At 41.9% G+C, this 69,328-nt stretch overlaps 9 protein-coding genes across 10 annotated transcripts in view; 6 read left to right on the top strand and 3 right to left on the bottom strand.

Moving 5' to 3' along the window:
• The window catches only part of LOC105911235 (MLLT6, PHD finger containing), a 23,585-nt gene extending 20,437 nt beyond the window's left edge, over positions 1-3,148 (top strand). The window contains 1 exon segment of the mRNA XM_031561738.2: positions 1-3,148. This exon segment is cut by the window's left edge and continues 196 nt beyond it. Coding sequence (XP_031417598.2) covers positions 1-77 — 77 coding nt within the window. The 3' untranslated portion in view covers positions 78-3,148.
• Positions 3,149-10,356: 7,208 nt separating this feature from the next.
• On the top strand, positions 10,357-16,296 carry cwc25 (CWC25 spliceosome associated protein homolog). The gene is made up of 9 exons (XM_012840023.3): positions 10,357-10,541; positions 11,068-11,240; positions 11,381-11,617; positions 11,982-12,051; positions 12,405-12,556; positions 12,961-13,033; positions 13,298-13,503; positions 15,204-15,368; positions 15,702-16,296. The coding sequence occupies exons 1-9, from the start codon at positions 10,524-10,526 to the stop codon at positions 15,814-15,816; spliced, it is 1,209 nt and encodes a 402-aa protein (XP_012695477.2). The 5' UTR covers positions 10,357-10,523; the 3' UTR covers positions 15,817-16,296.
• A 263-nt stretch (positions 16,297-16,559) lies between these two features.
• On the top strand, positions 16,560-24,640 carry LOC116219011 (CDGSH iron-sulfur domain-containing protein 3, mitochondrial-like). Its single transcript, XM_031561842.1, has 3 exons — positions 16,560-16,927; positions 18,482-18,592; positions 23,294-24,640. Exons 1-3 carry the CDS (start codon positions 16,847-16,849, stop codon positions 23,483-23,485), a joined length of 384 nt encoding a protein of 127 aa, XP_031417702.1. The 5' UTR covers positions 16,560-16,846; the 3' UTR covers positions 23,486-24,640.
• Positions 24,641-27,285: 2,645 nt separating this feature from the next.
• On the top strand, positions 27,286-30,695 carry LOC105911242 (CDGSH iron-sulfur domain-containing protein 3, mitochondrial). Its single transcript, XM_012840028.3, has 3 exons — positions 27,286-27,854; positions 28,932-29,042; positions 29,305-30,695. The coding sequence occupies exons 1-3, from the start codon at positions 27,774-27,776 to the stop codon at positions 29,494-29,496; spliced, it is 384 nt and encodes a 127-aa protein (XP_012695482.2). The 5' UTR covers positions 27,286-27,773; the 3' UTR covers positions 29,497-30,695.
• On the bottom strand, positions 30,174-36,241 carry LOC105911240 (polycomb group RING finger protein 2). The gene is made up of 10 exons (XM_012840024.3): positions 36,081-36,241; positions 35,396-35,526; positions 34,992-35,088; positions 34,578-34,633; positions 34,133-34,183; positions 33,337-33,445; positions 33,007-33,052; positions 32,710-32,808; positions 31,656-31,736; positions 30,174-31,413 (listed from the first exon to the last, which is right to left on the bottom strand). The coding sequence occupies exons 2-10, from the start codon at positions 35,505-35,507 to the stop codon at positions 31,108-31,110; spliced, it is 957 nt and encodes a 318-aa protein (XP_012695478.1). The 5' UTR covers positions 35,508-35,526; positions 36,081-36,241; the 3' UTR covers positions 30,174-31,107.
• Positions 36,242-36,628: 387 nt separating this feature from the next.
• On the top strand, positions 36,629-46,216 carry LOC105911245 (phosphatidylinositol 5-phosphate 4-kinase type-2 beta). Of its 2 annotated transcripts, none has more exons than XM_031561841.2 (10): positions 36,629-37,336; positions 39,543-39,640; positions 39,774-39,870; positions 40,211-40,363; positions 40,719-40,865; positions 41,863-41,901; positions 42,161-42,274; positions 42,630-42,915; positions 43,285-43,388; positions 44,453-46,216. In XM_031561841.2, exons 1-10 carry the CDS (start codon positions 37,193-37,195, stop codon positions 44,531-44,533), a joined length of 1,263 nt encoding a protein of 420 aa, XP_031417701.1. In that variant the 5' UTR covers positions 36,629-37,192; the 3' UTR covers positions 44,534-46,216. The 2 variants fall into 2 exon arrangements, with proteins under 2 accessions (XP_031417701.1, XP_012695484.1); XM_012840030.3 differs by having other exon boundaries at positions 36,635-37,336; positions 42,630-42,882.
• Positions 46,217-49,224: 3,008 nt separating this feature from the next.
• psmb3 (proteasome 20S subunit beta 3) lies at positions 49,225-53,445 on the bottom strand. The gene is made up of 6 exons (XM_012840031.3): positions 53,296-53,445; positions 52,426-52,610; positions 52,098-52,205; positions 51,278-51,455; positions 50,813-50,907; positions 49,225-49,399 (listed from the first exon to the last, which is right to left on the bottom strand). Exons 1-6 carry the CDS (start codon positions 53,296-53,298, stop codon positions 49,351-49,353), a joined length of 618 nt encoding a protein of 205 aa, XP_012695485.1. The 5' UTR covers positions 53,299-53,445; the 3' UTR covers positions 49,225-49,350.
• Positions 53,446-53,924: 479 nt separating this feature from the next.
• LOC122128822 lies at positions 53,925-58,787 on the top strand. The gene is made up of 7 exons (XM_042703668.1): positions 53,925-53,976; positions 54,719-54,779; positions 55,008-55,134; positions 55,247-55,283; positions 55,409-55,716; positions 55,878-58,507; positions 58,651-58,787. Exons 2-7 carry the CDS (start codon positions 54,752-54,754, stop codon positions 58,785-58,787), a joined length of 3,267 nt encoding a protein of 1,088 aa, XP_042559602.1. The 5' UTR covers positions 53,925-53,976; positions 54,719-54,751.
• A 2,339-nt stretch (positions 58,788-61,126) lies between these two features.
• sp6 (Sp6 transcription factor) lies at positions 61,127-62,772 on the bottom strand. Its single transcript, XM_031562299.2, has one exon. The coding sequence runs from the start codon at positions 62,276-62,278 to the stop codon at positions 61,319-61,321; it is 960 nt and encodes a 319-aa protein (XP_031418159.1). The 5' UTR covers positions 62,279-62,772; the 3' UTR covers positions 61,127-61,318.
• Positions 62,773-69,328: the final 6,556 nt, after the last annotated feature.

Below are 69,328 nucleotides of genomic sequence, written 5' to 3'. Positions count from 1 at the left end.
GCCTGCAGGAGAACTCCCTCCACAAGCCAGGCGTACGTAGCCACATCCTCCCCTCTCACAGCTTCAGCTGTAGATAGACTCCTGTGACTAGCTGTTAGCTCGTGGTGCTATCAAATGCTAAAGGCCGTAGGTCCACTTTTATCTTTTAGGGTAGCCGGCGCTCCAGTTTTAGCTGTAGATAGGCACCTATGACTAGCTGTTAGCTTGTGGTGCTATCAAATGCTAAAGGCCACTTTCCAGGTTGCAAAAATAGCTGCTGATGAAACAGCACTGAGACTCAAGCATGTGAAAAGAATCATGAAGAGTTAGGATCATGAAAGGATCAGACCATCAGACTAAATTAAGAGAACGTAACTGAAACGACTGTGATGGCAACATAGCTTGTTCTTCCAACTTTCAGAAGCCATAGCAAATGTAGCATTTTATTATTTTTGTTTTTCTGCTCTCAATGATGTGTGTGATGTTAATTTTGCCCTACTGGCTTGTTCTTGTTGTAAAGGCTGGATTTCATATTTAGCTATCCTAACAAATAGCTTGGAGATCCATGGCTTTACGCAGCAGCAGCCATTACCAAATGCCAAGAGAATATCCCAGCTGGCCTCAGAAGGTATAGTGGAATGAACAGCAAAAAAAAAAAAAACGAAAAGCACTGTGCAGTACAACAGACACAGCTACGTACCGACCTTCCTTTAAATTTCCTCAACACTAAAGTTTCCACAAATGAAACCAGCTGACTCTGAACCAGGTCCGTCACCGGTCAGCTTCCGTACGGGACTGATGCTCCCATTGAGCCCACTGGTGCCAGACTCACGGGCTCAGTTTCCACACCGGTGGAAAAGAATGGCGTCAGTGTGTGTCTGTAAAGTACTGCCAGGTGTACATACAGTACCTTGTGTTTGTGCTCCTCATTCAGAGACCCAGGGGAGACCCTTAGATATTCTTCTGGTGACCCAAGTCAAAGGGGAAGGCAAACAGCACCTGCCTCGGTTCTGCAGTCACCTGCAGTCCTGCAGTCACCTGGGAACTTGTCTTGGGAATGGGGACGGTGTTGTTCAGTCTAAGGCTAGTTAGTTACACGCGGGGTGAGGGAATCCATTATCCTTGGAGCCTCCTAAATCATCAGAGAGTAGTGGGTGATGAAAGACTTACAGTATATAAGGACCCTGTCCTCTGTATGTTTGCTACTACTTAGGGTATGGTAGAGTGTGTTTGCTACTCAATAAAGGTGTGGTAGAGCAGCTGTGCATCTCACAAGCTTTGTCGTTTCTTTCAGTCGGTGGGAGACAAGGGAGGGGACAAGAACGGATGACATCACTTCCTAACCTAGCTGACGATGTCCGCCCAATGGGAAAACGTCCGTCCCATCACCCGTCCCACCCGGTCTTGCCTCACTTCCTTCCTTCTGCCTGGAATAGTCGACTCCTTCCTCCTCTCTCTTCTTCCCGTTCTTCACTCGTCTTTTTTCTCAGTGAATGTATTATGGCACTGACTTCAGGGGTCAGATCTGAAGATAGAGTTGTAGTTAGTTCTATCGTTTTCTTTATTATCTGTATTTTTTATAGGCAAAAACACATAGGCAGCTTTTTTTCAGGAGAACAGTGATGGTCTGATCTATATATCTCAGTTTGCACTAATTTGTTTATTTGTCGGTTTGTTTATTATTATTATTATTATTATTGTTGTTATTATTATTACTATTATTATATTTTTTTAACTAGAGACTCTGGTCATTGATACTGGTGGTGTTCCAGCTCAGCTTGTAGTGGACTCTGACATTTTCCGAGACCCCAGAGCTCTCGCCCTGTCTTCCAGCCTCACCAAAGCCCCCTGTGGAAGAAGCCTGGACTCGTTAGCACTTGGCTCTTCTTGTTAGTCGTGGTTGTTTGTCGTAGTAGAAAATACTGTGCTTGAGAATGAGGATGATGACTGTGACGCAGACGCCGCTTCCTTCTCCAATCCAGTCTGAGACTGTCTTCCTCCAGGAACCTCGTCTCTCCCTCGACTCCACTTCAACCCTTGTGCACACTGGCAGTTGCTTCGTCCCGTGTGCTGGTCAGAGTGTTTGAGATCGGTGAGAGAACGTTTGAGAATTTGTTTCAAAATATGAAACGTGACAGTGACCGCATTCATGTCACCTTGACACTGTTATGGATTTATCATAGGTTATCCAATACTGTGTCAAAAATATGTTTTTTCTTTCATGTAAACTTGCTTAAGCATACATGTTAGCATGGGCCCCCCACGCAACAAACACAAATGTTGACAAAAACTCCAGGCCCCCCTCAATAGCCTAAACGATGCATAAACACATAGATTTTCTCTCGGTTTTAAGATGCAGTCCATGATTCGGCTTCGGTTTTGCAAATGTTGATATTTGCACTCATAAACTGGGATTGTTTATGGTTCGGTCCGAACCACTATGTTTATTTCCCATTGACAGAGTCTGGACTGTGTACGAACACCAAATTAAAAAAATTTACCGCAAACACTGAACAGACAGCTAGAGGGCTGTGAGAAGCAATTGGCAGAATTGGACAAAAAGTGGATGGGATTAGAATCGAGGACCGCACTTGTTAATGGTTCTTTTAAAAACCAAGCCCCTACTGAGATTCAAATGAACTACACACTTCCGATTTTAAAACCTGTGTAAATAAAAAAAATAAGCCCCGAGCAAAGTCTCGTTAAAGATCACCCATATGTACAGCAGTGTATATTGTGCTAATATGCAGCTTTTAGCCAATAAGGCGTACCTTATCCAATAAGGTGTGGTACTAATTAGGAGACTAGGGATTAGGTAGTGATTTATAATGGATGTTTTGCACACTTTTATGAGGTGTTAAATGTTTCTTTTACTGCTATGGTTATTCAGTGGTCATTTCATTAGGATGTTGTTTTAAATTGACTGACTGACTATAGTTGTCTTTGAGCAGCTTAGTCGATGCCTTAATGTTTGTGATAAATTCACGTAAAAGTCCAAAGTAATTCATCCTTTTTTCTTTCTTTCTTTCTTTTTTTTTGCTCTGTGTATCGGGTACACTGATAGCAGTTTACAGCTTGTAGAGGCTGTGGAATGAAGAGATTTGAGCCTGTCCCATTTCTATGAGACTTACATGTAGTAGAGAGAAATAAAAGAATAATATTCATATGATTGTACTTGCTAGTGACGTTTTCAACCAAAGTCTTGCAAGTACTTTTGACTTGACACTTTCTATTGTTTTATATATATATATATTTGCAGCATGCTCCCTTAAAAAAAGAGACACTTCTAACACTTTTAATTTGAATGTTATTTTGTTTGATGTTCATTGTATTCTTTGTGTAGACATTGTGTGTTTGGCCTGGTCCCTCACACACACACACATTATATGTGTGACACACAGACGTGTATAAAGGCACCCTCACACAGGACAGGGTAAATCTAATGTCTAGAAATGAAGTGCTATCTCGTTCCCATTCAGACTTAGTCTTTGTCAGAATTCCGTTCTCTGTTGCCCTGGTGACAAAGGGAATGCTTAAATTAGACAAGTAAAATGGTCTCCTTTCACTCTCAGTCATTTCCAGCAGCATAACGCGTGAATCACCTCACCAGCTGCTGCGTCTAACTGTGTCACTAATAAATACGGCGTAATCATTTCACATTTCTTTTACAGCTAATTATAGTTTTAGAACATCCAGAAGACCATTTCAAGTTTGTTTTCTGTAACTTTTTGACTGGACACAAAAGATTGATGTGAGTACTCAACCAAGTAGGAAGAGGTATGTGCAATTTACCCACCATCACAAATATGGTGTCATGTGATGGTTCACAGTGCTAGACCCCCTCTAATGTGTGATGTCTTCATCTACAGTTGGTCTTTCTGAGTCGGGCCATTGTTTTTGAAGCAGATGTTTTTGGAAATTGAATCCAAACTTTCCCCATGGTTGCACTAAAAGGGTGTTAATGAGCCGCATTTCTTTTTCATTTTATTTTAATTTTTTGTTTTAGAAGAGAACAGCTATAAGCAATGTGACCGTTGATGTGTTGCTGTTTTAAGGAGCCCTCTTACGTCACCCCCCCCCCCCCCCCCCCCCCCCCCCCCCAGTGGCTCACTTTCTCTCTCTCCCTCTCTCTCTCTCTGTTGCCTTAAAACCTAGCCTAGTGAGAGTAATACATTTGTGTACATTCATCCAGGCTAGTTTGCAGTCCCTGCCGAATGCAGAAATTCAACATATTACCTGTTTTTTTTCTTTCCTATTCATTCTGTCTTAATGAACACCCCAGATTAGACTTCTCACTGTTCCCATTGGATGACGGTTGGAGACTGTGAGGTTTTTATTAAGGGATGGGTAAATATCAGAAAACTAGGTCCTATATACCTTCCATAGTTAACTGTTTTTGTTAGTGATGATATTAAGTGCTGACTACGTGAAGCAAAGCATGTTGGGAAACTGTTTAATGGTTTATGAAATGTTTTGATAAGTACCCACGAGTAAAGAGAATGAAGTAAAACTGGAGGGAAATAAGAATCCCTCCCATGTTGCACTGGGGCTTCATGGCCCAAAGGATTTTTTGTTATTTGTTTGTTTGTTTGTTTCTCTCTTTGTTTTTTTATGAGTACAGATTGTAAACAGAAATACACTTTGCAAGCTTTTAGGTTTTGGTAACTATATATATATTTGGTAATAATACATGTAATGTATGCTGTTTTATGTACCCCTTTGTATTACACATATTTAAAATAGCTGTCTAAATTAAGTTCAGAAGAAATGAATCCATGTTGGGTCATGATTAGCATTAAATGCCGATAACCATGGTAACCACGATAAGGTCATGATTAGACTATGCATATGTTACATGTGCATCGATTTCATTTAAAGAAGGCTGAAAACGGCAAAAAAGGCACTTCATCTAAAGATTTAGGATCTGTAACGTCACTTTTCCTTCTTTAAGGAAACTATTCAAGATGAATTTGCCAATATTTAGATTTTAAGGATTCCTGTAAAGTATTTTGATATTTTTATGTACAATGAAAACCATTTAGATGACTGAAATTTTACTGTCAATAAATGTATTTTACTGACCTGCCTTGTGTCATTTGTTGAAATGTATTCACTTATTTACATTTTTGCTTAAACTTGGCAGAGAATAACCCATAGACTACTGAATTGGTGTTTTAGAAATGTTTGAGGTTTCACTGGTTGTACCCAATAGAATTCATAGCAAATTCACTTAATGAATGAATAGGGTCTGGCCTACTACTAGCCCACTATACTTCCTACTTCGCCACTAATGGTACTAGTTGATATATTAGCCATTTCCCCAACACCGTTGGCAGTAAGGAGACGGCTTCAATTCTTTGATGTTTGCTAGGGATGCTGTTGATATCACTTCGTCTAGGTTTCGAGACTATAATCTCAGCGAAAACTGAGCTGAGAGCAAAAAGCGGGCGGAGCCAGGCCATCCTAAATGCTTCCTTTCTTATATCTTTCAGCATAGGTACCGACTGGACCATCCTTTACGAAAGGAAAGGAGATAGTGACAGCCCACAATTCCTTGCAGCAATCAATCCCTCCGGGATTTTGCCATTTTGCATTTTCCAATTCATGCAAATTTCCCATAATTTCCCTTAATTCCAATTGCGGATTGCAATTCAGCAATTTAGCCTACCACAATTGGAATGGAATTGACTGAATTTGGAATTGGAATCGGAATTTTTGCATTGTTTGTGATTGATTCTATTTAAGTCATATCACGACAATTCCCATAGCAAATTCAGTTACCTTTAGCTGCAACTATCACCAAAAAAAAACGTTGCAAGATTCTGGTAATATCACAATTTTTAGGAATTCCAGCAGAACCCCCCCCCCAATCCTTAGGGGGCGCGGACTGCTAATGTAGCAGTAGTGTCAAGATTATCGCCTCAGAATTCTGTAGCAATAGTCGCTTTGTTTCAGCAAAAATAAGTTGTAACATCGCCAGTAGAAAACTGAGGCAAATAATATGGTGAATTCAAATGTAGTTATCAGTCTTTTGTCACTAACTGTTGTCTTGTCTCGTAAAAATAAAGATGTTGTTACCAATATGCTAAAGCAGGAAAAAGACACATGGTGTCGCTTGCCTCAAACAGCATGTGTGACTCTAGAGTGCTATTCATGGTTACAGACAACTCTTTACTCACACGGCGGCTTCTTTTAACATTACAGCCAAGTTTAAATCCTTGTTAATTTAGCTCTCGTTTAATGGAGGTTGTTTACCCCTTCCTGGTTCCTCTGGTAACTTCAAGTCACAACACTATGAACTCTGGGTAACTCCTCAGGCAAGGAAGGATCTTTTTGACGGCTGTGTTTCAATGATGCTACGTCATCGAATCCCGCCGAAGGACTGTTCTCAAGTCTAGGATCCTTCGAATTCTACCAAGGACCAAGCCCTTTGTTCAGAGAATTGTCAAGGATGCAGTCGGAGTATCCTCTGCATTCGTAAAGCACCCACAATCCTATGCGCACGTACCAGAGCCTTTCTGAAAAAACTGAAGGCGGGACCTTTTCAATGATGCACACCTGCACACTCCATTGTTGGTTCTCCGATTGTTAGGAGGGAGTCTTGCCTAGCCTCTAAAGGACCCAACCTGGAGCTAGGCTACTTGGAAGGATCCGTCCTACCAAGGAAGCATCATTGACTTTGAGAAACACCCAAAGTCTGCAGAAATGCAGACTAACTGAAAGTGTGCATAAAAGGCTCACAAGAGTGTTCTATTTCCTCTCCTTACCACTTTCCTTTGGCCTTCTTTGATCAAGGAAAGATGTGAAGGAGAATTCATAAGGACAACAACCGCAGTGCTAATAGAATCCAAATGCACTTACACTTGGCTATGTAATTGTGCGATGGTGGATTCAATTGACAGATCTTTAAATGTTGCTGCTGCAAGGAATTGACCGATCGCCAGGGCCCCGCCCCCTTAGTTACTGTTGCTACGTCCGACACAATTCCCGGAACTGTCAAGCTAAAAGCCATGGCGAGTACGGGGACAAGCGCTATAGCTGTCAGTGTGAGTGATGATTTTTGGAGTAATACCTCCACGATATCCTCCAGATCAAGGCAAAAGGGACTGCAGTATGCAGTGGAAGGATATCCAAAATATTAAGATCAACAACGAAGTGGACACAACAATAATCGAAGCAAAAGTATACAGGTCTCAATAAAAAAAAATGAGAAACCCTACGACCTCTTCATTAAATGCAACCAGCACAAACCTTGTAGACTAGTCATGTTATTTCACCACTGGGTAAGATATGTATATAATATTTCAAGCTAGCTAATAACCTACAAAGATTCTTTATTCTTATTATTTATTCCGTCTCTGGCGAGACACTCTGGTACTGGAGGTATCTATCGATCTAGCTAGCTAGGATGGTGACAATCTAGAGAACAGTACAGTAACGTACCAGTGTGGATCAAGATAGCTGCTAGTGACGTTATTGTTCAAGGGATGTGTGTGCATGTTGCTGAAAGTATTTCACAGTCACTGTAGTGATAACTTGCTTGTAAAATGATGATCCTGATGTAATGCTATGGCTTTGTATCAGATCGCCAGGTTATTGCTCTCAGGTTGTGCCGCCTTATGCATACCTTGGGATACTCAGGAGTAGGTTGCCCATTCACAAAATGCCACAAAGATTAAAATAAAACAACTTCATAATGGCCTTTTGTTCAACATTGATACAGTATGTTAAGCTCGAGCTAGTCTCTCCAACTAAAGTGTTAATGTTAAAATCAAAATGTTAATGTTACCGTCTGTAAAATTGCACACTGAGCTATCCTAGCTAGCGATGTTGATGTTACCGTCTGTAAAATTGCACGCTGAGCTATCCTAGCTAGCGATGTTGATGTTACGTCTGTAAAATTGCACGCTGAGCTATCCTGGCCAGAGATAGCAAACGCCAGCAGCATAAATACAAAGTGTTCGTTAAAAGTTCTGTTCAATGTTGTATCAAGCATAAATACAAAGTGTTCGTTAAAAGTTCTGTTCAATGCTGGCGTTTGCTATCGCTAGCTAGGATAGCTCAGAGTGCAATTTTACAGACGGTAACATTAACATTTTGACGGTAACATTTTGATTTTAACATTAACACTTTAGTTGGAGAGACTAGTTATGTACTTGTAGTGGTAATAATACAAGTTGTCATGAACCATAACTGTTTGGGGATGTTCTCTCAACTAGACAGTTAGTTATCATACCTAGCGATAGCGTAGTTCGCTAGATAGATATCATAGCTAGCTGCAAGCAGCTTCATTTACTTTGGAGCAGACATATGTGTGTTTTTCGATATATTGAGGTGGGAGTGGGGTCTCCCACACTGTTTAATCCACCGCCGGCACCTTTCCTCTTGTGTTTTGGGCTTTGGAAATGCGGGGGAAAAAACACGCATCCCTCTAATCTCTGTGTCAGATCTAAAAGTCCCGTAAGCACACTGCTTCACCATGCTGCTCAGACCTCAAAGTTGTCGGACCTTCTTCTCTTAGTAGCGGTTGCTAAGGTATGATTGGACGAGGGCCGTTCTAGGGAGGAGTTTCGCGATCGGTCAATTGTGTAACGGCTTTATCTCCTTTCTCCAAAAGGATGTTTTAGTGTACCCTATAGTACAGGAGATAAGAAAGAAGACACTGAAGTAGCTCTCCATGGCATTCAGAGAATTTGACCAGCTCTTACAATGGCTGGCACTTCATTTCACTCAGTTAGGAACCTTTCTAAACAAAAAAGACTGTCTGACCGCAGTCTGGGCAGGCAATTTCTAATAGGGCTCTGGTCGGAGATCAGGTATGTGGGTATACAACTAGACCTATACAACTTACTAGAGACGTCATATCCCGTCCAGCTCTTTGACAGTGCAGTGACCATAGACATATATACATAGACGCCCCATTGTCTGCTTCAGAACGTTGCTGCGACGTGCCAACTCGCCGCCATCTTGGGGAGGTAATGACTGGCCAGTAAACACATGCAAGTGAATGGGGGAGCTCCTGCTTTTCTGGATAAAAAGCACTATAGCGTTTACATTTGTCAACCGATTTCATTGATTCGTTTATATATTGAATGGTTTATGATCTACGAGGAATAAAAAAAAAAGTTTTGTCTCCATGTTACTTAGAATCTTGATAGTAAGGCTATAAATCGCCACAGGCATATGTACATACATCATATATGTCTATGATAATCGCTGCTAGACGCTCACTGTTCTTGTGCTCCCACAGCTCATTCACTTTGAAATACGGAAACGAAATCTAAATGATCGAAATAGTGCTTCTTTACTTTACTTTCTTTTACTAATATTGAATTTGACCATCATTGAGAAAAACGGAACAGAATCTGCAAATAGCCTAGCATAGCATACTCAAACTACTGACAGAGGAGGCAAATGTAAACAACCATCAAACACCTGCTTTCTATATTTTTATAGCAGTGAAATACACACATTGAAATATACACATTTTTGTACATATACACAATTTGATATAAGCATGACCAAGACCATGCAGTTTTCTTTGCCCTCCGTTATCGTACCTTCGTGTGCTGCATATCAGAAATGGCCAACAGAAAAGCGAAGACGGAGACGGCTCCTGTTACCATGGAAACAATAAACGAACCTAGCTTTAGTATCTACATAGCTACTGCATATCAGAAATGGCTAACAGAAAAGTTTTGAAAAGGTATGATAACGGAGGGCAAAGAAAACTATGCATGGTCTTGGTCATGCTTATATCAAATTGTGTATATGTACAAAAATGTGTATATTTGAATGTGTGTATTTCACTGCTATAAAAATATAGAAAGCAGGTGTTTGATGGTTGTTTACATTTGCCTCCTCTGTCAGTAGTTTGAGTATGCTATGCTAGGCTATTTGCAGATTCTGTTCCGTTTTTCTCAATGATGGTCAAATTCAATATTAGTAGTTAAAGAAGCACTATTTCGACCATTTAGATTTCGTTTCCGTATTTCAAAGTGAATGAGCTGTGGGAGCACAAGAACAGTGAGCGTCTAGCAGCGATTATCATAGACATATATGATGTATGTACATATGCCTGTGGCGATTTATAGCCTTACTATCAAGATTCTAAGTAACATGGAGACAAAACTTTTTTTTTTATTCCTCGTAGATCATAAACCATTCAATATATAAACGAATCAATGAAATCGGTTGACAAATGTAAACGCTATAGTGCTTTTTATCCAGAAAAGCAGGAGCTCCCCCATTCACTTGCATGTGTTTACTGGCCAGTCATTACCTCCCTAAGATGGCGGCGAGTTGACACGCGAGCCAAGGGCCAACGGGGCGTCTATGTATATATGTCTATGGCAGTGACCTACTTTTAACCCGGATGCAGAGATAGTCAGTATCCGGATCAAATGGCCACAATATGGCGTAGACTGTTAGTTATCGTTAGTTGATAAACAAATCTGTTGTTGGCTTCAAGTGTAAGCTTTTTCATTGGCGTGTTTATAACGAAAAAATTTTTAATTTGGGTTTAAGAATCATCTGTCGGCAACATGGGAGGCGGGGATCTTGTAAGTAACATCAGCGTCTTATTTCTTTGATGTGGTATGTTTGTTGTAGCCTGCTAACTGTTAGCAACGTAATCCCAACGTTATAGCTATAGCTACCACCAGAATAAAGGTACAATATAACTTTAAACTGTTAAACTGAATGTCGTTATTAACTTAATTGAGATCGAAAAAACAAGTTAGTGAGGTAACTTATAGATTTATGATAGATGGCTAATAACGTAGCAAAGTGGCTAATCAGTTTAGCTAGTTAGCTGCCTCCATTTTTAAGTTGACATGATGGCATCGAGGAAATATATGCTGCTGGATCTCTACCCTAGATAGTTTAAAAATAACACATATAATGTAACTAATTAAACCTCAAACATCTCTGTAGTCAAAGATAACGCTACAACGGTGTGATGTAAAGCACTAGAGGAAAGTGTCAGTGTTGGTTGACATGCACATATTGAGCATATGTAGTCTTTCAAGTACAATGCTGAATTTCTATACTACTTTTCTGACGCCATACAACAAATGCCCCTCTTAGAATTTGAAGAAGAGTTGGCATCCGCAAACATTAAAAAACATCGAGCGTGTTTGGAAAGCTGAACAGAAGTTTGAGGCAGAACGGAAGAAGATCGAAGAACTCCAGAAGGAGCTAAAAGATGAAAGAGCTCGTGAAGAGCTCACAAAATTCGCTCAACAAGCTGGTGCAGTCAAGTAAGTAGTCCTAAATCTCAATATCTCCATGGTTGTTGTTCTGTTTTTCTATTCTATTATTTTATTTATTTGTTGTGGTTCATATGCTTTTATCAATCACAGAGCATCTCCCTGCTTAACACTGCATTTTTCTGTACTAGGAAAAAAGATGACCGTTTGGACTGGATGTACCAGGGACCAGGGGGTCAGATCTCACGTGACGAGTACCTGCTCGGCCGCCCTGTCGATAAGCAGATCCTTGAGCAGTACGAGGAGCCAGAGACTGGCCCCTGTGCCCAGACTGGCCTGCTACCGGGGTCCATTTTCAACCCCAACACCCCAGCATCCAACCTGGACATGGCTGCGAAGATCAGGGAGGATCCCCTGTTTGAAATTCGGTCAGTAGAATTCTATATTTCAGAGTCCTCTGGAGCGTTGTTTATCACAGTGTTTCTGGCCTTGCAAAAGTTCAGTTGAATGCATACTGTGATCAGGCCACTTGTTTTGTTTCTGGATTTGGGATGTGAAGATGTGGCCTTGAGAATAATACGTTCTGTCAAGATCATCAGAGAAAATGAACTATGCATCATGTAGTAGCCTGTAACAAACTGTCTAATGGTGACTACTGGTTAGCTGCAGTGGTAGTGAGTGACGTTGTTGTCGTCCTCCATCTTTTTTAGTGATTGTAATGCTAGATGGTAGATGACTTGCTTTTTTCCCTTCCATGATTAGCTACTGATGATGCACTGTCATGTCTTTCAGCAAGCGAGAGGAGGAGAAGAAGCGATCAGTTCTCTCAAATCCAGTGAAAATGAAGAAAATCAAAGAAATGGTAGGTTGAGGCATGGGTTTTTATATGGTGATAATTTGTTTTGAGTGCTTTTGTTCTCAATAGTAGACAGACAGACAGACAGACAGACAGACAGACAGACAGAGTGTATGTGGTAGAATTACTCATAACCCAAATGTGAGCCCTCGTGTTGGACTGTGAAGTGCTAGAGAGTGAAGAGTTATGGTGTAGCACTGCAAAGCTTCCGTCACAAACTGAATATAAACCTATATAAATATATATAGACCAATATATTCAATATCAACCAAATATGTATCAGAGTGAGTTCAGGCTTCCGAATCTTGAAATCTTGACTGAAGCTCTGACCAAAACTGGTGGCTCTTTTTATCCCTCAGCTCCGTCAAAATCTTGATGTGAAAGACAAGAAGAAGAAGAGGAAGAAGGACAAAAAGGACAGGAAGGAGGAGAAGAGAGAGAGGCGGAAAGAGAAGAAACACAAGAGGAGGGACTCTAGTTCCGGCTCTGAGGACGATTATCGGAAGCCACGGTAAGCATGCAAACCTCCCACGGAGCTTTTCCCCTCAGATTGTGTGTGTTTAAATTACTGGGACACAACTCATTAAGAAATTGCTCCAGTATATCAGTGGAATGTGCAAGAAATGCCCCTATCTGCATGTGTGTTGTAAGACACGCTGTGTGGATATAAGTGAATCTGGGATACAGTCCATTTCAGGGGGGGCTAAAGATGGATATCGGATGATAAAATGACTAAGGACTGTTAACCTCCAAACCCCTGCTTTTTTCACCCAAAGTGAGATCATTATTATAAACCCTCAGTGTGCTTTATCAGTGGATTTGGATAAGGTCATACTTTTTATGCATTTTCTCTTGTTTTATGTTTTGTTGTTGTTGTTGTTGATGTTAGGTTTTTTTCTCGCTCTTCCCCCTTAGGTCCCATGCCAAAGACAACTCTCCATCCCCACCTACATCTCACCACCATCACAAGCCTGGCTATGGGCTGCTGGTCCGTATTATCCCTTGTTATCTCTTGACACTTTTTTTAACCGGATTGTAACCAGCAAAGCAAGTGTTTTATATTGTGGAATGGAAACACTTGTTGTTTCTCTGCTTCTCTTTGTAGAGCTTAACAGACTAAAAGCAGAAGAAGCGACACACATTTCTCCCAGCTCACTTAAACATGACTGATAAGAATGTTGTAGATCTAACATCCATGAGCCTTTATCTTCCTGTAGAAGGTTTTTTTCACCTCTCCCGTCTGTTCCTCTAGATACCAAACGGCCGTTCCCATCACTCCTCAGCGGCCACTGACCGCTCTGCTAATCATCAGCGAGATCGGAGCCGTTCCCCCCCCTCACACCATTCCCACCGGGACAACCATTCGTCCCACGATGCCGAGCGCCGAGGCCCGCCCCGGAGGCCTCCCAGCCCGCCCAAACCACGCTACCAACGACCCAAGCACGCCAACCACACCAAGTATGAGCTCCACCTCACATGGCCTGTTCTTTAAGGACCTTGACAGGGAATTTGAAGTATTTAGATTTACGTAATAATGAATTATATTTGGAAGACCTGGTGAGATAAAAATTAAAAGGCCACATCCTTGTCTTAAAAGAGAACTCTGGTATTTATAACCTGAGCCCTATTTTCCAATCTTTTTGGGTTCAAATCTTAGCTAGTTTTTGTTAGATCACTGTAACTGGCATCCGCAATATGGCTATAAAATGTAACCCTATGGGATGTGCATCTACATCAAAGTAAACTGCTTGTTTTCGCCACTGACGTGTCTGACAACATCAATAAGATCCCTACAGAGATAGACTTGTGTCTGTGTACCTCTATAACTGTAAAGAGACTTTATAAAATGACTGCTTCTACAGTCATTAGTTCTTCCGGAGAGGAGGAAAATAGGTCTATCTCTTTAGGGATCCTTTTCATCTTGGCAGTATTATTTTAAGTTTACCTAACCTTTTACCTAGTTTACCTAACCTCAGGTGTTATAGTGTGACTTTTTGGACACCACACACATCTTAGTGTACAAATGTGCTGCTACATTGACAAAATACCTCACTGTAAGTTATGCACATTTGAAAAACCACCATGAGAAATGATCACCTTCATTAATGAGGTTTGAGAATATGGTCATGTAGTTGATACAACACCTGAGGCAAGTAACAGTGAATGACCGATATTGGCATGGAACCTGGCCAAAACGGAACTGATGGTCTTTCCAGCCAAACAGGCCATCCACCACAACATCAGCATCAATATTGACTCCTTGTCTCTTGTTCCATCCAAAACAGCAAGAAACCTCGGGGTCATTATTGATGACCAACTGTCTTTCACGGACCACATTGCCTCTGTCTCTAGGTCCTGCCGCTTTGCGCTATTCAACATCCGCAAAATTAGGCCGTACCTAACCCAGTATGCCACCCAGCTGCTGGTGCAAACCTTGGTGAATTCACGCCTTGATTACTGCAACGCCCTCCTAACGGGCCTGCCGGCTTGCGTGGTGAAACCACTACAAATGATCCAGAACGCGGCGGCGCGTCTGGTGTTCAACCAACCGAAGAGGGCACACGTCACCCCGCTACTCATTGAGCTCCACTGGCTGCCGGTAGCTGCTCGCATTAAGTTCAAGTCACTTATGCTTGCCTACAGAGTGCTCGATGGTTCTGCTCCCACCTACCTAAATGCTCTTGTAAGGGCAAATGTTACACCCAGGATGCTGCGCTCTTCTAGTGAGCGTCGTTTGGCACTGCCGTCTGTGCAAGTACGGCAGTCCAGACTATTCTCATTTGTAGTTCCACGTTGGTGGAATGAACTACCCAGCACTACCAGAGCAGGGGCGTCCCTCTCTACCTTTAAGAAGCTTTTGAAGACCCAACTCTTCAGAGAGCACTTCCCGTCCTAACTGGCACTTCGACTAGTGCGTAACTTGCAATTACAGCAGTTACACTTCTGCACTCTTTCTTTCTTTTTATTTCATTTTGTTATATTTCTAATGTAAAGTAGTATTTATTTATTGTTACACCAGGTTCTATTGCTCGTAGCTTGAATATTCTCTCCCTTGTACGTCGCTTTGGACAAAAGCGTCTGCTAAATGACTAAATGTAAATGTAAATGTTTGTTTTGTTTTGTTTAATTGTTTGTCTTATTTGTTTATTTTTGCCCAGACATGCCTCTGCAGAGGATCTGGAGAAGAAGAGACGGCAGATGATGGAGTTTGCCCAGCAGAGGGACGAGGAGCGGGAGAGCAACGTGCGCCGATACAGACAACAGGAGGAGCAGGAGAAGGCGCGGGACACCAAAAAACCTGACCGCCATGCCAGCTTTATCCAGTCAGTGTTCCAACCAGTGTTGTTCTCATGCCCTATTAGCTCTAAGCTCACTGTGTCCCATTTGTTAAGTCAAGTTGTCATACAAGTACATGTATGATATAACGTCCGATTGAAAATCAGCTCTTGTTTGATCAAATAACAAATATGTGTATTAAATCGGACCATACCAATATTTTTGGACAGTCAATAGTTTCTTGAAGTAGGTATTGAAACGCCTTAAATTCTAATGGTGAATAGTAACTGAGACCTTTTTAGAGAAATCATTCAACAACATACATTTAAAGCCCTAACCACCTCTCCCGCTCTCCCTCCTCTTGATGTGAATGTGTGTAGTGAGATGAAGCTGGAGAGTGCTGCCACCTCGTCTGTGGAGGACCGGGTCAAGAGGAACATCCACTCCATCCAGAGGACTTCTGCATCCCTGGAGAAGAACTTCATGAGGAGATAAACATGAGCTGAGGAGTGGGAGAGAGAGATGGAGGGATAGAGAAATATATGGAGAAGAAATGGGGGAAGTAGACTGTATAGACTGAGCGTCAGGGCCTCCTGGAAATTATTTCAAACTCCCAGACTTCATAAGGCCTCAGTGGGTTGAGTGTATAGGAACATTTGGGAACAAACAAAAGAATACTGCTGTGGCTACCTTTCTCCTATTTCTTAGTTTTTTGTAAAGGTTCTTATCAAATAGATCAGCACAATATGTGTTTTCTTTTCTGTATATTTTAAATGCGTCATTTGTACAGATTTTCTCTGATCCTTGTGGTATCCATATATAGTTCTACTGTCTAAAGTAATGCCTATATATACTCAAATTGGTGGATATATTGAATATTTCAGCTGGCCATCAGCCTCTTTGTTTAATTTCAATGCAGTTTCTCCCATGTTTTTACCTTTCATTATTTTGACAGATAAAAAAAATCCAAACATAGCCACTGTCCTTTCTTGAATTCTTTTGCACACAACATCTTAAAAAGCTTAGTGTCTATTATAATTATACTGCAACGTGAACGTTGCAAACGTGAATTATCGAGGTATGCGACTGTAGGTCTGACTGTAGATACCGATCCTCAGCAGAATAAAGTAAAAATCGACATTGACTAAAGGCGCAGAGATTCGCATGCACACAGAGACTACATTGTTACTGAGAAATTCGGTTAATAAAACGACCGTAATCTTTTTTTGTTAATATAATTGAAATATATATATATAAGTATATATATATATACTTTTTGGAGAACAATGTGTTTGTTTCGTTCGGCACTATTCATGATTTTCATTGGCTACTGGGGAGGATTCTGTTTGCATTTGCCGTCTTTGCTCTCTTCTAGGGGCTCGAATACCGGAAGCATGCGTTACATTTAGAGTTTGTTAACTGTGTAAGTAGTCAATCAGCAGCTGGAAGTCTAAGGAAGTGCACCGATTGATAATAGTACGACCGTTTAAGATTAACTTGACCATATTGCTGCTCTACCCAGGAAATGAATACTCTAGTTTCGTCAAAATGTTTTCTTACATCTATTTCGATACGAGCCTGGATGGTATGCCTCACTGCAGCAAGAGTAAGTAGCTGCCTTCAGTTGAAACGTCTTTGTATTCGGCTTGGTAAACTGGTCGAATTGAACGGTAATGGTGTGGGTCCTTAGTCGTTCTGGTTATTTTGATATTGCTGAGCTGAATTGATGTCCAACAACTCAGGATAGTGCGTCGCTCATCAGTTGAGCGTGTGTGTGGGGTGGGGGTTACGGGGAGAAAGTAAGTGGGCATTACCTCAAAGTAAAAATGTATCAAACCGGCAATTCCTTATATGTATTTCAACAAACATGCAATGTATATGTATTTTTGTCGAAGAACTTAAAATGCTAATTTCGACTGACCGTGGTGAAACGTGACCTTCATCCCAGTGAGCCCCTGAAGCACAAATGATTGTTATGACAAGTCGCCCCAGACTAATGACTTTGCCTGTTTGGGCACACCCTTTTAAGTAAATAGCGTGGGCATAGTAAAAGGATGACTAATTTGTTGTTTGTCTTTGGTCTTCATTGATATAATAATCTACCTCGCTTGACCTTTTAGACTTGTAAAGACTAAAACATAATGTTAGGCTTTTTGGCTGTAATAAAATGGGATAAAACAATTATAATCGCATGTGGAAATGGTCAAATACCCAACATGATATGTGTTTTTATGCTATCCAGTGGTTTCAGACACCTCACTCAAACTCTTACAGTGGATTTAATCTCGTTTGTGTCAGTGGTACAATTGCTTGAAGCCATCGCATGAGTACACTACATTTACCATTCAATTAAAATCGTGTCACCAAAGTGTCCTAATGTGAAAGTATTCATAAAGCATGAACCAAAACCTCTAAAGCTTCAGCTGAGAGTGTATTCTCTCTTTTGGCCTTCGGATGGGAAGGAAAAGGGGAAGCAGGCCTCTATGTTTATATGTCCATGTGTCTGGTGGGAACATCAGTGTACCTACAATTTGCTCAAACTCCGAGGCTTCATTAGGCCTCGGTGGGTCCACGTTTTGAGAATAATGGGCCTGTGTAGACTACTGCTGTGTAAGCTATACTTTCTTCCCTTGTATTGTGTTTTAGGGAAGGATCTTCTCAGATTCACTAGCACGACAATTAGTTTAGTTCTTTTTAGGCCTATATTTTACTAAAATAATGACATATTTGTACATGTTTCTTTCTTCAGGGTCTCCATGTGAAGTCATAATTATACTCTTACACTGAAGCTTGTGATTTGTGTGATTTTTATAGCTGCTGGCGTTTTTCTCCTATCCAGGAAATTTAAAGGAAGCCAATGAAAACTAAACTAAAAGTCATGGTACACATCATTAACTCCAGTACAGTTGGCATTTGCCTTAAACCTGTCAGTTTGGTTGTGCAGGCACCACCTAGAATTGTTCAGGAGAAGTGATTTGTCATGCACTGTCGTGTGTCAGGTTTCATACACAGTGAAATCTGTGGAGGAAAAGTGCCAGCCTCGGATTGATAAGCCACCAGTAGGAGAACAGGACTTGCTCCTTATATAGTTAGTGAGCTTATTTCCTTCTGTTAACACGTTGCCCTTTTTTAAATACATTTGTCACATGTTCACACCCAGCCCTGCAGCCAGAAGTCAAAGCCGGCCGTCGCGTCTAAGCTGCCCTACCGCGTGAAGCTGACGGGGGGCAAACGCCACACCTGGTGTGCATGTGGCCACAGCAAGAAGCAGGTGAGTCTGATGCAGAACACACATCCACTGCAGTGCTAAAGGTGCTCAATCTTGGTGAAAGATCGTTGATATCTGAACTCAACAGCCAATCAAATACGCCTCACCCTTTAGTGCTCCTGAAGCAACATTGTTGATTGGCTGGAATAATGTACTGCTCTGTCCAAACAACTTTGTTTTTTGTTCCCATTTAAAGATATTCGTTGAATCTCACGAAAAGTGTATAGGATTATAATAGAGGACTGCACCTTTAATATGAATGTTCCTAAATGGACAGAAGTGTCTACAAAATACCTTAACTATAACACGTTTTTGTAGAAGATTAAAGTTGCAGTAGGTAACCTGTAAAAAAAATCACTTTTGTCATATTTGCTAAAACTGTCACTGTGGTCCTGACCGTAGTACATGAGAAAAAAGTTTCCAATGGCTCCTCTCCTAATGCCATTTGCAAGAATCCATTATGACCAAATCAAAATCAGAGACAGGAAGAAAGTGTCTGATAGTGTCAATCACCGCTCAAGTGCACGCTGCAGGCAGCCCCCTCCCGCACATACTCTCACTCAGTCCAACTCAATATCTTCAGAGCTTTACAAACGAGATGGTGGATAAACAACCAGCAGCAATGAAAAAACTGCTAACCCCCCTTTTGCCAACAACAGCTTACACAGCAAAAACAAATAAACAGAAAAAGACAGGACCCAAGATAAAACAAGGGTAAACCACAGAAGTCCATTGGGCAGCAAAGCAAATAACTTGAAAGTTCACTAAAAGCACCCACCACAGGGACAGCAATCCAGACGCTTGATGGTTTACAGTTGGTGTGGCAGTTAGCATAAGTAAGGGATAATGTATAGAACGCCGGTCATTATCGGGAAAATAAGCCCCGACAGGGCGAACCGCACCCCGACGCGAAGCGGAGGGGTGTTGCTTCGCCCTGAAGGGGCTTATTTTCCCGATAATGACCGGCGTTCTATACATTATCCCGCTTATTACACGGCTACTTGCCAAAACGAAAAAATAACTTAACACAGTGTGTCTTTTTATAATATCATTTTAATTACAATTTATTTGTTACCATTCGTGGTGTTAAAAAGCAGAGAAATAGTTCGCCAAAGACGTTAAACTTCAAAGACGTTGAACATTCTTTAGAACACAGCTGCTCAACTGTCAGCTGAAACTCAAGATCAGAGCAGCTGACGTCGCTAAGCAACGGAATACACAGAGGTTGATAAATTACCGGACTACTTGCGGAGTGCTACGAAAGACGTGAATCCGAGGCAAAAAGGCCACTTCCCTTGACAGCGGTCAATTATGCATAGCAACGGTCAAATATGGAAAAATAGTTGACCACAGAACGTTGGGAAGCCCCATTCAAGTGAATGGAGCATTCTACAGCATTACGAAGAGCCGTGTAATAAAGAGCTTTATAATTAGGGATGGGTATCGTTTGGTTTTTATCCGATACCGGTACATAACCTATACTTTTAAAACGATACCGGTGCCTAAACGGTGCCGGAACCGATACTTTTATAAAAAAATAAAAATTTAAGACGACATTTAAGAAAGGCTTTATTGCCAAATATATGAACTGTTTAAAGTAGATTATATATAAATAAATACAAAACACTTTTTAACTTAAAACTTAAATAATATATGAACTGTTAACAAAAGTTTAGACTATACTTAAATAAATACAAAACACACACACACACTCTGTACACACACTACAGCTTCAATACTTCAGCAATTCTTTTGTTCAATACATTTTTTTTTTCAAATTGAACAATATATTAACTGTTTAAAGTATATTATAAATATAAATACATACAAAACACTTGGCTTCAAACTACAGCTTCAAACTTTTTAACTTCAAACTATGAACATTATATTAACTGTAAACAACAGTTTATAGTATACTTAAATAAATAAATATAAATAAATACAAAAAACAGCTTCAAACTTCTTTTGCAAAACAATGAGCATATTTGCCTTTGGAGTCAAAAATGTATTATTTTGTTTGCATTTATTTCATGAAATTTCATTATTTTATGATTTGTTTATACCTATCTTTTCTATCTTGTTTATAGTTAATCTTGTTACTTGACCACACTGAGTACGAGAAAATGTGTACTTCCCCTTTAAGAGACTACCGTAGGCTAAGTGTAGCTGTCATCATATTTTTCAGTCTTCGGTTGCTGATCTGCCGTTGACTCTTGCCTTCTCTCCCCTCTTTTCACGCAATTGTTTTGTTGCATTTGCTGCACGTCGCGATGTTTGAATATTTTTGTGCGAAATACAGCCACACTTTTGACCGTTTACCTTTCGGTATTTTCTCTGTTAAAAGGTTGATGGCTAGTTCTGTTTGTGCTTGCTCTGTGAAATGCTGCCTGCTCTTCACCGTCATAAGACTGTTGCTATGAAAACACCAATGAGCGTGAGTGACACAGGACAAAGTTTACATTGGGAGCTGGGGCAGTTTTACATGTGCCCCGCGGAATCTGCCTAGCAACCGTTTTCAATTGGCTCAAGCACCGAAATGAAGCACCGAAATCTGCGTTACATTTCGGTCCGGGTAGGTACCGGTTGTATTGGAACCGGTTCCATATTGGTACCGGTTCTCGGTACCCAACCCTATTTATAATACGGGTAGATGAAATCAAGCATTCTGATTGGTTAAAAGGAGGTCACGGGGTGTACTGTATTGAGCCATAATGTACTGTACAGCTGTTTACATTTACCTGAGCGTTCCATATCAGTGCGCACTCAAAATATACTACCTTAGTTAGAAAAAAAAATGGCGGACCAAATATCCGTAGATCATCGTATTTGTACCTAAAAGTTTTAAGTTTTACTTTTTTTTGCTTAGATTTTTTGAAAGTTACCGAGAAATAGACACTGTACAATATAAAAACCCCATTATTGTAACTGAAAAATACGTCTAAGAGGATTTGCGAGGTGTATTAGCCACCTATCAAAGGTTAGCATGCTACTAGCCGTAAGTGATTAGCAATTCCTCTATGTTTTTGCAAAGTATCTGCCCCAACTTTCTTTTCCCGACATTTACATTTATCTTGTACATAATCCATCCCCATAAACCGGAGGTTTCAAGAGTAGAGATGCCTTTCAATATGCAGTTGCAGGATGGGTGAACGACACCAAGATATGGCATTTGGAGACAAAAACAATATGTATGAGATCACAGGACATGTATCCTGGATCTTATCAAAGCTAACCGTTCCTGAGCAAGCAAGAGTGCCAATATGGGCTAACGAGTTGTAGCCAAATCCCAAAGGGCTAAACAGCTCGCTAGTTATTAGCACTCTAGCTTGCTCAGGGGAGTTTAGCTCGAATAAGACACAGCAATTATTCACGAGTGTATCAATTGTATATCTAGGTTTTCTCTGGCGACTGTTGTCGCATCCATCAGCACAACATATCCCGGGCATTTTGAACTTTCTGTGGGTTGTAATACCGTAAACAGCTCGCTAGCTATTACCACTTTAGCTTGCTCAGGAGAGTATAGGCTAACAAACGTGATGTTCCCAATGCTGTTTGTCTGTTGCATAGCAACAGCCACACATTCGGGGACTATTTTCTCTAGAGTCTAGGCTACTGAAATGCGATACGCAACGTTTGGTGGCTATTACAACTATTTTGTGCTGAAAGGCAGCTTACTATTTAGTTACTATTTATAATGTTGCTGGCAACCGTATTATAAAAGCAATAAGGTACTCGAGGCAGTACTGTATCGTCAATAATGTACTGTGCAAGGGTTTGCCGGCCCTCCGCTTCGCGTCGGGCCTAATAACACCCTTGAACAGTACATTATTGACGATACAGTACTGCCTCTCGTACCTTATTGCTTAAATAACCTAGCTCTTTAACCCAAGTCAGCCCCTGGAGGTAACCATGGCAACAACTAAGGGAGTTGAAGGGCCTAAAAAGTGGTGCCTGGTTGCTGTAAGTCTGTTGGACAGGTAATTATCTGGTTTGTTTTGGGAGGAATTTGTTATTTTCATGAACTATGTAGCCAGTTTATTGAGCTACTTATGCAGCTTATGTATTTTCCCTGCGCTAATGCTATTACACGATACCATTTCTGCTCTCACAAGTTGTGATGGTTCCTATGTCCCTCTTATATGTCAGCATGTATATTTTCATGAAACAATTTGTATGCTAACTTACAGTTTAACTGCATGATAAATGTTCTACACCACAGTAGTTTCATCTGTAGGTAGAGGATACGTATTTCCTATGGGATCCGTATTGAAACCGGAAGTGGGTACTTTACTCGGTTTGACTGGCTAATACCAGGACCTTTACTTTTTCGTTGAGAAATTGTGTCGATCGCCTGACTTTTAAAAGATCGTTTTTAAAATGTGTTTTTATTTCTGCAAAGTTATACGGCTTAATACTCAACTGACTTGTTAACCGTACTTTTACGAAGTCATACAACTAAACACACAAGTGATTGGCTGTTCAGGTCAGATGACAAGTTTTAACCAACCAGAGACCGGAGTAAAGTTCCAACTTCCGGTTTCAATACGGATCCCATAGGAAATACGTATCCTCTACCTACAGTATCTCTTCATCAGATTATTGTGCCATCATGGTGACATGACTGACCGCCTAAGAGCGTCTTTTCTTTCCTGGTATCGCCTCCCTACATCACTTCACATTGTTCTACTTCTCTTTCAACCCCAGCCTTTCTGTGACGGCGCCCACAACAAACTTGCCCCCGACCTGCCCCCTCTGCGCTTCACCCCGGAGAAGGACACCACGGCCATGCTCTGTGGCTGCAAGTACACGGCCAACCCGCCCTACTGCGACGGCACCCACTTCAAAGTCATCTTCCGCTCCATCAAAGAGTTCGTCCTGCCAAGAAAGTCCTCCTGAAGTAAATGCCATGTAGTTTAGTACATTAACTCAAAACATGGTTGTGATTAAACAGACATATCATTCTTGTTTTTATATAATGCATTTATTGAATATAAATTGTTCCAATTAATAATATTTCGGTGGATAGTATAGATGATTGTGTTTATTATATCTATGGTGAGCGGTGAGTTCTGCACTTGCTCAGTGCAGCTCAGGTTCATCTGCTTTTGTTTGTGAAAGCACCATATTCTCTTAGAACACCAAAGAGTAGGCGGTTTTGTGTCAAACTATTGGGAGTTTCCCAAAAGCATCAATTTGACATTTAATGGAAACAGTAAACCAGCAAAGAATTCATCATTGGAACTCACTAGGATACTAGAATTTAACTGGGCATTGAAATCCGGTTGGAGTGCTACTCTGGCTGTCTAGATTGCCTACTCCAAAGGCATACCCAGGAGTCAGGTTTCACTCCCTACACCCACCAGGGGCCTCACAGGGTGGTGTAAGAGCTGATCTGTGGTCAGTACAGCACTCTGGATCTCCATAATAAGGATCTGTGTTAAGTACAAGAGTATTGGGGAAGTGCATGCAAGTTGTCTGATCCGTCCTAACACTGTGTGAATGTCTCCAGTCAGAGACAGGCAGTGGACCGTGACCTACCTCCATGAACGTGCCCGCATTCCTTCACCAGCAACATTTTACTGAATTGATACGTATAATTGATAGCATTGTATGTATTACAGCTCAGTCCCCTCGTTATGTTGAGGGTTTTTTAACTTGAATGCTTCACTTTGCCAAGTGCTTTAATTAGTTAAATCTGTGGGCCGTTTGTGACATGTTTGTGTCTCAGGTTTTCAATACTGAACTGTGTAAGTTGTTTTTAATGATGCAATTGTAAAGAGCTTGGAGCCCACCATTGACTACAAAACAGCACTGTGTAAACACAGTACTTTTTTCAGCTACCTTTATGCGCAAAGCATCACGATTACACTCTAATTGTAGTGCATTCGTGACAACAATGGTGAGTGACAGTGTATTTTCAGTCAATTTCATACCATTTTGATACATATGATTCATACAGCAATATAGACATGTATATACAGTCTGTCTGTATACAAAAAGGGATATGGCCGGTCTATGCAACTACTGTCAATAAAGCAGGCAGTTCTTTCAGTCTTGTTTATGCAAGTTCTCTTTCAAAGCAGTCAGTCTTGAGCCACTTTCCACCGATCTAGTGACTGGATGTGGGGTGTTTCTCAAAGTCAAGGAAGGATCCTTGATGACTGCGGAATTTGGAGGCGGGATCTTTTCAATGAAGCGCACCTGCACACTTGCTAGACTGTTCCATTTTTTTGTTCTCTGAATGCTAGGAAAGAGTTTTGCTTAGCGTCTGAACGACCCGACTTGGAAGGACTCAGAAGAGCCCGTCCTACCAAGGAAGCATCCTTGACTTTGGCTGCTGTTAACAGGAGAAGCATTATAGGTTTATTCCTTGTAAAACTGCTCCTGGCGAACACTGTCCAGAACCCATGGCAATATTGCCACCTTCTTACATTCATTGTAATCTCATTTGATGCATTCAGTTTAAAGGGATTACTCAACAATGCTTTTGGTCGGTTTTAAAGAAGCAATATGTAGTACTGACACCAAGCCTTTAAAATCGGTACTGCATTGGAGAGCATTGTCTCCCCCCTCAACCTCCTCCCCAGACTGCTCACACGGGTCGCCAGGTTGAGGACACTGAACCTACACGTACAAGCGCAAGACGAGCTCAACATTAGACTTTGGCAACGGCAAGCGATGAGTCCTACACTATAAGTAGAGCAGCTAATGTTTACATTTGCAGTTTCTATTATTTGCAAATTATAAACCAGCTCGTATGGATTTTTTTTAATAATCTGTCGGTGTTAGCGAGATACATGGCTAGCTATGTAGCCAAAGCTAAGCCTGTTAGTTACAAGTTACAAGTCTTTTATTTGTCAGATGCACAAAATGACACAGGGTCAGACTGGGCACTGAAATTCTTACGACAAGGCGCCGCCCAAACCTACCATAACATCACATAATATAACATTACAAACCATGACGTACACTCTGCACAAGTACTATGAACATAATTTACACATAATAAACATATAATAACCAAAATAACCTTACTAAATATTAGTGCTGTCAGTTTAACGCGTTATTAACGGCGTTAACGCAAACCCATTTTAACGCCGTTAATTTTTTTATCGCGAGATTAACGCGATTTTTTTTTTTTTTTTTTTTTTTTAAGATTAACCTTCTTTTTGGCCTCGCAAACTGTGTAGTAGGCTAACGTTACGGTTTGAGTGAATGGTGAGCGCGATACGGCGAAATGGATGATAAAAAGCTTCTGAATGGAAAGTTTACTTTTTAAAGTTGTGTTGTGCAAAAGAAGCAAGTTTCACTGTTGTCTGAAAATGTCAACAGGCAGCTGGCTGAAAGCAAAGAAGTAGTAGGCTTACATTTTATTGGTAACCTAACTGTTACAGTTCATTGTTTCTGAAATAAGGGGCCTGACTGCTATGTTCCCAGCAAACTTGAAAAAAAGAAAATATTAAGCCATGGTTTAACTGCACTATAGGCTGAGTCCTTGTTTACCTGAAATGTGCACTTTATAATTTTATTTTGTACCGCCCTGTTTGGCAATGTTGGTTTTCAATAAAATAAAACATTTGCATAAAGCAAGCCAATCCACTTTTCCATGTTGATAAGGGCATTAAAATGAAAATAAAATGATGGAAAAAATAAATAAACGAAGGGACATTTAGAATAGATAAAAATTTGCGATTAATCGCGATTCATTTTAAGTTAACTATGACATAAATGCGATTAATCGCGATTAAATATTTTAATCGTTTGACAGCACTACTAAATATACAAGATAAATATACAATACGGTGTGCTAAACATATAACAACCTATACATATAATACTAAATATTATCCCCGAATCAAGCCCACTGCTCCAAAAATAGGCTCCACACTGGAGTTGGAATTACTTCTTTCCAGGCCCTGATAACATATTACTCAACTTAACAGATAACGTATAAAACATTTCACATCTATTTCGGAGTAGTAGCCTACTGTTCTTCCTTGTTGCAGCCTAATGCAGAACTCAGTCAGTTATGAAGTGCCCTGATCAGTGTCAAGTGAAGCCAGTGGTCTGATGCTGCTGATACAAGAGGCAGAGGGCGGAGAGGACGAGCTAGAGATAGAGTAACAGAGAGAGGAGGAGGAGAGGAGAGAGTGCAGGTCCTAGTGGTACAAGAGGGTCCTGGTCCTAGTCCAAGAAGCAGAGTACAGAAGAAAAGATCCAGAGGAAGAGCGACATAGATAGTAGAGAGTGTCTAACGCTGGTGAAATTTGACTACATCCATTTATTATTAAAAAAAATTGAATATATTATATATTATATATATATATATATATATATATATATGAATATGAGTACTTGAATGTTGAAATTACTCAAAATGCCCATCCTTACTAGTAGCAGTGATAAATTAGTTAAAATTAGCTAACCTTTTCTGGCGCTCAGTGCTTACCTGAAAATGAGCCAACTTGGCATCCATCTAAAAATCCTTTTGAGCTCTTGTCATCTTTCAAATGCATCTCCAAAATTCACCTGTGTTTTTGGAGAAAAGCATATATATATATATTTGTGTGAGTGTTGATTTACACACAAAATCTTAAGATACATTGAATACATAGAGGTAGGCGATGCTTACTGTTGATAGTCTTCATTGAAAGATCAGAAGGTAAAATCGAAGTTGACAGACTGGTTCTATCTAGACACATTTTAACCTGCAATTACAAAGAAATTAGATCAATAAAATGGTCCTAATAGTATTTAATTATTATTAGCCTATTTCATTTTTACCGTTTTGGAGGAAAGCATGTTTGCCTCACTTGGTAGAATATATTCTCGGTTTTCATTGGCTACTGGGGAGAATTCGAATGAAGAGCTGTGCCTATCCCCATATAGCCTCTTAGCAGGGGCCAGGACTCGAATACCGGAAGCACTCGCAGCTGCTATGACTTACAGTGTAATGAATGTAAACATTCAATCAGCGGTGTCCTAGAAGGTATTTTATCCTACAAGGGAAGCTTAATTTTGTTGTAAAGGACGGCAACACGCAATACATCCATCGAAGGAATCTACACATTGAATCCGTGTTTTTAAGTGCGGAATAACTGAAATCAAAGGAAGTGCGCTGATTTGACAGTACGGTCATTTGACGGGCATTGCAGATAACCTGACCATACAGTCTACTTAGACAATGAATGTTCTTCTTCAATCAAAATGTGTTCTCACATCAACTTCGATACGGCCCTGGATGGTATGCCTCACTGCAGCAAGAGTAAGTAAGATTACCTAGACAGTTTTGTTTGGATTGGTAAACTTGTTCGACTAACTTGCTACCTTACTACTGTTCGGATAGTAGCCTAATTGTTGTTGGCACTTAGTCGTTGAAGTCATAGACATATATACATGTATATATGTCTTTTTTATTGATTAGCTGAATTGTCTGCCTCCCCCTAAGACTGCATGTATCATCAGTTTTGCGTGCATGGTTATGTGTGGTGGGGAGAGTTACAAAACTCGAACTAGTTGGTTTGATCTTAAACTAGAAACATTACAAACTAAAAGCATGTTCCTTATGGCGCAGACCTCAAATACTCTTTTTAAATGATTACATTAAGAGTTTCTGTGGTAAAACGTGCCCTTCATCCCAGTGAGCCCCTGAGGTACAAATGATTGTTATGACAAGTCACCCAAGACAAATTACTTTGCCTGTTTGGTCACACCCTTAAGCTAATAGCGTGGGCATAGTAAAAGGATGACTAATTCGTTCATAGCCTTTGGTCTTCATTGATAAAATAATCTCACTTGCTTGACCTTTAGACTAATATGAACCTGTATTTGCACTGTGATTGCAAGCAGGCTAATTTTAGTCTATGGCCTGTACACGTGTGTACCCTACTGAATGTTAGACTCCTTTTTGGCTATAGAATACTGTATGAAAAGTGTTTGTTTACTACCCAGTGGTCCCAAACTCTCAAAATGAATTTGATCTCAGCTGTGCCAAGTAATTAATTTGCCTGAAAACATCTCATATACCACTGATACAAAACAAAACAGCCTAAAGTCTATGATATATCATGGTTACTATAGTGTCCTAATGTGAAGGTATTCATAAAATATTATCCAGACCTGAAAAACCTACATACACCACCTAGAATTGTTCTAGAAGTGATTCGTCATGCACTGTCATGTGTCGGGTTTCATACACAGTGAAATCTGATAAGCTAACAGTAGGAAAATGAATACATTCTTAAGTCATTTACAGTGTTTTGAAATTCATTCTATCAAGCTGATTGCCTTCTGTTAACACGTGACCCTTTTTGAAATACATTTGTCACATGTTCACACCCAGCCCTGCAGCCAAAAGTCAAAGCCGGCCGTCGCGTCTAAGCTGCCCTACCGCGTGAAGCTGACGGGGGGCAAACGCCACTCCTGGTGTGCATGTGGCCACAGCAAGAAGCAGGTGAGTCTAATGAAAAACACACATCCACTGCAGTGCTAAAGGTGCTCAATCTTGGTGAAAGATTGTTGATATCTGAACTCAACAGCCAATATTATACACCTCACCCTTTAGTGCTCCTGAAGCAACATTGTTGATTGGCTGGAATCTCTTATAGGTATTGTGTTGTCAACATGGTATGACTGACCGCCTAAGAGCGGCTTTCTTTTCTGGTATCTCCTTTGTACATCACTTCACATGTGTTCTACTTCTCTTTCAATCCCAGCCTTTCTGTGACGGCTCCCACAAGAAACTTGCCCCCGACCTCCCCCCTCTGCGCTTCGTCCCGGAGAAGGACACCACGGCCATGCTCTGTGGCTGCAAGCACACGGCCAACCCGCCCTACTGCGACGGCACCCACTTCAAAGTCATCTTCCGCTCCATCAAAGAGTTCGTCCTGCCACGAAAGTCCTCCTGAAGTAAATGCCATGTAGTTTAGTAAATTAATTTAAAAACATGATGGTGATTGAACAGACATATCATTCTTGTCTTTTATATAATCAATTTACTGCGTATAAATTGCTCCAATTGATAATATTTCAATGGATAGTATAGATGAGTGTATTTATCAGCATTTGCTCAGTGCAGCAAAGGATTCAGGATCATCTGCTTTTGTTTGTGAAAGCACCGTATTCTCTTAGAACACCTAATAGTAGGCCATGTCTCAGTGCCAGTATTAATATTGGGTGCTTTGAATGCATCAGTTTGACATTAAACTGACATCGGAAATCAGCAAAGTACTAGTCATTGGAACTTACTAGGATACTAGAAATTAACTGGGCATTGAAATCCGGTTGGAGTGCTACTCTGGCTGTCTAGATTGCCTACTCCAAAGGCATACCCAGGAGTCAGGTTTCACCCCCTACACCCACCAGGGGCCTCACAGGGTGGCGTAAGAGCTGATCTGTGGTCAGTACAGCCTCTGGATCTCCATAATAAGGATCTGTGTTAAGTACACGAGTATTGGGGAAGTGCATGCAAGTTGTCTGGCTGTCCTAACACTGTGTGAATGTCTCCAGTCAGAGACAGGCAGTGGACCATGACCTACCTCCAAGAACGTGCCCGCATTCCTTCACCAACAAAAACACAAAGAAGCAAAATTCAGGTGTTTTACTGCCTTAAAGAACATACATTGTAACATGCAGTGCTATAAAATAAATACAGAATAATTTTTGTTTGGTACATATAATTGATAGCAATGTACAGTATTACAGTTCAGTCCCCTCATCATGTTGAGGGGATTTTTTTTTTTGTTGTTTGTTTTAAACTTGAATGCTTCACTTTGTCAAGTGCTTTTGGCCATGTTAAAATCTGTGGGCTGTTTGTAACATTATCACTCCGGTTTTAAGTACTGTACAGTGGAGGTTGTTTTTAAATGATGCAATTGTAAAGAGCTTGGAGCTGTCTGTTGACTACAAAAAGTACAATTTCACAAATTCAGCTGCCTTTCATGTGCGAAGCATTACGATTACATTCTAATTGTAGTGCATTTATAGTGTTTAAAAAAAAAAAAAAAAGGCAACAAACCCCAGTGACTGCTCTCGTCACCACGGAGATAGATGGGATAAATAAGAATACATCTTCTCAATGCTCCAAATAAAATAATAACGCATGGCATATTTTGAGTAGATACTCTCTGCAATAGATGTGGGATTGATGGTATTGTAAATTCACATTTATGAACACCTTTCCCTAACTGTGTGCAGTGAAGACAAGACAGGGCACTCAAGTCCCGCAATACATGTGCCCTTTTCAGTCATTTTCACACTCATACCATTTTGATACATAAGATTCATTGTATCATACAGCAATATATACATGTATATACAGTCTGTATACAAAAAGGGATGTGGCCGGTCTATGCAATTACTGTCAATAAAGCAGGCAGTTGTTTCAGTCTTGTTTATGCAAGTTCTCTTTAAAAGCAGTCAGTCTTGAGCCACTTCCCACCGATCTAAGCCCAGGTCTCAGTTCAGATGGGCAAAGGGTTCGGTCAATTTGAGGTGTCTGGTAATTACACATCCGGTGGTTACACATCTCCGGCTGGTCCATGGCTGCAGTTCTTCTGGTTGTTGTTGTTGTTCCTGGCTGTGTTGGCTAGGGGGCGCACCTGAGCGCTGTTGTGAGCAGGACTGGGGTTTGACTGGGCCGGGGTCGGAAGGGACGACTGCCCCGGGGGAGTGGCTGGTGGACTGAGAGGCTTGTCACTCAGCGAGTCGCTCTCGGAGACGCCGTCGGAGTGGGCGAGAGGGAGAGGGGACAGGACGGAGGAGCTGGAGGGACGGTGGCGCTTGCAGGTGGGCTGGACGCGGTACTGCAGAGGGAGGGGACCATTCTGTGGGGGGGAGGGGCGGTTAGTTTGAGAAAAACAACACAAAATAACTATAAAAAAAAAATATATAATTCACAGCAACGGTCTCAACACTGACCATAAACCTGAATCAGAGGGCAACTTGGACTAGGACCATTTAGATAATGGCATCTACAAATGAACACACTTCGTGCATGCTGACAGGATGTTTATTACACCTCTGCATGATTTTGCAGTAATTATTCAGAGGTTGAGCGATGTCTTACTTGTCTCCACGTGTAGATGTAGGCAATGTCCATCAGTGTGTAATAGTCTTTTAGGAGCTCATCTTCATACAAAACTTCAATCTAATAGAGCAGGAGAGGAGAAATGCATCAGTGTCAGGCCAGAACAGCACAAACACTGGCCTGCTACAGACCGTTATGACTTAGCTTATTTCAGTCTGCCCTGGGAAACAAATTCTCATTCATCATTCAAACGGCTGCAACGGTGAAAATTATAATAGAAACCAGCAGCAATATAACCCACACGATGACTCGCTTCAGTTAGAGACGCCACTTAATTAATGCTAATTTTCTTAATTGCTTTTCAATTACACATAAACAAGAAGTCAAGCAATCCTATTTAGAAGAGATGCTATCAACATTGACTGGATCATTAAGCTTCGACATGGATGAATACCATTCATTAAGCACAGGCTGTTAAAAGCTTTTCAGGGCCCCTCTCTTCACGTGAAGTCTCTTCACCATTCAATATTTTAAACAAGACACTTAATAATAGGTCACACAATGATGGTTTGCAACACTACAGTTCTACCTGCATGTATAATTTCTTTCCTCTACTTCAGTGTTCATGACAGAGCAATTCATTAAACCATAGATTAGAAAACACAGTGAGGTGCTTCATATGAGCTTTTCACCTGTTCTTATACAGATGTTGTTAAAAGTCTTTGAATCAGGTACAAAGCGCACAGACAAACTATGTACTTTAAACTGGATTGTTACCATCTACTACAACAACACAAACTCATCTTTCCTCATTTCTCCTAAGAGTTGCTTAAAGGCCTAACATTCCAAACTGCAGACAATCCTTAGCATTGACACAGCATGGCATAACAGGCATGGACCACCTCACAATCAAGCCCTTGCCTGTTATGATGGGGTGACCCAAGACATTGTTGTAATTGACAACGAATTAAAAACTAGCCATAACGGCAGAGTTAGTGCAACCCCGTAACCCTGTATAGACCTGGACATGATATGAAGAGGTGGTATGGATGTAGGGGGGTGGAGCTGATAAGATTAGTAGCTCATAGGTTACCCTGTAAGTGCTGGGAATATCCATTTTGCTTCTCAGGAACTTGACTAAATGGGTGACTGTCATGGCTGCTGGGCAACGCAGGAAACGTTTGCTGTTGGTCTAAGAGGAAAGGGAAGAGACTAAATGTCAGACCAATCTAAACCATCTATGACAGATTGATGTCTAGTTTCATATTTCAACAAGCATGCTGAATAATGGATACAGTGCGTTTTTGCTTCGTGTTCAGATAAACTGCTAAATCGTAGTTTCTGCAAATTCATTGGAATATGGATTGTGTAGAAGAAATAATATTCTTACCAGTTCTCCATCTGAGTCTTTTGTATCTGATGTTTTGAGGTCATTGCTAAAAATGAATGAAAAGACAAATGAACGAATAAACCACGGGAATCTTCATTTACACATTTAAATACATTTAACACAGCTAAAATATCTGATTAAAAGTGATGATCTCAAACACACTTGGAATTTGCTCTACAACCAAACACAAATGTTTACAACCCAAAATCTGAGTTTTCGTGTTGTCTTCATCTCTGAAGCTATCTGATCTTCATGGAACTGTACAGACCACAAGCAGTGTAGCAGTGATTAGCTGGCTAGCCATTTAGCTCATTCCAACACTTTTCATACCCGCTTTTCCCATGGAACTGTATGGAGAGGCTGATGATCTCATCCTCTGCGATGATGCTCCTCTCCTGTTCCCTAACTCCCCCACGCTCCCCATTCAGGGTGTCTAATCCTGGGACACACACACACACACACACACAGAGATACACACACACACACACACACACACACACACAAAACACATGGAAAAGCTTGAATGACAGCCATGGCTTAAGATGAAAGGACCTTCAACAAGTTAACAAGTTCACATTCCTGTTTGCCAGCACTGGTTTTGAAACATAAATAATGCAGGAACAATCAAGATCTGTCAGGCTCCATTGTGCCTTGCGAGTGAACACATGTTTCCTTCATGAAGAATGTCTCAGAAGACGTATGTTTCTTTTTAACATATCCATACTCTGAAATCTATTCTGACACAGCGTAGTCTCGTGGGGCTAGATCTGACTATGGAACTTTGGTCATGAGTATACAAGGTTTGAAGCCACTCGTTCACAGTGTGGTACTGAATGTTGTTGAAAATTGATGGGAAAAGGGCCCACTCATATCTTCACAATAGCACTAGTCACCATCACTGTTCAAATCGGCACTGCAATGTGATTTAAAACCTTGATAATCAGGTCAATGCCTATGAAGACAAAGTTTAAACTCATTCGACCCACGAATCGCTCCCACTCCAACTTCCCACAAATTCCTACATGTGTATGTCTATATTGTAAAATCGGTCAGGCTTCAACCGACTCGATATAGGATGACACTGAACTTTTCACCAGAATATGATAAGAGCGGGGTGTGTGCTAACCATTTGCAGCTGGGTGTCCTGCATAGAAGTCTCGCCTTCTTTTCATCTCATCTGCGGTGAAGACAGAGAGAGAGAGAGAGAGAGAGAGAGAGAGAGAAATTGGAGATGTGTAAGAGACAGGTTTACGCACGTGCGTCTGATGATGAATGGCCACTCGTCTCTCTTTTCTTAAACACATCTACATGAAAGGTAAGCTTTGTAGGAAAAACCAAATGCAATTGCCTATCTGTAAACACAAGACTGGCACATGAAATGTAAATAAGCTCATTTCCTATCTGTAATCATTTGAGAAACATCCGTTTCAGTGAGTTCTCCAACATCGGCACCTATTTTAAACACCTTGACAAGAACGCAGTCCCCACAGGTGAGCATATATACATACACATGTGTAGGATGTATCGACAAGATAATGGGGCTCAAAAAGAAACAAACTTAAAAGCCTCACCTTTAAATAGTCCTGGAACAAGCTTGTAGACGATGTCCTGGAGGGCTTGATCTGGCCTGCAGAACGCCATACATATCCACACATGTTAAAAATATGTAGGTTACCAAGACTATACTGACACAATATGGTTTAAGTGTACAGCAAACGCAGGGAAAGATGAACTGAGCATGACACCAATTAACCAATTTAGCCTGCCTGTTCATAATTCCCCTGAGAGAATGACAGAAAGATTTCTTTGTTCTACACAGTTCAGCATTGAGTGCAACCGAAATGTTATGACGTGGTCCATAGGTTCACACCACAGAAACGTACACTAATTACAAAGCATTCATATGAATATCAACGTAGACAGGTATCTGTTACGCCCACATGCAATACACAAGTCCAAAGGAAGATCCTGGTATTATCACCAACCTTATGCTGAGCTGTGTGGGTGTTTTCTGTCCTTGCCCTTCGCACTGTGGACAGTAGTTGTTCCTCTCCAGGAAAGAAACAATACAACTCTTGCAGTCTGCACAAAGAGCATAACTTGAGTCCGTATTGCACCGTATTGCTACTAAACGCTGTTCACAATCAAGCCCTTACACTGGAGCACTTAAAATATAACCACGAGTCTCCATCCGTTTGGTGACATTTAGCTATGAAGCGTTATGCATAGCCTACACTGACCTCACGGGAGAAACGAGTGTATTAACACTGAATATAATCTGAAAAACACCAGTGAGCTAGAGATCTGTGTTGGTACAAATGTAAACACTGAACATCATAACAATGTAGCCGATCAAGATAGTGTGTCAGTGTGGGTCAAACAGACTTACAGGAGTGCAGGCATTCTACAATGGTGGTAGCATCGATGAAATATCCCACACAGAGTGGACATATGAGGTTTGGATTTAAATCCGTAATTTTGATTCTTTTGGTTTTATGCATGTTATCCTGCCGGTAGAATCTGGAATGGGTGAAAAAAGGTGTCATATTAGAAGGAACATACAATGGACATCAGGATAACACACAGACAATGTAGCCATACAGTCTAGATAATGTACCCACAACCACGAGCGCTCCTTTATATTACATGTTGGAGTTTAAAAAATGTACGAAAAAATTAACATGTTTTGTTTTGCCATTAAGACTGACAAAAACTATATATGTCATTTAACCATCAATGCAGGAGGCTAAGCTGACGCGTTAGCTAGGTAGCTAACCAACCTACGGAGAGAGGACAACCGTTCTTCGTTATAATTTCACTAAAATAAAATATTGCGAAATCAGGTTTGCGTTAGTACTGTCACGACACAACAGATATATGAAACAAAAGAGAGATGTGATGGAATAACTGAATCCAACGCGGCCATCTTAAACTTCACTAGCTGGCTAGTCGTATTGGTTCCTAAAAGAGAGAAAGTAGCTGGACCCTATGAGCAAGCCCACGGATTTTGTATTTGTGCAGGATTATGTCTGACCCGCAACGAATAACGAAAACGCCTAACCACAACCTCCTACCTGCTTTGGCATGAAAAATGCACTTTCTTGAGACAAATGAGCCTGAAGCATGGGGCTATCCTTTGTGATTATTTCTGCAGCGGCGCCAGAATACACTGTTCTTTCTTACGCTCATCTACAAGACGACCTGCCCAGTCTAGTCACGTGGTATTGTTTCCATCGTCACGACATCCCCTTTACCATGTCCATAGACGTATGTAAATAATAAAGATGGAGACAGTTTACCTTTTAGAAATGGGATTGAATATGTATCACTATAAAATTGGATTTGTGGCAAACTCGAAAACGTCAAAGTGCATAATTATTTTAAACAAAAGTAGGCCCTTCGCCACCTATTCTAAACAAATGCTGCAAATACTGGTTGAAAGTTTTCAATTCCTCGTCTCGGATTATACAGTCAAATGGAAAAAAAAATAGCAGATTTAATTTTGATTACTTTCCCTGGTCACCTAAACCCAAAATGTGACCCCACCCTCCTTGGTAGGTGATTGATTTGGCGCATCTGAAGCCGGGTGTGAATAATGCACGCAACGAGCAACAGACACGGCAGTTCTACTGTCCACCAGTTGTAGGTGCGCTTCAGCGCAGAATGTACCGTAGACGCCATCTTGGGGAGATCCCGGAGCTGGTGACAACTATATGAAGCTCATCAAAATGAGATTATTAAACTTATAATAAAACATTTTCTTTTTTGTTTTGTTTGGGACTGCACCGGAGAATAGGTGTTTTGTTCTACGGTGGCTTATTTGCGTGCGAAGACTCAACCGTGGCTGAAGTCAAGCCTGCCTGTAACGTTGGTTAGATGGCCGGCTAGCTAGCTACGCTAGCTATCTATGCCAGCTGGTCTGTGCGCCGCTCCGGACTGATCCGTGGCCTGCAGCAGAGAAAGGGTGGTGACGGCGCAAAATGCAATCCCGTTTATTTTCTTCAGAAACCCTCTATTTCTCCAGGAAATTGCTGTTGGGACAACTTGCATATCCGAAAATGCACTTATAGATAGCCAAGTACCTGTCATCTTCAATTTTGCTGTCCATTTCGTGTACCTACAGATTAGCTGGCTAGCCTGCTAGCTTCCGTGCTGTCTGCGTTGCCTAATATTCACTTGAAGAGACATGTCATCCAATTGTACAAGCACAGGGCCGGTGAGCGCCAGCAAAACGAAGACGAAAAAGAAACATTTTATTGGACAGAAAGTAAAACTGTTTCGTGCAAGCGAGCCTATTCTCAGCGTTCTAATGTGGGGTGTCAACCATACGGTAAATAACGACAGCTAACTTGCATCTTTCATTCCTACATTCATTCTTGCTAACGTTTGCTAGTCAGGGACTAGACAGCTAGATACTAGTTGGCAGCTAACTGTAAGCTAATGTTACTGATGAATATATTGTGTTGAAATTGCAAACATTAGCCGTAATATGGATATTTTAACAGCATATATGAAACGTAATTCTGTTATTACATTATATAGCTACTGTGTTGAGAAACTTTTGAGGTTCGATATGTGTGCTTACACTAGCTCACGTTGAAGTCAGTGTCTTTGAACTGAGCCATCACTTCTGAACTAATAGCACACACAAGTTACATGTCAGTGCTTCGAAACAGCCGAATAAGAGCTCGAATAAGAAGCTAGCGGCTTAGGTGTCAGCCTGGACGGATATATAAATACTCTTGGTTGTCAAGGGCATTGGAAATGTCTTGCAAGCGCAACTTGCACGACTTAACGCCTGGCATTTCATTGCTACGGTCTCCGGATACATCAGAAGTAGTGGTGTGTCTCATGCGTCCTGGGTTGTGTTGGAAGGGGTGTGACTCGATTTGTTTATTGTCTACTGTTGATAATGCTCTGCACTGATTTGAGCGCTGTTTTCGGCTGTTTGCAATACGTTATTCTACGTAATTAATTCATTAAATTATAGTAAATTCGAGCGTATGTAAAACTACACCAGCAACATTAGGTGTGCAAGATGTGTATTTATTTAGTGATTGCAGACTGCTCGTTATACGGGACCGCATAGAAAGCGCTCGGTGTAGCGGTGGGAGCCTAGACTAAACATTTAGTACCCCATGCACGACTCAAGCAGTGTACTCCCTCCTGGTCTAACTCTGATAATAGTTGCACAACCGGGTTGGCCAGGCACTACAACCAGCGCCTGGAATGCTAAACTACTTTTGAATACACAATGCTCTGATTGGCACTTAACAAACCTTGCTGTCAAAATGTTAGATGGTTCTGCAGGCAAAAGTCAATGAGTCATATGAGAGAGACACCAACACCCTGTCATGTCTACAATTAGGCAGTTTTACTGTTTTACTGACTAGATAGGATTAATAACTGACAGGACCTGAGGGCATCACCATTCACCTAATAATGAGACCGCTCACTTTAGAAGTGTTTTTTTGCCCCTGAGTGTCTCGCTAATTATCTGTCAGGAAACCCATAAAATGAATGAGCTGGTTCCATCTCTTTAAATGCTATGTCATTAACAAAATATATTAAAATCACATAAGCATTCTTCTTCCTCTTGTTCCAGGAATTGGATAGGACTATATTAAAATGATCAGACATCTTCTTTCCAATGTCCCCCTAGAAGCAAAATGGACAGAATTAGAAGTAGGCCAATTATTTAGAAAGCATTGCCTATGAATAGCCTATTTCCTTGATAACATCCACAACATGATGCTACAACAAGGAAGAGTTGTGCTAAAATCCTGAACAGACTCTTGTTCTGACCTGCTTCATAAATCGAATGGAGCCAGATGAAGGGGCGCCTCAGCACTTCTCCATTTGAGTTGCGTAGATCAGACAGCCTGCTCAGCTGGAGCCTAAATAATGGCTTCAATAATTATTGTTGCCACTGTCTGCCACTCTGCCTCAGCTCAGGCATTTAAAATCAAACAGGAAAAGCTGAGCCCGGTGCTGTCACGCTGTCGTTGATCACCCTCTAAATAACTTTGTCAAAAAAAGGCATCTTGAAGCTTGCAAAGGGTAGGAAGCATTTGTATTTGAAGATTTTATTTTTTCCGTGTGGGTTTCTATACTGTCTCAAACTCATCAGTGGGGAGGGATATGTTGTGCCAGTTGTGTGAGGTGTGGTACTAGAGTCAAGCTTGGGCCGGTGTTACTAACATCTCTGTTTGAAGTGGATCTTTTTGTAGCTATGCTTTCCTCTAAGCTGGAGCTGATACACAGGTCATACATTGGGTCTTTCTCATGTTTATTTATTCTTCCCTCAATCTCTGCCCACTCTCCTAGCAAACACAGTTCGAGTTTTTATCGCAAATGTAATGACTGGTTAGGAAAATAACGGCTTCTAAAAATGGACCTGGCTTCATTGTAGTCAGGTTCACACTGAGCACAATGTGCCTAGATGCAGTCAACCATTGAAAGTTTGTGTGTGTGTGTGTCTGTATTATCCACTGAATCAATTCACCCATTTCTCCATCTCTGCGCCTGTGTTGCAGATCAACGAGCTGAGTAACGTGCCTGTCCCAGTCATGCTAATGCCTGACGATTTTAAAGCCTACAGTAAGATCAAAGTGGACAACCATCTATTTAACAAGTATGTCGTACGACACCAGTCACTCACATGTACACTTATGTAAACATGTCCTCTGGACCATAAGAACCCCGTCTAAAGAAACGGCATGGATCTTAACATCTCTGTATCTTCGCCACATTTCCTTCTCCTGCAGGGAAAACCTGCCTAGCCGCTTCAAGTTCAAGGAATACTGCCCCATGGTGTTCCGTAACCTGAGGGAACGCTTCGGCATCGATGACCAAGACTACCAGGTGAGATGAGATGATGTGTCTGATCTTTTTGTGAGACGCATTGGGTATGATCTCGAGGGCCTTTCAGGAATAGTAATCAAGCCACCATTCACTCTACTGGATCTTGGCCAGGCTTCTTTTTTTTACCAGTGATTTATTACCTCAACAAAGTAGAGTGCAGCAGTGATTAAGCTCCTCACCTCTGGCTCTGCCTCATTTTACATCAGTTATTCATCTTGTCATCCATCCATCCATCCTCTCACTTCTTCATCTTCCCTCTCCTGTCCTTCCTTCTTCCTTCCTTTTTCTCCCTCGACTGCCGCCTGCCTCTAATTTCCCTCTCTGTCTCTGTTTGGTGCAGAACTCGTTGACGAGGAGTGCTCCCCTCAACAGCGACTCACAGGGCCGCTTCGGAAACCGCTTCCTGTCCACGTACGACCGCCACTTTGTCATCAAGACTGTCTCCAGCGAGGACATTGCCGAGATGCACAACATACTTAAGAAGTACCACCAGGTGAGAGACAATCGATGACTGCCTCTGCTTAGTAGCCCATCAATTGCTCTTATAGGAGAGACTCTAGGAAGAGAAAAACGATGCTCATTACTGCAAATGGAAGATATATTTACAATAGGCATTTATAATAACGTTTATATAATCAATATCTAAATAATTCAGGCACCTCCCTTCAAACACGTTATTCAGATGGGTTGTGTGCATTCAGCATTTCTTTCTGAGCCGTGTATGCGACAATATAATTATAATTATATCTAATTATATTTAAATTATGAATATGTCAATAATTCAGGCAACATGCGTGTCAATATGTGTGGTTTCCTCACTGGTTCTCGTCTCTTCTGGATGCTCACAGTTTATCGTGGAGTGCCACGGCAGCACGCTGCTCCCACAGTTCTTAGGGATGTACCGGCTAACGGTCGACGGCGTCGAGACGTACATGGTGGTGACACGCAACGTCTTTAGCCACCGGCTCACCGTGCATCGCAAATACGACCTGAAGGTACGTCGAAAGCCCAGCCGCCGACAACACCACATGGGGCCGACACGGGCCAATACACTTCACAATTACGTGTGTACCTACACTTAATGCCTCAGAATTGGTGTCACACAAATGTAGCGTTTCATCCATATGTGTAGTGAAGTAGTCATCTACTACATGTTATTTGATTTCTTCGATTTTCTACCGATGATAACTAGTCTGCCAGTGCTAAAACTAATCATCGTTGCTACTCTCAAGCATTCAGTCTCTCTAACCTCAGCCCCTCAGCCTTTGAAAGTACTGTTGTGTTTCATGGCTGACACCTAAGGCGAGTTTGTGTTAGTGTCCCTTCACACGGGTAGCAAGATGGGACAGTGTGGTCTCAGAGAGGATGACATTCTCAGCCTTAGATGCTCACTGTCAGCCAATCAGATGAGGGAAGAGGCTCTGGGTGGCGGGTGCACTCGGCACTCATTCAGGGTTTCGCCACGTGGTGGAGTCGAGTGATCGACTCCACCAAGACCCATTTTATGTCTAAGCAGTAATGAGTTTGTGTGACCCTAGAGGCTAGCATCTTTCTCTAATAATTTTTTTTTTTTTGGGGGGGGGGGGGGTTAAACAATACATCATATTGCTGTCAAATGCTTCAGAGAGTACATTGTTTGCGTTGGCGTTGGCTTGTGATTTTATTCACCTCAAATCCTTTCTACGAGAGAACATTTCATTACCTTCACTGAAGATCAAGCAGTACTTGTAGTTTTGTCCGCAGCCCTCTCCAGACAGTCCACAGCTTGGGCTAGTTGTGTCAAATGAGTAAGAGACATTCAGGAGTTCATTTATAGACAGTGGGGTAGTTGGAGATCATTTAATGGTTACCACTGACTTTGTAGGACGAGATGCTCTTGTAGGTGTTGGTGTTGCGATGCATGCATTTTGCTATCCTGATACTTTGTCGCTATATTATTAGAGATACGTGCCTGTCCGCTGAATTGTGTCCTCAACCCCTCGTATGTTTTAGGGGTCTACAGTGTCCAGGGAAGCCAGCGACAAGGAAAAAGTAAGCTTTTACTCCAGCAACCCTACATACCAGAACATGCACAACAACTGTCAGGCAAAATTGGTCAAACTGAAAATCCTATCGATGAGTTGTATAAGCAGAAAACAGCACTAAAAACACTGATTGTGTCTCACCTTTCACGTGAAGACTAATAATTATCTTACTATATCTTTACCTAAAAATTTGAGATATGATACTTAAATAGACATAAAGTATCTGAATTGATTTCACTGAATTCATTGAACTGATTTCTTCTCAGGCAAAGGACCTTCCAACTTTCAAAGACAACGACTTTCTGAACGAAGGCCAGAAGCTCCAGATTGGAGATGACAACAAGAAGTTATTCCTAGACAAGTTAAAACGTGACGTAGAGGTAGCTCCAAGCACTAGTCAGCCCTCATACTCATATTCCTCCTCCATCTCTCTCTGCATCTTTGACTCTGTTTTTCTCTCTTTCATGTTTAAAAAACAAGCATATTCATACACCTCTGCACCCTTCTCCTCCTCCTCCTCTTCTTCCTCCTACTCCTTGTTCTTCTGTGTACTGACTTATTTTCTCCCTTTCATTTAAGTCAAGCATATTCATACCCTCTACATCTTTGTGTTCTTCTCACTGTGTATCCTGACCCACTACTCTTCTCTCTCTCTCTCTCTCTCTCTCTCTCTCTCTCTCTCTCTCTCTCTCTCTCTCTCTCTCTCTCTCTCTCTCTCTCTCTCTCTCTTCCTAGTTCCTAGCCACGTTGAAGATCATGGACTACAGCCTGCTGGTGGGCATCCATGATGTGGACCGGGCCGAGCAGGAGGAGATGGACGTGGAGGGCACTGGTGACGACGATGACTACGATGCCGACGGCGGGCCCATGACCGGCTCGTTCGGCACCCCGCCCGACAGCCCCGGCAACCTGCTCAACTTTGCCGGCTTCTTCGGGCCCGGCGAGTTCGACCCGTCAGTGGACGTGTACGCCATCAGGAGTCACGATGGTGAGCAGAGAATAGGGGACAGGCGGGCTGCAGGCAGGTGTTCACAGGGGCATAAACTCACTCACACACTCACACACTCACTCACACACTCACTCACACACTCACACACTCACACACTCACACACTCACTCACTCACTCACTCACTCACACACTCTCTCTCTCTCTCTCTCTCTCTCTCTCTCTCTCTCTCTCTCTTTCTCTCTCTCTTGTTTGCTTTCTGGACATATTTTTGTTTAGGTTGGTCTGTACTGTAAATATAAAATATAAAGATTACACCTGTCCAAAATATGTGGCATTTATGCTTTTGGGGTTGATTTGGAATGACTGACATGGAGTGGCTTTTTTTGGTATAGCACCTGTCCAAAAGTACATACTTCGGTTTCTCCTCTCTCTCGTGCCAGGTGTCGTGAAGAAAGAAGTGTACTTCATGGCCATCATTGACATCCTCACCCACTATGATGCGAAGAAGAAAGCTGCACATGCTGCCAAAACTGTGAAACATGGGGTGAGTTGCACCGCACCGTGCCGCATTCATAACCCAGAGAGATTTCCGTGGGCAACTGCAGTAGATTAACCAACACAGAGAGTGAAAAAGGAGTCCACGGTTGCCCTTAAGGGAGTCCAGAAGTGGCCCTTTAGGGGAGTCCAGCACTGGCCCGTTCATTAGTTCATTAGTGAATGTCAATTGCAAACTAATACAATAACTGCTGACAGTAGCACAGATTGCCAACAAATCTCTCCCCATTACTTTACAAAGCCAGTTTGAAGGGGCTTTGCTGAGATAGTCATAGCCACCGCACGCATACTTGGACTCTTGGCAGGTTAGCAAGGGAAAAGTTACCCATGACTGAGAAAGAACATGAATAGCAAAGAGCCATAAAAACACTGTGAAATACCAGTTGATAGCCTGATTACTCATTCAAGTTTTATGTGATTACGTTCACATGATTTGCTTGCAAAGTGAAGGTCTACACCCAATCAAAAAGGACCTGGAGGAAGAACATATTCATAGAGCAGTCTAGAATGGACAGATTGATGGCCAACAATGCGTTGATACATGTCAAAGATGTATGAAGAAGTAATTCAACAGATTGGGCCTACAATGAGTCATTTTGTTTGGAAATCGATTCAATTTGATGAAATTAGATTAAAGATGCGATGCTTATCCAGTATCTCCTTCAGGAGCATGGAAGGGATGGCTGTAATTCGATTGGCTGTTGAGCTCAAATGTCAACAACATCTAAGCACTAATCAGACTATTGAATGGCTTGATAATGCCCATAATATTAGGCGCCTGTGGGATAGGGCTGGCCCAACAAAGTAGGAAGTTATGAATATGGTAGCGTGGTGCTTGTGACCAATCTATAGTGTTTTGGAGTCTACAGTTCCTGTCTATAGTGTTTCTATATATGTGTTAAGAGTGAAGGCATACAGTCCATCTGTTCTGTGCTCTCTGGAGAGCTCTCAAACCTGACACTGGCATTAGTGGCACCGTGATTCACCAGCTACCCTCACCTGACCTCTCCTGTCGTGCCACACCACTGAGCTGTAAATCTCCGTCTCCCGCAGGCTGGCGCTGAGATCTCCACCGTGAACCCGGAACAGTACTCCAAACGGTTCTACGAGTTCATGTCCAACATCCTCTCCTAAGACGTCCTTCCTTCCCTCCAACACTACACCCACCCACCCACAGACCTGCAGTTGACTTACTTACAGTACTTTTGTAGACCTCCACTCTCTCTCTCTCACTCTCTCTCTCTATCCCTCTCTCTCTATCCCTCTCTCTTCTCCCCTTCTCTGTGTCTTTCTCTCTCTATCCCTCTCTCTTCTCCCTTTCTCTGTGTCTTTCTCTCTCTCTCTCTCTCTCTGTATCTCTGCTCTGTGTTTATACATCTCTGCGTCTTTCTCTCGCATCTCGCCCCCGAACCCCGTTCATTTCGGTCTCCTAGAGGCATATAGCACATAGACACAGGAGCAAGGCTGTTACCGCCACAACCCCCACCCCTTCTTGAAAACACCACAAGGGAAAACCGGTGAGGGTTAGTTGACCGCTGGACTGACTCTTAATAGCAAAGCTTCAACTCCACCCCACCTCACCGCAAAAAAGCCGAGACTGTCGTACTTTCACCCAGCGACTCTGCAACCTCTTTGTCAGGTACAAGGGATGGATGGGAAACTGTGCAGAATGACATTTGAAGAAAAGAAAAGAAAAAACAAGAAAAAAAAAAAAACAAGTGACTCCATTGCCCCTGCCCTATCTCCCACACAACATGCCCTCCTCCTCTCTTTCCTTGTCTCCAGACATGTTTTACTTTTGACGCCAGCACCTTCTCACTAATGCCTTGAAAGTGTGTCTCGGCTTCAAGAATCCTGTTATTATCAGCGACCCTTCTTTCTTTCTTTTTTGGTGTCTGTCCATGCGCTCATTTATATTTTATTTTTGTTTTGGATGTTTTTTTTTGTTTTCTTAAATAAAATACCCCAACACTCTTAAAATAGCACTCTGAGGACAAAAAAAGGAAGATGCAGCACACGAGAAGAGACAGGTCAAATCTTGTGACCGTTTGCCGCAAAAAACATACTTGCAGTGGAACAACAGTGGTATACACCCCTACTCGAGCCTCGAGTTCAAATGGAGGAAAACCCAAAGGTGAACTTGAAAATGTGCAAGGGAAAAATCATTGAATTGCAGTGGCAAAAATGCATGTCTGTCAAACAGAGCCGACATCTCATGTCTCCGTCATCACCAACACCAAAACCACTAATCTCATTTAATGGACGTAAGTGTTTGAATGTTATGTTGCCATATTTGTTTGAAGTCAATTGTGTTTGTCAACTTGATGGAGGTCGGTTAACAAAAATGGATTAAGAAACTACATCAGAAAAAAAAAGGAATTCGAAAAGCAAATATACCAGTTTTATTACCATGAGAATCATTTTTATATCTTGTTTACATTAATGTAGCATTTTTGTGTTTGTATACAGTATTGTTTTGTTACCAACATACGTTAGAAAAGGAAGTTACTTGAAAACTGATCCAGTGCATATTAAAGGGAGTTTTATTCTTTTTTTTTCTTTTTTTTTTTCACGTTTGTTTTATAAAGAGTTGGTTTTACTGAAATTGTTGGTAACTAGACAAATGATGTTGTGATATGTTGCCTAAAGAGGAAAAAAAAACTGTCAGTGTGAAGCTCGAGGAAAGGGTGTGTCAGAAATTGAAGTTGTCTTAAAAACTCCTAACTAATGATTAATATGCCAGCACTAGAAATGGACTCACCATCAACTCTCCAAACCCACACAAGAGATCTCAGTAAATGGTGAATTCTGAGCAAACTTTGTTGGGTCTTGTCTTGTTATCAGTTTATCAGTGTCCACTCATGTTGCGAAGGGGTAAGTTGGATCTATGCACTCCATGCAAACTAGTCGGCCTCTCACAATCATGGACGGGCTGTTATGTTTACACGTACAAGCCACCTGTCGCTTGACTTATCTCTGCCTTCTGTTCCACTCCTCTCACGTTGATACTTCTGATATGTACTATAGGACCTCGAGATACAGAGTTAGTTTTGCTATAGCAAAATGTTAATAACTTCTCATGAGTATTCAGTGGACATCCTTTCCTGCATGGCAGATATTCATCAGAAATGAAGGTATAGTAGACCCCCCCCCCCCCACACACACACACCCCAGATGTTTTCTCTACTTAAGACTACACATCACTGCTTGTTTGGGGCACTGCATCATGTTCTTTTCATTTGAAGGCATTTCAGGTACAGCTGATTTTTAATGATTGTAATCTTTTTGTACAGATCTCTGGATCCAGGCCTTTTACAAGTAGCCATTCCCAGGTTAAACATGAATAAACTAGGTACGCATAGCTGCTTGCACAGACACCTCATTAGCAGTGGAAAGTTATCCTCTGCCAGAGTTGGAGCATTGATCTTGCATGCAAATATCCTGCAAGGGAGCACCAAATCATCACCTCCTAATCAATGTGTACTGTGGTTTCATGCTGCAGTAAGCACAGAAGTTGAATTGAGGACAAAACCCGACCCAAAAGGCTGAGATTACAAAGCCTGCTCATATTTGCACTAGGTTACCGCCAGGATTGTAGAGTAACGGAATACATGGAACGGCGTTATGCAATTAGGATACAAAAAAAAGGGTAACTGTATTCCGGTACAGTTACAAAAAAAAAAAAAAAGACGTAATTAGATTACAGATACTTTTAGCAAAAATTGGGATTATTAACAGGATTACAAATAGATTTTAAAATGCAGAACATTATACTATCATCCACATGCGCACTTTACAACACGTCACGAGAAGACAACAGAGAAAACCTAATGGTTCCCCGCGATGAAAATACTGTCGTTGTCCAAGGACTCTACGTCAAATTTCATGAAGCATTTACAGGCAAGACCAACACTTCTAACGTCTATACAGACATCCCGTTAGCTCAGATTAAAGTTGGTTAGCTAACCTGTTAGTATTACTTGCCTACAATCGTAATGAAAAAGGTGGACTGTGATAACTGGAATGATCGTGATTAAATAAAACACAAATCCTGACCGAAATATTTTCGTTGCAGTTTAATTGAAGTTTCAGCGTGATCTTTGACCGTTCAGAAAGTGGACACCTGATTCATTACAAATACTGTGGATGTTCTAAATCTGTGCTGATTTAATTTTTTATAAGCCTATGTTTTGTAAACTGTGGTGTTGTGCACTTTCAATGTAGGTCTGTAGGCTGAATTTGCATAATGACAAGCAGATTTGTCTTTAAAAAACACTGAGCAGAGGGCAGGTTTAATTCTTAAAACTTGGTTTCCTCATTTTCTTTTCTAAGGTTACTTTGTGCTGTTGATTTACAGAATACGCTAAAATGAAAGCCGTTTTATGATGATGCGAGGTCAGACACGGAGAGAAGGGTTTAAGTAAAGCGGTGACAGGTGTGCGTGATTAGTACTCCGGTGATGCGGAGGTGCGTGAGTTGAAGTCGAAGGGGGCGTGGCAGGAGCAGAGTTCAGCGCTGGCGTGACATATGCACACACAAACCACAACCACACGGCCCTCATGCCCATTTTCCTTCAGGGCAAAAAACTGAACTACCGTAGTTCACATTTCCCCCCAGCAGGCCCACGCTATATTGCAAAGGGGATTGGGCGAAAAGTGAAAAATGATGCAAGGTATTTGTTTGTAAAAACTGTTGACTGAGAGTGTTCAACTACGGCTAAGCAAAATCGGGGATGACCGGTTTATTTTTATTTTCAATGGTTCATACTTTCTTCTGTGTTGTCGCAAATGATGTGTGATTCACTAGTAAAACATCTCGGTGAAGTGCTGCATTTGGGCCCAAAAGGGATATCCTGACATTCCAATCAATACAGTGGCACATAAAAAGAGCTTTACATATTTAGTATTGAGTTCAGTTTGCTGTCTGACACATAGCTATGACAATATAGTACATTTTGATATTTGTAGCATACTAAGTTCATTTCCTCAGTAACAAGTAGGATGCCCACACCAGATGTTATTTATATAGCACTACTACTGCACAAATGCAGAAAGTATGTCATCTGAAAAAGCTGGTGTGTGCCCTTTAAGGAGGGGTTTGTGGATAGCACAACCACTTCATGAAATGCATGTGACCATTGAGTTGCAGTTTTTGACTAGCAGTACATGTCTTCAAGGTTGCCAATGTTTTTGGCATCGACAAAATCCAAAAGTAACGTAAAGTAATCAAGTTACATTACTTTAATATTGTGATACTTGGAATAGGTTACTGACTACAATTTTTAACAGGTAATCAGTAATTGTATCGGAATACATTTTTAAAGTTATCCTCCCAACCCTGGTTACCGCTATGCTATAAACAGAGATCCTTCACACTTCTGCCTCAGCATGAGAAAGCTTGATCTTTGGCTAAATCTCCTACAGCAGATATTATCAATCCTGCTCCTGAAACCCTGCATGTTTTTCATCTTTCCCAGCCCTGGTCTGCATACCTGAATAGCACTCAATTAGCTGAACATATGTGATTTAAGTCGGTCAAGAGCATTATAATTCGACACCTTTCAGTGTGGCTGGTTCAGGGAGAGATCAATAGATGCCTTTCCGTGCAGGAGGGGGTCCTGGAACAGACCTGGGTCCTACAGCATTCAAAATATTTGGAAATTGCCAATTGTCACATAATTGAGTTAGCAGAAAGAGATCAGTGGGAGTTTGTTACTATTGGTAAACTTTTTAAGGTTTTACACAATGCTAAAAGTGTTAAGTCACTGTAAGTTCGAAATGTATTTCTCTTCAGTTCTAGACAAATGACAAGGCCACACAGTCAGAGACACTACAGATTTCATTTAATGAACAGGGCAACTCCAATAAGAAAAAAATAACAATATGAGCAGTTCTTTTGTCATAGAAAAAGTGAGGTGGTGAGTGAAAAACTGGTTGCAACAGTTGAGAGGTCTAGTCCATCCTGGCCTTGAGGGTGCGTGTGGTGATCTTGTTCTTCTCACTGGGGAGAAAGAGACACAAAACACAACATTAGTTGTTAACCAGGCACATGCCCAGAGAGATTCAGATGTGGCTCAAGCCTTTATGGCCTCTGACTTGAAGAGTGCCCATTTTGCAGGATCATTTGTTTCTATCCATTTCTAATTTTACTTATTAATTAAAATATGATTTAGTTTATTGACGACATACATTTTCCATTAACAGTGTGCTGAGTGCAGTTTACGCACGCATATCGAGCTGACCTGCCTTCAGCGGTGACAGACAGGTAACGACACTGTGCCTTAAGCCTCAGCATTGCTTGTCACGGCTCTGAAAATGATCCACTATTTCGCCTGCAATGGGCCAAGTAGCCCAATTTAGACTATAGCCCACCACTACCCTTAACAACAAACAAGCTAGTCTTGTCAATGAAAACTAAGAATTCTGATAGTTCCTTTGTCAGGCAACTTATAATCGTATAACAGGGAAATAGAACAAGGATAACATGGTTAATAATCTATGCAATTATATTTGGATATCAGAAACGTTAGTGGGTCACCCATTTCTTGTGGTGAGGATAACACTGATAAGAGCAGTAGCCACAGGCTGATGAGGAAATGGTCAGCACGATCCACACCTTCATTGATAGACTATGGGTTATTGTTGAAGGTGTGCAAGGCTATAGCTCATAGGTCTACTTACAACAATGGATAGATGGACAGAAATAACTGTTGCTTGAGCATTTACCTCCCAACTAACACACAGGTTACTCACACTTAGCTGTTGACATGGGTAACTAAAAGCAGACGAATTTCTGAGTATTTACAGGTATTAAGCAAAATTCAAAGCTTAAAAGAAAAAAAATGACTTAAAGCAGCAATACGGAGCTCTGTTCCAAAACCAACTACCTAAAAGGCATACAAAAACCTTGCAAACACCACCAACAGCCCAGCTGACACTGATAGAAGCTTGCCAACACACTAACTGGTGTCTTTTGGCAGTTTAGCTGGCAATGTCATGCATGTGAAAGCTTTTCTTCCATTTTTGCAGGGTGTACCAGCCCGTTACACAGAACTACATAGGGCATATCCTCGATGGCTAGTGGGTAAGACACAGGTGTTTATCTGTCCTTCACATGACCATATGCTATCAAAATGAATGAGGATGGTACCTAAACTAGTTGCCTATAAAACCATATCTCAAAGTGTCAAATTGTTGCATAGAGTTACTTCAACATATGATAATGTTCAGCTTAATAATAATAATAATAATTCATTTGATTTGTAATGCACTCTTCATTCAGAAGAATCTCAGAGTGCCAAACACACACATCATCTTTCGATCTGATGTAATGTTTAATGTGTTTGATGTAATGATGTTTAATCCAGGGGGAGGAACACAGTGTGGTAGTAAGGAGGAGACAGAGTAGACTCACATGACGTGCACAACAACCCCCATGCCTGAAACGGCATCCCTGTCCACAGCATTCAACATGGCCTGGGAGATGGTCTCAAACAGGTCCTCTGGCCCCTGTGGACGCACAGTAGAAACAGATAGATTAGCAAGACGCACTGCAAGGGAGTAGTGACTTAAAGTTATGTTCAATAAGTGCACAAGCCCAGATCGCAGTGAAGATACTCAGCCACATCATTTTGATCAAGCACCTTCAAAGGCAACATCGAACGCAGAGTTTTGGTAAGGACTTACAAGTAGTCCGGGAGTTCGCATAGGCACTAATGTGATGCTGCATCAACTTAATACAAACAGACTTCCAGACGAACCTGAGGAGAACTACTCTTGAAAAACTGTCACCATGAATTAGACATTTGAGTTGTTGGAGGCTCGGCCACTCGTGCTAAGTTTTAGGTCCATGCTGCTTCCTCTAAGGCGGTTCACTCACCAGGTCGGCCTCCCAGAGAGACTCGCACATGCCGTACATTTGCTCTGAACATGTGCCGCTCACGACAAAGTCTTCCGTCACCATGGGACAGCCGATGAGATCCAAGGAGCAGATGAAAGGCTCGAAGGTCTTGGGGTCCAGTCCAGCGATGACGGGCTCAATGTAGTATGGCCCAAACCTATGTGAGAGAGTGCTCTCAATTCAGTCAGCCATTACAAAAGCAGGTGTATCAAGACTTCCATCAACTTATATCTCTAAATATTTACAAATATCACTCATCTATTGACTATCTATTGTCGCAAGTCAATTACATTTCCAGTTTCTGAGCATCAAAACTTTTTATGGACAAACTGTTGACATATGAATACATATTGAATTTTTTTTTTTTTTTTAAATCACAGTGGTAGAAGAAAAACCCTCCATGTTTGGACTTTGCGTACAATCCTTGCCGTGACAGGCACAGAAGACTAGAAGACAGTGTAATGTAGGTGAACTCAGCGGTCAGATGTGTCCATCTGTCTCTGTTGCTTCTGCAACTAACTGACTAACATGTCCAGTTATTCCACGGATGAAGCAGTACACATCCAGTCTGAGCTTACCAAGTGCGTGTAAGTGCAAGTGTAATATTTGAACTGTGCTGAAAAACCTCATACAGATTTCTTCAAAAAGAACATCAGAATTACAAGGACAGATGACCACAGTATTACATCCTGTGATCACTCTAACGTTATGACTGATAAAGTAATGTTAAAGCATTATCAATTACTTTTAGTACAGCCATGTCAATACAGGCATGTGAAATAAAACCATAACTACATACCTCCTTTCATAGAGCAGATTGGACACCATGCTCATGAATGTCTTGGGCTTGATCTGGCGACCTTCCTTCAGCTCGTAGAGGTTCAGACGGAACTTGAGTCTTTGTGCTCTGTAAAAAGAAGGGGAGCGCCCAGGCAAGAATAAGATCAGCATGAAACGATAAGAGGGAACGCCAAACAACAGTAAAAAATAAACAAAACACTGCAATGTACGACAGAAGCAACTTGGTTGAATGGGCATTTCTAGAGGTGACGACTGAAATAACATAACTATGATATAAAACATTTTAGAAAGTAGCATGTATTAAAAGTTTGTAAATTCAAACGTACACTGTCTGTACGTCTGTAGCCAGGCCCGCCAGTCCGATGTAGAGTCTGTCTCCCATGGGGAAGACCTTCTGGAAGTCCGTGGTGACCATCTGTGCCTGCACCCCAAACCGGCGGTCTGCTGCTATAGCCACACACTCTTTCCCCCGCATGGCCATGACGGCCCCTCCGTTATAGGACATAATAGACTACAAGCACATAAGAAACATTGTTATTTGTGAACATCTTAACACCCACAATAGCAAAAAGATACAAACGAGACTATGCCTAATTTGTTTATTTGGCTGCTGACTTATTTGGCAATTTGATTAACAATGACAGCTAACGTTACTGTAAAAACAAGGATTTGACAATTGTCGACAGGAATTCCGAGGTAACCGTGAACGATTGTTGCACACCTGGATATGGTTTTTCAAAGAATAACGTTATTCTACATAAGTTGTTTAGATACTGTCGCCAGCACAGTATTCTCCAAGCCATCACTTTCGATTTAGCTAGCTTCTGCAGCCGGTAATGTAGCCACAGCTATTGCTAGCAGCGCAAAGCAGATGCCAGGAACTGCTAGTTTGCTAGCTAGACACCTTGCTAACACTTGAATGATCAGTAGTTAGCCTGACTTTATTTTGACAAATGGCTTCAGTTCAATAGATTTATATCAGACTAGGACAGCCCTTTACGTTGCCAAATTTAAAAGCAGTGGATAAGTATACAGTAAATAGTATAAGTATAAAGCTGACATCATTTAGCTAGCTAACTGCTAGCTAACTTGCTAACTTAACGTTAACAGGATAATCAACTGTGATTCATCTATTGTTGAATCACTTACTACACAGACACTAGACATCTAGAATAGCATAAAGGTTATCTACTTACCATCTTGAAATCTAGACGTTTTTGCTTTAGGTGACGAAATTATACTGCCCTCTTTATGCACGGTCAGCTTCAGTTAACGTTTCAAGTAAAGCAAGCCCACAGTGACTACACGATTTCTGAGTGAATCAACCATTACAGCAGTTGTCTTCTTTGCTTTGTCGCTGATTGGCTATCCATGGAACTCTATTGTAAAACCCTTTTTTCATTGGCCAAAGAGGCAACTAGGGGATTGTGTTTAGAAAGCAAGGGTGGTTGAGGAGTGAGTGGACCACCCCCTAGCGGTGAAATTGTATATTGTTAAAACTGAGGGAATTAGCCCACGGGGTTTATGTTCAGTTTTATTATGTTTTCTAACACAACTTCCGGGGGGGAAACATCAAGAACGTTCTATCACTTCTGGCTGTGTGTGTGTAAATTCTGACCAACATCCAAAATGTTGTGGGATTGTAATTATAAATTGTAACTCTTATCAAAATTGTAATCATTATTCATCAGAATACTTTCATCATAATGTTTCAGGTCTACAGTCTGGTTATTTTGATGTCATAAAGGATTACATCAAAGTCTGACATTCTTAAATTCTAAATTCTATGAAGTGTCAGGTGTCCATTTGAGATCACTCTTTCCTGATTTAGAGAATGAGTTGTCGCAGGAACATGTGACGTTCTACCTGGAAATAAGGTATATATAACAATTATTTCAGGGGTTTATCCACTCTCATGTTTATTGATTTAACTGCAGCTATACTGACAGGTCTGTTTTTAGACTCTTGAGTTGTGTTTTCAATTAAATATGAACTGAATTGAAAAGCCATGATCTGTTAACAACTGCATGTAGACATTAACATGCTAAGTGTCTTAAGCACTCAAGCCCCCCTCAAGACAGTAGGCTAGTAGTTATGCCGCTCTAGAATACAAATGTAATTGTGACCACTGCCATTACCCAGTTAAAGTCCCTCCAAAAGGTCATTTTGAACGTATGGAGGCTTTTTACAGTTTTAGAATGTTTTACCTCCAAGATTCCAAACACAATAGCCCATTTCATATAATCCACACAGATCTGTCTGTCACACAGACAACACTGCATATAACGAAACGTTTCACACTTAACTTTTTCAAGTTAATATTCACATTATCTCTATAAATCCACGTTCACATCAGTTGATTGTTGTCAACAAGAGTATACATAGTAATATATAACAATATATGTTCAACATAGATAGCGTATACATTGTGAATATCAATAGCTTCCTTAGTTAAATGGCAGATTCACATACACAATGCACATACACAAACAAAGAAGATTACATTGTCACCAGTTGTAGCTTTAACATAGAATGTTGAGGGGGGGGGGGGGGTCTAAATATGTTTGATTTTAGCTGATTGCTGTTGATGAATTCAATATTTAGTGTTTTGTCTTGTAGTAACTTGAGCAGTCCAGTGGGAGGACTACTGCCATGGAGCACAGTGGCACGTCTGGTGCAGGTTGGCTGATTCCTGATATTATATGGCAGCATCATGTACATCTGAACTTAAACCATTTCAATTGCTGAAAAGTGAAATTACACAATAGATTACAATTAATATGCTATATATGCCCCACAATATGTAGTCCTTGGTATACGGCAGCCTATGTCATTATTTGTGTGGGGCTTACATACAGAAGCTTCCACTCACCCCACTCAGTCATTCACTTCCAATTGTCTTTAACAGTCTCTGCTCGTGAAGCGTACTCTCCTGTCCAACCTTCTGAGGAGGGAGGTTATCACGTGGCATCCACCTTCGAGATGCCTGAGGAGCTTTCACCACTCACTGACTATCTGTCTGATCTTACAGACAAGTACGTCCATTCCTTTTTGCACCATAGAGAGTCTCTTAATTCTGCAGAGGCATTTCAACACTGTCTCAAAACATGGTGTACAATGAATAACACTGTCTTGATCTTTCCAAAGGGAATGGGTGGCTTTCTGTCAGGCAACAGCGGATCCAGTAAGTTGTCTGTTATAGTCTGTCATGAGATCATCATCATCATCATTCAGTCTGTTGTCTGAAAGGCTGGCTTTTTCTGTTGTGTAAATTACATTTTTGACTTTGTGTCTTCAAATGATCAACAGCTGTCCAAGGAGCAGTTTTTCAAACTATGCGTGAGCCTGGTGCAGCATGTGACCATGAGCTCAGTGACTGCGGTTGTTCCCGCCCTCGTGAAACTGCTAAGAGAGGACCCACAGCAGCTCCTGCCAAGCCCAGAGAGAGACTGCCTTTTAGAGGCAGAGACGTCAGGCCCATCTCTCAGATGCATTGAAGAGGGACAGTACATCGCAGTGCTCAGGAATGCCGGGCTGACGAAGGCTGTCCTTAAACTGAGCAGCGGCAAAACTCAAGATGCCAGATCTCCAGACTCTCCCCTCTCCTCAGAAGAGAGGTATTTTAATTTACACAATAAGATGACTGAGGGTCATTCAATAGCATGAAATTAAATGCAAAAAAAGTGTGTTTCTGTAAATGTCCAAAGGAATTAATTGTTTGAATGTTGTCATGACATAAAGTTTCAGTCTGTTTTTTTATTTTTATTATCTTACTCAGGTCCCAGATCTCATTACTGAATGAATTTGGGGTCACAGAGGAAGGCATCCAACGCAGTGTCCAGGAGACCTTAAAGGAACTGAATGTGGTCGGCTGCCAAGCTGGCACTGAAGAGTTGACCAACGCCATTGTAAGAGAAGCAGTGATATGGCTAAACACTAACCTGGCCGAGTTAAAAAAGACAGTTCCAAATGAATCAGAAAGCCCAGCTCCTCGTGAATCTTTCAGCCCTGACAAGTTAGTCGAGAAGATCAGTATGAAGCTGAATAGTCAAAAAGGAGCACAGGGTGCTATGCAACAGCTTCTCTGCTGGACGAGATGCAATTCAAAATGTTCCTCTGAGGAAGATTCAGTTCTGTCCTCAACTGTGGGTGACTCGATGACAGTTGTCATCAGCACAATCGAGTCAAGCTTGGATGAACAATCTTCGGTGTGCAAACCTGCCAAATGTCTGCTGTCAACTATCAGGCAAGCTGAGAAAACCCTTGCGTGCCAAAGTTCTTCCCTGTCTGATGTGTTTCTTTCTGACACAGATCTCTACGGAGGCAGTGTTGAGTCTATCACACAAGCGGGAGGTCAGACTCAAGCCGTTCAACCAGGAATGCAAGCGCTTTACTCTGGTGATTTCCTTTTGAAGGCCAACAAGGCTGTGAGCAGTGTTCTGGTCATTAAAATGAAGCAGTTCGACTCCGCTCCTTCAAGTGCTACGTATCTCTGTGCAACTGATACCCGAGCTTCTGTTGCCATCTCAAGGAGCGAAACAGAGCATTCACCTGAAGTGTATCTTAAACATGCAGATGCTGCTGCCTCAGAAATTGTTGACCAGTTTGCAAGAGACCTGCAAATGTGCGTTGAGTCACTCCAGTCACTCAGCATTTCAAACAAAAGTGACTTGGGTTCCCCAGAGGGTCAAGGCAAGGGCTCTGAAATGAAACTAGGAAGTCTCGAGAGCGCGCAGGACATCCCTAAGAAAGAATTTACCTCCGCTGCCTTGACAATGTACCAAAGTGTGCAGGGTAAGGTGAGAGAGTTCTTTCCCCGGTTGTATTTTAATAGGAAACAACAGTATGAACATTTGGAGGAAATACCTTCAAAGGATGACATATTTGACCAATCAAAAGCCACCCCTGCCCTCTCTGGCCCTCTGAGTGAGAGTGAAGATCTGCCAGTGACAACTGACCTTCAAGATTGCACCAACGAAGTAATGGGAGAGCTTTTGATGGCTGTTAAAGAACAAATAGCAGAAGACCAGACATCTTGCACTGAAGGAAAGATAACACCAGCAGGGAGTTACCTGGCAGTGAACATTATGCTGGAGCTCGAAAACAACTTGTGTCTGAGCACATCTGGTCATTCTCTGCAGAGTTCAGCTGAGAAGCAAGGTTCTGGAACACCCTCCATCCTGTCACCAGGGTCAACTGCATCTGATCTTGTTGGGACAGTTGTTGGCATTCAGACCCTGTTACAGTCCACAGGATATGATGCCATGGACACTGATAGCAAAGGGAACAGCAAGGGAGATTCAGCTGTTTCACTGGACAAGTCCCAGGTTGAAGTGGAGGCTTCTAAGGTAAAAATATGGTCAGCCACCAAAGGGATGTTTGGAAGCCTACAGGGGAAGGTGAAAGACCTTTTCACCAAGTCCCAGCAACATGGTTCAAAGGTCGAAGACAAAGCATCTGCCGAAGAGGCCATTAGCAATGTGATTATCGGCACTGAGAAAGATGTTCCAGAATTTGGACCATGGGAACATGATTCCGAGGACCTCCAGCGGTTTCATGACACAATAAATGCAGTGTTCCAACGTTTTGGAGAGGTGGATGTACAGCAACCTGCTTCAGCTTCTTCCTCTGCTCCAAAGAGGAAACTCTCACCTTTGAATCAAGAGACATTACCTGGGGTATTGCCTATCTTTTCTGAGATACCTTCTGAAAGCCCTTTCACTAACATTGACTCGGATGGCGCGGATGACTTGGATGACGCTGCTGTAGATGAATCTGCAGCTGGCATCACTCGGGACACCATGGTTGAAGTTGTGAAAGCCATACTCGAAAAGGTGGATCTCAGGGATCCTTCTTCGTCACATGCCCAGGGTCTTACATCAGTTGCACAAAGCTTAGAGAGATTCTTGTCCAGCAGCAGTGTCAACTCATCTTCTCAAGACCTCATTGACCATATCTATGGTCTTTTCATGAGGAGCAACAACACAACCCCTGAACAGTGTGCTTCAGACACTGTGCTTTTGAATCAGGGGCAGAGGAAAGAATCAGGGATACCGGTTGCCTCCCAAATCCTTCATATTTACATTGAGGAGAGTGTCAAACACCTTTTTCTTTCCTGTTTCAAACTTCCCTCTCCTTGGAGTGTGAACAAGGATAGCTCCCTGCAACCTGCCCAAACTTCCAACTCTTGCCCAGGTAGCCTGACCGACATGGCTTCAAACTATCAAGACAAAATGGCCGCCACTAAGTCTCCATCGCAAATACTGAGTGACACAGTATGCCTTGTCAATACAATGATGGTGAAGGAAGTGATAAACAGTCTGACTGTGGCACTGAGTTCAAACCATAACCTGGAGGGCTCCATCCAGGACCAGAGTACTCTCTCCACCAGTGCTCTTATAACTTCAGGTAAATTGGCTCACGGGTCACTTAAATGTCTGAATGAAATGCTTTTGCAACATAATATCATACAAACATAAAACCTGGTGTAATGATGTTTTTTCTCTCTCTTGGGAAAGGTTTTCTCTGTACCTAAGCTTTTATTTTCTTAGTTTCAGGCAATATGTCTGCAGCCAGTGTTTTTCCACTCCATTCGTCTTTCCCCTCAGAGACGAGCAGAGATGGCCGGACGCCTAGGAAACGCTCTCCTTTCAGAATATTTTCTGCTCGAACGAGGAAGACCTCTTAACTAAATCATGGTGAAAATAAACTGCTAAGCATCCATTTCATAGGCATTCCATTCTCTATCCTTTCAGTTATGTATTTGTACCCTATTTATACCTTATGTATATACCTCACCAGAGCAACATTGGCTTATAAAGAAGCTTATTAAAATGGTAACTGGTTTATATTTATGCATTGCGCAACAACAATTCAGCCATGTCTTTGAAAATGCTTAATAATGGTAATAATTATTATTTTCTGAAACTCATACATACTCAATAACACCATGCATGTGAAGTTCACTTCATCTGAGGTAAAGCTTTATTATCTCAGAAACATGTTATAGTAATCTACTTACAATCAGTCTTTAAACCATCAATTAAATTATCATAAACAATTTGAAATAATTCTGTAAGTACCACTTAAATTTCCAAGAACTAAATAAAAATCCAGTGTAAAATGCATCTAAAAGAATTCATAAACAAGTAGTTCACTCAAATACACTAAAACAAACAGCAGTATTTCCAGTGTCTAAGTAATAATAATAATAATGTAAGAGACTGTCCCCATCCCAATAGTTCTCATTTTAATTCATCAATAATTGCTACTGTAAAAAAACAATAGAGTTTTAATTCCAAACAAACTGGGTGGAAATTTCTATACACGTCAATCCTTTTCGTTTATATACGTGTGTTTACATATGCGTCCCTCACCCCGGCGCACACAATTGAACAAAACCAACATACAAAAAAAATGTAAAACATACAACATGGTGAATCAGAATAGCAGCTGACTCCTGGGTGGATCTGGCAGACCAGCAGTCTGGTACTGTGTCTCTAAGGTAAAATATGTGAATACAGACCAGCAGTCTGGTACTGTGTCTCTAAGGTAACATATGTGAATACTGTGCAAAGCTAATTCATGTAAGTGCCATGCATAATTTCATCTTACTAAGCACTAGTCAATGCAAGTGTCAACTATTCTCGAAACAAAACCATGAATAATATCCTAAGTGGGTGATATATTTCTCTTAATGTGCTTTTCTTATCATGCATTTATTTGACTAACTGTCAATGTGGGCAACACATACTACGTTCACCATCATGCGGAACTCTCCAAAATATCTAAGGCTGCACATTGAACTGATTTAATGCAACTAACAGTAATGCTTCTTATTGCATAGATACATTGTGCAGTGTGACAAGAATGACCTGTTACACAATCTGTTTCATTTTAAGCTATTTGTAAAATTAAAAGTGACCTAAAAACGTGATTGTTGGGGAGATATGTGAACTCAAGGTGAACTGTTCGGTTATCATGCTATGAAATACTGAATGAATGAATCCGATTCATGTTATCACACCGAATTTCACAGTGGCCACTGAAGTCAGTGTGACATGGGTAGCATTCAAAATGGTGAAGAAAATCAGTGAAATGGTGACACTTCTTCAATTCAATGGTAACCACATGGTAGGTCATGGAAGATTCTAAAATAGCTTAGAACTATTTTATGCCACGTCATAAAATGATACAAGTTGGACCCCATCTTTTCTCAAAGTGTGCTGATGTTGTTTATACAAATGCATAAGAGACTATTCCAGACCCTCATACAGATGTATTGCTCTCTCCTTTGTACATCGCTTTGGATAAAAGCGTCTGCTAAACGACTAAATGTAATGTAATGTAAAGTATTGTCTTTGTTGTGCCTTTCACTTTTCAGTCATAGTATTGACAAGATCATCATGACAAGATCATGACAAGATCATGAAAAAAAATGCAAAAACATCAAAAACATGTACAATTGCCATCTCTTCTATTGTACACAATGACAGCCAGAGTCTTAGTGATCTTAATTTGAAATCCTTCAAGTCTGGTGCAGTGGAATAATAAATAATATCATTAAGTTCATATTACAATGATAGGCGCTTTAATAACTTGGACTTGATTAATCTAGAGTCAAGTCAAGTTATCTCCGAAATATTACAAGGCACATCGCTCATGAGAGAGATACAGACCCTTAACTCTTTCTGAACACAGTGTCTATGTTACTTCCAAAAGGGCAAAGTGGGCAGTGGTGCCTGTTACCATCATTTGCAGTAGTTTTTGGTGTGTTGTGTTTTTGTGATTGAATTGAAACAAAAGTGATTTCCACTCCAACATGTAGACACTGCAGTGATTACAACATTAAAGAAATACAATTGCAGCAACCCAAGAACAGTGGAGATGCTATGGTAGTAACATAATCTTGTACAGCATTAAGCATTGTCCATTCTTGAGTGACCATTGCTATCTCATTTATAAACCAATGCTCTGTTTAAGTTATCAGTTCGAAAAAGGAGCAAAAAAATAAACACATACAGTCTCTTCTGCCTTAAGTCAGTAGCCGACTAAATAGGAGGGTACAGAAAGACTACCTTTTAAAGACACTTTTGGCTGCTTTATGCTACTGGTCCCTCAATCAGTCTGAGTGTAATAAGTGTTGGTTGCCTTCCAGACTCTTAAACAGTTCTGCATTGACTGCCAATAAGAGCCATAGTCATGTCCAGGTGATGTCAGTTAGCTTAGCTTGCTTGCGTCTGGCTCACTCTTGGGCTTGCAAGGGGCCTCGGCGCTTTCCGTCACGACAGCCCCGTGCGGAGAGGGCGGGAGGCCCAGAGAACCCCCGTCTCCGTTTGCCCTCTCCTCCCTGGCACCGCTGCCGCCGGCACCAGCGGGTGAGTCGTGCGTTCGCATGTGCTTGGTGAGGTGGTCGCTGCGCATGAAGACACGTGTGCAGACGGCGCAGCTGAACTTCTTGGCGCCCGTGTGCGACTGCATGTGCTTCTGCAGCTCGTCGGCGCGCGTGAAACGCTTGCCGCAGAAGAGCCAGTTGCAGACGAACGGCCGGTCGCCGCTGTGCCAGCGCAGGTGCGCCTTCAGGTGCGACGTCTTGGCGTAGGCCTTGCCGCAGCCCGGGATGTGGCAGTTGTGCAGGTGCTTCCGCAGACGCGAGTCCTCGCCGCTGCCAATCTGACCCAGCTGCTCAGCGTGCACGCAGTTTGGGCACCGGCACACGGCCTGACCGGACGCCCGTGAGCCCGATCGCCGTTGGGACTTTGGTCGTGGCACAGAAGTGGCGCCCTCTTGTGGCTCCTCCATTGTGTACACCTGCTGCTGCTGCTGCTGCTGTTGCTGCTGCTGCTGCTGCTGCTGCTGCTGTTGGAGGAGCTCTTGAGCGCCCAGGGGCTCCATCTTGAAGCCGTCCTGAGGGAAGAGGTGGTGGTGGTGGGGGGTCAGACTGAGCTGGGCAGGGGGTAAGCTGCACAGCTGGGCCTCGGAGCAGTAAGGACCCAGCGCAGACTGGAGGCCCATGGAGCCCCCCTGGCTCATCCCCGCCAGGCCCACCCCATGGGCAGCCGGCAGGTCCATCCAACTCCCGGTCCCTGGGTGGAGGTCCCACCAGGGGCTCACGTTCATGTCGTCGCTGCTGCCACTAGGGGGAGCTGTCCTTGGCCACGGCTCATACGGATGTGCCATGGAGAATACTAAATGTTGATGTGCCCCGGAAAAAACAGATGAGAGACAGAGAGAGAGAGATGGATGGATGGATGGATGGCAGGTTCTCTTTAGGAAGCAGTTTGGATCAGCACATCGTTCCCAAGCAATCTGGGGGAGTAAAAAAAAAAAAAAGAATGTTAATGTGTGTTAGCATAGATTCAAACTACGCCTGGAACGGTACAATGTTTGTGCTCACAATAAGCTCACAAATGAATTTACATAGCAAAGATCTAAGCTGAGTTGCCATATTCCTCTTGCTTTATGTTTATTTGAAAATGAATTATTTTGCTGATCTGCAATCAGCTGTCTGGTCTCAAACGCTAGTCTGTGTCCATTGAAGTTTACTACTCTATAATATACTGTCACTCAGACGAGAGTGCAAAATTATACTCATGATGGTGAAACACCTTACGCACCACAGATCAACACACACTAGCCCACCAGCTGAAACACACACACACACACACACACACACACACACACACACACACACACACACACACACTAGGCCCACAAGCTGAAGTCTCTGATGCTTGAGCAGATGCACACACACACAAACAAATATAAATGCAATGCACACACACAAACACAGACACAAACACAGACACACACACACACACACACACACACACACACACACTCCCATGGGCGAGCTCATTCTCACGCCGTGTGGTCATAAAGACAGGGCAGACGTGTTTGGGCACGAGCCCCCACAACATCACGCCCCCCCCCCCCCCCCCCCGCCCCCCACCCCCGCCAGTAACCCCTCTAGCTGACAACGCATCCGCTGCCAGGTACTTCCCACGGATGACAGACACAGAAGAGAGAGAAAGAGGGAGGGAAAGAGAAGAGGAGAGAGAGGGATAGAGAAACAGCGAGAGAGCAAGAGAGAGAGAGACTGACAGGGAGTAAGAAGAGTGAGTGAAAGAGATGGAGAGAACGAAGAGTGAGTGAAAGAGAGCGACAGAGATAGACAGAAAGAGACAAATAACCAAATCGTCGCGTACCCCTCTCACAACGGAGGCCCTTGCCAGACCGGGTGCCTATGGGATGAGCTACAGCTGGTTGGGAGGAGAAGAGGAAGAAAGGGGGAGGGAAAGCAGAGCGGAGGGAGGGAGAGAGAGAGAAGTGTTGACAAGAGCAGCCCCGTGCCGAAAGGTGGCAGAGAGGAAGACGGCGCAAGGGGAGGTATGGCTTCAGGCCAAGCGCTATTTGTACGTCTGTTGCCTTTCTTTTTCTTTTTTTTTTTTTAAGACGAGGCCCTGGGCAGACAGCAGAACCTGTTTTTTTTATGAATCACACAACATGATTTACAACAACATGGCCCCAGGGGCGTGCCGGGCAGCAGAGCGGAGTGGCGGGGGGGGGGGGGGGGGGCCTAGGAGGAGACCGGGAGAGCGAGCAGCCAACCCCTCCTACTTGCCTGCGACTGACGGCAGGAAGTGTTGATGGTTGCAGACGGCAAACTTTTCAAAAGCATGAGAACAGAACGCCAACCAAAACACGGGGCGCAATTAGATTATCCGTATAATTACACGCGCCTATCCGGCGAGAGCTTCCTATGAGCAGCACAGCACAATAGATGGCACCAGTGACTCGTTACTCTGTTTACTTGGGATTTACATGGTGGGTTCCGGAAGAATCTAACTATGCGTTTATCGCACCAGGAAGTGTTAATTCCCGTCCAACTCTATCATAAAATGATATTGTAGCCTACATGTGATAAGCATCTATTGGGATGGATATGCATCTTTTCTTTTTGGAGTGAACAAATTTACGCTAGTGTTTTTGATAAAGCGATTAGTGGTTCACAGGCAATATATGTTTTAGAGCCTGTTTTCAACATAATTTGATTTAAAGCCTGGCGTGTCGCTTGTGGGCAACCACGGAGTTGGCTGCAAGTCTTTCATCTCATTTCTGATCATATCGTGGCCTCTTACCAGAGTATTTGAAACATCCATTTGAGCTGTCTTTCTCGAAGGCCGTATCAGCCCTATGCTTCAACAGAAGGCACGACAGCATACCATATGTGGTTTAACGCTAAGGCACACACCTTGCAGATCTTCTGCTTATTTCCAAAGCACCAAGGAATGGGCCCACTGACGAAATCGGGAACGTTTTCAGACGCTCGCCGAAAAAGCGGTGGAATCGTTACAAAATCGTAAAGTGATTAGTTTGGAATTCCATAATTAGAAGTCTGGAGTTAAAGGTCAAACTGATTTATTTCACATCGCCCTGGAGCCACTGTGTCACTGCCCTGTAATTTCTGGGGAATGTGAAGTCAGACACACACACACACACACACACACACATACATGGGCCTCCTGCAACAACTCCCCACCTCCCATAAACAAACAGTCTACTTCCATTCATAAAAAAAAAGCAGAGGATGGGGTGGTGGGGGTGGGGGGGCAAAGGCTCCACAGGGTAACAGCTGGTACACAGGTCCACAACACCCGGAGGGAAGAGAGGAGGAGGAGGAGGAACAGGAGGAGAGGAGAGGACAGAAGAGGAGGAAGAGCCCCCGGTCAATGACATGGCCCCCCCTGTCATAAAAGCTGCCTGACGGAGGGCATCCTCGGCCTCTCATTTACGAGGCTCAGTAATGGGAAGCAACAGACAGATAGAGCATGGAACCCTGGGACAAGTCTGACATGTTTGGAGAGCGAATGAGGGCCCATGTTGAGCAACAGAGACACTACATCACTCTAGAACACTCTAGAACCCTCAGACACTACAACATACTACACTACTTGCACAAGGATGCACGACGAGGGCCCCTCTGCTGTAATGACTGGGGAGGCATTGAAAAGTGCAGAGGGCAGAGGGGGGACACGGTGAACCTTAACGTCCCGTGTCATTTCTAAAGAGCTGACGATTTTCAGGTCTACCCTGAGTAAAATCATAAACTATGCAGGGTGGTGCATTTGATGTGTTACTCTGACAAACACGCTTGTCGTGTTACACATCTGTGGTACTCTTCTGCGTATCCTGAATGTAAATAGTGACAGACCATAAATAACATTGAACTACTCTGTCCTCTCAATCCGGATAATGTGATCTTCATCTCTCTCTTTCTCTCTCTCTCTCTCTCTCTCTCTCTCTCTCTCCTTCACTCTCTCTCCCTCACACACACACACTCTCACACACGCACTCACAGACACACACACACACACACACACACACACACACACACACACACACACACACACACACACATACCTCTCTCTATACCTTTGTGTCTTACGGACAAAAATCTGACCAAAATCCCTAACACCCTCTGAACAGAGAAATTCATGTGTTACTCTGACGACCAACACATCTGTCGTGTTACACATTTGTGGTATTCTTCTGCGTATCCTGATTGTAAATAGTGACAGACCATAAATTACATTGAACTACTCTGACCTCTCAACCAGGATACTGTGATCTCTCTCTCTCTCTCTCTCTCTCTGCTCTCTCTCTCTCTCTCTCTCTCTCTCTGCTCTCTCTCTCTCTCTCTCTCTCTCTCTCTCTCTCTCTCTCTCTCTCTCTGCTCTCTCTCTCTCTCTCTCTCTCTCTCTCTCTCTCTCCCTCCCTCCCTCCCTCCCTCCCACTCCCACACACACACACACACACACACACACACTCACAACTTTCTCTCGCTACCTCTCTCTATACCTTTGTGCCTTACTGACAAAAATCTGACCAAAATCCCTAACACCCTATGAACATACAAAGTCCTGGTACTCTCAACAGCACGCGCCATACATCAGAAGACTACAATGCCAATGTATGCCTCCATACTGACACTCTGCCAGTGGGCCGCCACATCTGTGGGCCAGTGCACCATTGCAACCAAACTGCTTTTACTCGCCCTGTCTGTTTTATTACATAATGGACAGGTCCAGGGCCGAATTTCTTTCCCACCACAGCCCTGAATACTGAGTGTCAACTTAAACTGAATCCACTGAAAGTGAACTTGAGCTCAAAAGTATGTGTGATGTTTGTCATTGTGTTGTTGTCGGTATCTTTAGTGAAGGCATAGTACAGCCCCCCAGCTGTCTTCAGTGTGAAGATGTGGAAAAACGTTTTCAACTAATTTTTTTTTTAAAGCTATTCTATTCTGTCTACTTATGTGACACAATCTAGCCAAGAAGAAATGCATTGGATTTAAACAAAAAAAATCTACTAAAATGTCAGTTCAACCCTGTGAGCCTTCAGAGTTCTTTGAACAAACTTTTGTGAACTGAAGGTTTGTAGGCCTAAAGCAGGCGGTTATATTTCCTTTAAGATCACAGTCAACTTAGCCTTAAAGTCACAAATAACTGAAATGCATTAGGTCAGCTGTAAAGTAGAAACTACAATACATAGCCTAAATACATAGCCCATTATTTGGGCACTTTTCATATGTGTATTGTGTTTGTATTTTAATACTTGTGATTTTTAGCAATCCGCACACAGGTCCAGTGGTGGTGTTGACATGAGTACAGGAATTCATAAACAAACTTGTATGCGATTCGTGAGCCAAATCTCTAACAAAAATGTAACCAAATTAATATCCAGTAGCCTAACTTTGTGTTTTGTACGTAAGTTAGCGCCTTTGAGGCCACAAGTTTACAGTTAACATCCTCAGAAACTTACGAGTCTTGGAGATGATACAACTGTGATACAATAGCCAACTTCTAAATGTGATCAGTGTCATTGACAAAGTTCTCTAAAATATACGACACATCAAAATAGCTGATGCAAATAGGCTACACTGACCTGACAAGCGCGGCCCATTCTCAGACTGTCAAGAAGCCTGTGAGGATGCGCCGACATCCTTGGTAATGAACGAATCAAATTCATATCTACATTCCACCGTGTTCAAGGTGTGTGGATTTATATTTACCTGTTTCACGCGAGGATTTCTCGATGTGTGGGGAGGCACAATTTGGCATTCGCATGAGAAATAACTGTAGAAAGAGTCCCTTTCCAAAAGACAAAAAAAGTACCCGTCCACTTAGATCAAGAGGAAATTCACATCCCCTTCACTGTCAAACATTCTCTGCAAGACAAAGTTTCCAGACGACGCGACCTGTCCTTCGGCGTAGAGTAGAGACATTCAACCCGACGAAGTTTATGATAGAGCTTTGTAACCGCGGCGCCTCCAAAGCCCCACCTATTCTTGAGATCACTCTTTGCTTTGATGATGCGATAGCGAGGCTCAGGTTGTTCACCAAGGAAGTTGAGCACCTTTTGGAACAGTAGTAAACTCAAAACTCGTGAAACTGACAGAAAAAAAATCCTAGACGCAGACAGTGAGGTAAAACAAGAGCCCCGAGCAAGTAATTAACATATAATTAATATAAAATGTAATTTATTGATATGAAATTTAGCAAAGAGGAATGACTATGCCATAAAAACAGCGTTGTTTGATTTCATTTTATAAACCTATTTGACATCACCTTGCAGTTTTTGGACAATCATGGTTCCATAAAACTAGATGGTTCCATTTTGGAAGAAGAGCCTCTTATGTTATGGTTTGCCTATCTCGCCTGTTGGCTACCTGAACCACCTTCTCGTCCTGTGGGCCTTTTCCTCCTTCTGGGAATCAGTTGGGAAGCATGGGGTCAAAGGTTACAATATGCCTCAATGATGGGTCCCTTGTCTTTTGACCCTGCCTAAGTAAAGAGTCCAGGTGAAGGCAGGACACCTGCAGATCCCACAGTCTGGTAAAGCAAAGAGAAGCCTGACAGGACAGGAGACAATTAAATACAATTAAAAATAATACAACTAAATTAAGCAGGAAACAAAACCAGAGATTTTGTTTTGGATTAAGCAGAATATGAAAGTCGATCTCATATATTTGATTTAATATGAGTTGACACACGAGAGAATATGCTCTTTCCCACTGTAATAATCAATTACTTAATTTTAAAAACGAATACTAATTCACTGGTTTTCAGTAGTGGGTTAATACTCTTTCATGTTTTATAAGTGCTTTGTGCTTTATTTGTGTGCACATTTTTTTTTTTAAACATTGCCAATGAGTAAATTGTTTGCTGAATGAGTCATTTCTTTAGGAGAGCATTCTTGCACTGTCCAGATCTATTGCTTTGTTTGAAGGCTTGTCACAAATTTGCCACATTTGTCAAGAGATTACAATTAAATGAATCAGTTCATAGAGTAAACAAACACTTTAAGTTGTTAGTTGTTTCACAATCAGTTTCCAGGCTTTGACCAAACGTTTTCCAAAGTTCCAGTTCCAGTTTTCCAAAACCTCAAGACAGGTTTGCAGTTCAAAGGATAATTGATTTTTTGTGGTCAGGTACTTGATGATTTAATGTCTGTTCCAGACAGTTTTCAAGACATGTTGTTTTATCTTTCACTGGTGTCTTGTCAGAGAGATGTGCTTTGTACTATCCAAATAAATGTAGTTCTTATCTTTATAAACATATTAAAATCTAATATATGTACAATATGTAATACTGCATGTTGATATTTCTCAATCGACTGATGGGTAAATGTATTTATAATGTAATATATTGAGACTAAATTGCATAATACTTGATAAAGGTTCAATTTTAGGGTAGCTGGGAATTGTAGTACATTAAGATTAACATTATGTAGTTATGTCAATCAGACTGAATATAACTCTTATCAACCACAGCTGTCTAATAATGTTTACATCTATGAGTAGGCATGTGTATATTAATAGTATACATCTATGAGTAGGCATGTGTATATTAATAGTAATGTATACATCTATCAGTAGGCATGTGTATATTAATAATATGACTCTCACCTCCTTTTTAGATCTATAATCTTTTTTTGAATCCTGTGAGCCTATTCTGTGGTTTACTGATACTGTTAAATGAAGAAATTGGGGAAATTTCAGCACAATTGGTTTGTGTTGTGCATCAGCATACGTACTGCAGTTTTATTTTCTCCCCTTGCTCACTCAATTCCTGTCCTGTCGTGGCATGTTGGTACGGCAACCTCAAATCAACTGACAAACAGAGACCACAGGCAGACAGGCGGGAAAATAAATAAAGCTGTTCCCTT

This window comes from Clupea harengus, chromosome 24 (assembly GCF_900700415.2).
Source record: "Clupea harengus chromosome 24, Ch_v2.0.2, whole genome shotgun sequence".
NCBI lineage: Eukaryota > Metazoa > Chordata > Actinopteri > Clupeiformes > Clupeidae > Clupea > Clupea harengus.
The sequence above is the reverse complement of the archived record's forward strand: the minus strand, read 5'-3'. Positions and strand labels throughout refer to the sequence as shown.

Bases quoted from the DNA above. Each gene is read 5' to 3' on its own strand.
- cwc25 (XM_012840023.3), top strand. The intron at 12,052-12,404 runs GTAGGTTGAGGC...TTTATCCCTCAG, and splicing joins TGAAGAAAATCAAAGAAATG to CTCCGTCAAAATCTTGATGT. The intron at 15,369-15,701 runs GTCAGTGTTCCA...GAATGTGTGTAG, and splicing joins CGCCATGCCAGCTTTATCCA to TGAGATGAAGCTGGAGAGTG.
- LOC116219011 (XM_031561842.1), top strand. From the start codon at position 16,847: ATGAATACTCTAGTTTCGTCAAAATGTTTTCTTACATCTATTTCGATA. The intron at 16,928-18,481 runs GTAAGTAGCTGC...GTTCACACCCAG, and splicing joins TATGCCTCACTGCAGCAAGA to CCCTGCAGCCAGAAGTCAAA. The intron at 18,593-23,293 runs GTGAGTCTGATG...TTTCAACCCCAG, and splicing joins GTGGCCACAGCAAGAAGCAG to CCTTTCTGTGACGGCGCCCA.
- LOC105911242 (XM_012840028.3), top strand. From the start codon at position 27,774: ATGAATGTTCTTCTTCAATCAAAATGTGTTCTCACATCAACTTCGATA. The intron at 27,855-28,931 runs GTAAGTAAGATT...GTTCACACCCAG, and splicing joins TATGCCTCACTGCAGCAAGA to CCCTGCAGCCAAAAGTCAAA. The intron at 29,043-29,304 runs GTGAGTCTAATG...TTTCAATCCCAG, and splicing joins GTGGCCACAGCAAGAAGCAG to CCTTTCTGTGACGGCTCCCA.
- LOC105911240 (XM_012840024.3), bottom strand. From the start codon at position 35,507: ATGCATAAAACCAAAAGAATCAAAATTACGGATTTAAATCCAAACCTC. The intron at 35,089-35,395 runs GTAAGTCTGTTT...CTCTTTGTGCAG, and splicing joins TGTAGAATGCCTGCACTCCT to ACTGCAAGAGTTGTATTGTT. The intron at 31,414-31,655 runs GTAAGACATCGC...TCCCCCCCACAG, and splicing joins ACATCTACACGTGGAGACAA to AATGGTCCCCTCCCTCTGCA.
- LOC105911245 (XM_031561841.2), top strand. From the start codon at position 37,193: ATGTCATCCAATTGTACAAGCACAGGGCCGGTGAGCGCCAGCAAAACG. The intron at 39,641-39,773 runs GTATGTCGTACG...CTTCTCCTGCAG, and splicing joins GACAACCATCTATTTAACAA to GGAAAACCTGCCTAGCCGCT. The intron at 42,916-43,284 runs GCAGGTGTTCAC...CTCTCGTGCCAG, and splicing joins AGGGGACAGGCGGGCTGCAG to GTGTCGTGAAGAAAGAAGTG.
- psmb3 (XM_012840031.3), bottom strand. The intron at 51,456-52,097 runs GTATGTAGTTAT...TCTCTCACATAG, and splicing joins AATCTGCTCTATGAAAGGAG to GTTTGGGCCATACTACATTG. The intron at 50,908-51,277 runs GTGAGTGAACCG...GTGCGTCCACAG, and splicing joins CTCTCTGGGAGGCCGACCTG to GGGCCAGAGGACCTGTTTGA.
- LOC122128822 (XM_042703668.1), top strand. From the start codon at position 54,752: ATGGAGCACAGTGGCACGTCTGGTGCAG. The intron at 54,780-55,007 runs GTTGGCTGATTC...TGTCTTTAACAG, and splicing joins CAGTGGCACGTCTGGTGCAG to TCTCTGCTCGTGAAGCGTAC. The intron at 55,135-55,246 runs GTACGTCCATTC...ATCTTTCCAAAG, and splicing joins CTGTCTGATCTTACAGACAA to GGAATGGGTGGCTTTCTGTC.
- sp6 (XM_031562299.2), bottom strand. From the start codon at position 62,278: ATGGCACATCCGTATGAGCCGTGGCCAAGGACAGCTCCCCCTAGTGGC.